Below are 72,089 nucleotides of genomic sequence, written 5' to 3'. Positions count from 1 at the left end.
CTTGAGATCTTGGGGTATAATCCAACTTCCCTTGACTTCTTTATACTTAGCCCTGGTCTACACTATGAGTTTACGTCGAATTTAGCAGCGTTAGATCGATTTAAACATGTACTATCCACACGACAAAGCCATTTTTGTCAACTTAGGGTATGTCTACACTACGGGATTATTCCAATTTTACATAAACCAGTTTTGTAAAACAGATTGTATAAAGCCGAGTGCACGCAGCCACACTAAGCACATTAATTTGGTGATGTGCATCCATGTGCCGAGGCTAGCATCAATTTCCAGAGCTTTGCACTGTGGCTAGCTATCCCGTAGCTATCCCATAGTTCCCGCAGTCTCCCCCGCCCATTGGAATTTTGTGTTGACATCCCAATGCAAAAGCAGTGTCACGAGTGATTCTGGGTAAATGTCGTCACTCAATCCTTCCTCTGTGAAAGCAACAGCAGACAATCATTTCGCGCCCTTTTTCCCCGGATTGCCCTGGCAGACGCCATAGCATGGCAACCATGGAGCCCGTTTTGCCTTTTGTCACTGTCACCGTATGTGTACTGGATGCTGCTGACAGACGCGATACTGCAGCGCTACACAGCAGCATTCATTTGCCTTTGTAAGGTAGCAGAGACAGTTACCATCCCTATTGCACTGTCTGCCATGCCATTGTAAATTGGCAATGAGATGACGGTTATCAGTCATTCTGTACTGCCTGCTGCTGTCATTGGTGCTCCTGGCTAGCCTCGCTGAGGTTGGCCGGAGGCGCATGGACAAAAATGGGAATGACTCCCCGGGTCATTCCCTTCTTTATGTTTTGTCTAAAAATAGAGTAATTCCTGCCTAGAATATGGGGCAAGTGTACTAGAGAACCAGAGAGCACAGCCGCTCTGGGTCAGAGCCCAGAGATCCCACAGAAATGATGAGCTGCATGCCATTCTAGGGGATGCCCTTGCAACAACCCTACCTGTTGCTTCCATCCTCCCCCAACCCTCCTGGGCTACTGTGTCAGTGTCCCCCCATTTGTGTGATGAAGTAATAAAGAATGCAGGAATAAGAAACACTGACTTTTTATGAGATAAAATGAGAGGGAGGAAGTCTCCAGCTGCTATGATAGTCCAGGCAGTACAGAATCTTTTCTTTAGACATGAAAAGAGGGGGCTGATGGAGCTCAGCCCCCAGTTGCTATGATGAAGACAGTTACCAGCCATTCTGTACCATCTCCCGGGAATGACTGGGAGACATTCCCATTTTTATCCAGGCTCCCCTGGCTGACCTCACCAAGGCCAGCCAGGAGCACTCAGGGGCTGATAATGGCAATGGATAGCAGTCATATTGTACCATCTGCCACCAGGAAGGGGATGCTGGTGTTCAGTGCTGCAGCACCCCGTCTACCAGCAGCATGCAGTAGACATAGGGTAACATTGAAAAATGGCGAGAAACTTTTTTTTCCCTTTTCTTTCTGGGTGGGGGGAAGGGTGTGAATTGACGACATATACCCTGAAACACCCGGGAAAATGTTTTTGACCCTTCAGGCATTGGGAGCTCAGCCAAGAATGCAAATGGTTTTCAGAGACTGCGGGGACTGTGGGATAGCTGGAGTCCTCAGTACCCCTTCCCTCCCTCCAGGATCGTCCATTTGATTCTTTGGCTTTCCATTACGCTTGTCACACAGCACTGTGCTGTGACCTCTGTCTATCATAGCCTGGAGATTTTTTCAAATGCTTTGTCATTCCGTCTTCTGTAACGGAGCTCTGATAGAACAGATTTGTCTCCCCATACAGCGATCAGATCCAGTTTCCCCGTATGGTCCATGCTGGAGCTCTTTTTGGATTTGGGACTGCATCGCCACCAGTGCTGATCAGAGCTCCATGCTGGGCAAACAGGAAATGAAATTTAAAAGTTCGCGGGGCTTTTCCTGTCTACCTGGCCAGTGCATCCGAGTTCAGATTGCTTTCCAGAGAGGTCACAATGGTGCACTGTGGGATACTGCCCAAAGGCCAATACCGTTGATTTGCAGCCACATTAACCCTAATCCGACATGGCAATACCGATTTTAGCGCTACTCTTCTCGTCAGGGAGGAGTACAGAAATCGGTGTAAAGAGCCCTTTATATGAATATAAAGGGCCTCGTTGTGTGGATGGGTGCAGGGTTAAATCACTTTAACGCTGCTAAATTCGGTTTAAACACGTAGTGTAGACCAGGCCTTAAAGGGATCTTAAAATCAATTTCTGAATTCCTCCCCGATGAGGGGATTAGCGCAGCGTGCTGAAATTGACCCTGCTGGGTCAAATTTAGGGGCAGTGTGGACGCAATTCGATAGTATTGGTCTCCGGGAGCTATCCCAGAGTGCTTCATTATGACTGCTCTGGACATCACTCTCAATTTAGATGCACTGGCCAGGTAGACAGGAACAGCCCCGCAAACTTTTGAATGAGCTCCAGCATCAACCGAATGGGAGGTTCTGCATCTGATCACTGTATGGGGGAGACGAATCTGTGCTATCCGAACTCCATTCCAAAAGACAAAATGCCGGAATATTTGAAAAAATCTCCAAGGGCATGAAGGACAGAGGTTATAACAGGGACCAGCAGCAGTGCTGCATGAAACTTAAGGAGCTCAGGCAAGCCTATCAAAGAACCAGAGAGGCAAACAGCCACCTGGGGTCAGAGCCCCAGACATGCCACTTCTATGATGAGCTGCATGTCATCCTACTCCACTCCTGTGCTTCCCTCCTCCCCCACCTCTCCCGGGCTACCTTGGCAGTTATCCCCCCATTTGTGTGGCGAATTTATAAAGAGTGTATGAATTTGAAACAATGACTTTATTGCCTCTGCAAGCGGAGATCAAAGGGTGGAGGGGAGGGCGGTTGGCTTACAAGGAAGTAGAGTGAGGGGGTGAGTTTTCATCAAGGAAAAACAAACAGAACTTTCACACTGTAGCCTGACCAGTCAGGAAACTGGTTTTCAAAGCTTCTCTGATGCACAGCGTGCCCTACTGTGCTCTAACCACCCTGGTGTCTGGCTGCACATAATCAGCAGCCAGGCGATTTGTCTCAACCTCCCACCCCATCATAAATGTCTCCCCCTTACTCTCACAGATATTGTGGAGCACACAGCAAGCAGCAATCACAATGGGAATATTGGTTTTGCTGAGGTCTAACCGAGTCAGTAACTTGCACAGCACGCTTTTAAACTTCCAAAGGCACATTCTACCACCATTCTGCACTTGCTCAGCCTATAGTTGAACTGCTCCTGTCCAGGCTCCTTGAGCCATTGGAACAAGGGGTAAGCTGGGGTAGGTGTGATCGCACGGTGCTGCAGACTGAGAGAACAGCCTGACGCAGAAGCCTCCAGCTGGCATGATACTCCAGGCGGAACTGAATCTCCATTAGATGAAACTTAAAGAAGAGAATGACCTGGAGGCATTCCCATTTTTGTCCAGGCGTCCCCGATCGACCTCACCGAGGCCAAGCAGGAACACCCATGTCTGCCCAGGCGCCCCCGACCAACCTAACTGAGGTCATCCAGGCATACCCACGGGACAACGACAATGGTTAGCAGTTGTATTGCTCCGTCTGCTGTCCGCAAGGCAAGGCAAGGTAGTACTGCAGTACCGCGTCTGCCAGTAGCACCCAGGAGACATACGGTGAGAGTGAGCTGAGCGGACTCCATGCTTGCCATGGTATGTCATCTGCCCAGGTAACCCAGGAAAAAAGGCGAGAAACAATTTTTTGCTGTTGCTTTCACGGAGGGAGGGGGGCCTGATGACATGTACCCAGAATCACCCAGAAAATGTTTTTGCTCCATCAGGCATTGGGAGTTCAATCCAGAATTCCAATGGGTGGCAGAGACTGCGGGAACTGCGGGACAACCATTACAGTGCAACACTCCGAAAATTGATGCTAGCTTCAGTACTGTGGATGCACACCGCCAACTTAATGCGCTTAGTGGGGACACACACAATCGACTGTATCAAATTGATTTCTAAAAAATGGATTTCTATTAAATGGACCTAATTTTGTAGCGTAGATATACCTTTAGAATATGGGCAGCACAGGCTGAGTCAAATCAGGTTTTCCAACACTACGCTACCCCTTGTCCAAGTGGGATGTATTAGCAGGAATGTTGTAAGCAAGACATGAGAAGTAATTCTTCTGCTCTACTCCACACTGGGTAGGCCTCAACAGAAGTATTGTATCCAGTTCTGGGCACCATATTTCAGGAAAGATGTGGACAAATTGGAGAAAGTTCTGAGAAGAGGAATCAAAATGATTAAAGGTCTAGAAAACATGACCTATGAGGGAAGACTGAAAAAATTGGGTTTGTTTAGTCTGGAAAAGAGAAGATTGAAAGGGGGCACAATAACAGTTTTCAGGTACATAAAAGATTGTTACAAGGAGGAGGTAGAAAAATTGTTCCTAACCTCTGAGGATAGGACAAGAAGTAATGGGCTTAAATTGCAAGAAGGGAGGTTTAGACTTGACATTAGGAAAAACTTCATAACTTTTGAGATGGTTAAACACAGAAATAAATTGCATAGGGAGGTTGTGGAATCTCCATCATATGAAAATTTTAAGAGCAGGTTAGACAAACAGCTGCCAGGGATGGTCTAGATAATACTTTAGCCCTGCCATGAGCGCAGGGGACTGGACTAGATGACCTCTCGAGGTCCCTTCCAGTCCTACAATTTATACATTAATGCTCCATTTGTCCCTTGGTCTGCACATTTCTTTGTACGACTTCTGGACAGATTTTATTTGCCAATTGCATTTAGTCCATTACGGTGGGCCTGGGAATGTTAGGCTTGGGACTTTGACTGAGCCTTGGGGGGCATTCCTGGATAATTAATACATATGAATAATACAGATATGTTGTAATACACCATATCCATATTACAGAATGTATATGTACATATGACACCACCTTATATTCAAGCATAACAATTTTTTTAATTTGTTGTTATAGTCTGGCCCTTTCACTTTGGTGCAACAGACAGCAACACATTCCTATTAGGGTAATTACAGTTACCACCTGTATTATTATTAGTAGCAGGTTGAGTGTTTTGAAATACTGGGATAGGCATTATTACAGTGTGTTTGACAGTGCTATGTATATGAGAAGTAAAACAAATATGGAGTAGAGACATTACAAATGAGGCCTTTATATAAATGTCTTGTCTTTAGTTACTACACAGTATTGGTCATAACAAAATTCATGGTGTGGGGGTGGGGCTGAGGGATTCAGAGTGTGGGAGGAGGTTCAAGGCTGGGGCACAGGGTTGGGGTGTGTGGGGGTGGTTAGGGCTGTGACTGAGGGTGCAGGCTCTAGAGTGGAACCAGGGACGAGGGGCTTGGGTTGCAGGAGGGTGCTCTGGGGGTACAGCAGGGAGAGAGGACTCCCCTCACCCCTCTCTACCCACAGTGGCACCTCTCCTCGCTATGGCAGCTCCAGGGCTGGGACCGCAGGACAGGTGCCTCACCCCTGGCTTCTGCAGGTCTGGCTGGGTTCGGGGAGAGGAGCACTGCAACAGGGCCAGGCCACCCCAGTTGCTTCTGGGTCCAGGCTGTGCTGCACTGCCCCAGCTGCAACCAGGTCCTGGCCAGGCCGCACTGCCCTGGCCAGGTCCAGATTGGGCCGTCCTGGCTAGATCTGGGCTGTGCCGGCCAGGGTAGAGGCGCCCTCGCTGCAGCGGGTCTGGGCTGCAGCAAAGTTGGGGGCGGAGGGTCGTCCTGGCTGTGGCAGAGGGGCCTGGCTAGATTGGGGGGCCAGGGGAGGGGTGCCCCTTCCCCAGCTGGTTCCCGGGTGGGTTCCCTGAGCAACTGCACAGTGTTAAATAGGCTCCTGCATGACTGTGGCTTACAGGAAATGTAGCTTGTTACTCCTGGGTTACAGTGACTCAAAACTGCCTTCTTAGACAAAAGTACTGTGATTAACCACAGGAACAAAGCATAACATAAGAGGGGGGAAAATTTGACATAAACGGTCTACCTGTAGGTTAGTTTTACCTAGATGACCATGTAGGCAGGTCTTTCCTTACTGTCTCTCCCAACAACTGCCCCCTCCCTCACGAGGGTCACTGGCATTCCCCCAAAAGTCCTTTGTCTCAGTTTCCTAGCTGTTTTGTTCCTCCTGTGTTTAACAGGTGGGAAGCCTGCCCTCTCCCCCCTGCCCACACACACTTGACAGTCTTATCCACTGAGCTCAGCAGCTGGTCAGAGGTAGACATCACAAGAGTCACTTGTTCCAAGTTCTCAAGTGTCAGCCAATAGATGGCTGTCTGAAGCCATTGTACCCTCTCCTGGCTACATGCAGTAAGTCGCTTCTAGAATTAACCCTGTATTTTCACACAGCCAGCCTCCTTCCACACATATAGAACTTTATTAATAAAATGACTACAGAGCAGCCCCATGTTCCTCACAGTGGTCTTTTTTCCAGGGCGAATAAAAGATAAGAGGCCAATATGGCTCCACCAGAGGCTCTTTAATGACATGAAGAATCCAAAAGGAATCCTACAGAAAGTGGAAACATGGATAAATTGTTGAAGAGGAGCACAGAAGAAGAGCAAAAGCAGGCCTGAACACAGTGAGAGGGGCCAAGGCACAAAATGAGTTACAAGTAGCAAGGGACATAAAAGGCAATACGAGGAAGTTCTTCATATATGTTAGGAGCAAGAGAAAGGCGAAGGAAACTGTAGGTCCTCTTCTTAGCTAGGAAGGAGAACTAACTGATGACATCAAGAAAGTGGAGGTGTTTAATGCCTATTTTGCTTCAGTCTTCACTATCAGGGTTAATGGTGACCATGTAATTAACACAATTAATGTTAACAACAAGGAGGAAGGAATACAAGCCAAAATAAGGAAAAAAAACAGGTTAAAGAATGTTTATATAAGTTTTATGTATTCAAGCTGGCTGGGCTTGATGAAATTCATCCTAGGGTACTTAAGGAACTAGCTAGAGCATTCTCTGAACCATTAGTAATTACCTTTGAGATGTCCTGGAGAATGAGTGAGGATCCAGAAGACTGGAGAAAGGAAAACAGAGGAAGGAGGATCAAAGAGGATCTGGGAAGTTATAGACCAATCACCCTTCCTTGGACATGTGGAAAGATACTGGAAGAAATTATTAAACAATCAATTCATAAGCAACCTGGAGGATAATAGGGTCATAAGGAACAGCCAGCATGGATTTGTCGAGGAAAAAAAATCATGCCAAATCAACCTAAGTTCCTTCTTTGACAGGATTAATGGCAGTGGGAAGAGGGGAAGCAGTAGGTGTGATATATCTTGATATTAGTAAGGCTTTTGATACATTCCCACATGACATTCTCATAAGCAAACTAGGGAAATGTGGTCTAGGTGGAATTACTGTAAGGTGAATGCACAATCAGTGGTGCCATGGTGGGGGAAATCCTGTCCCTGTTCCCCCCGCCCCACCTGCAGTTTTGTACAGTAGGTCTGCTCACGGCACAAATCCTAACCCCAGGTGGAGCTTATTTGCAACACAGGCTGAATGTGGAAAAGACGGTTACTCACCTTTGTAACTGTTGTTCTTCGAGATGTGTTGCTCATATCCATTCCAGTTAGGTGTGCGCGCCGCGCGTGCACGTTCGTCGGAAACTTTTTACCCTAGCAACTCCAGTGGGCCGGCAGGTCGCCCCCTAGAGTGGCGCCGCCATGGCGCCTGATATATACCCCTGCCGGCCCACCCGCTCCTCAGTTCCTTCTTGCTGGCTACTCCGACAGTGGGGAAGGAGGGCAGGTGTGGAATGGATATGAGCAACACATCTCGAAGAACAACAGTTACAAAGGTGAGTAACCGTCTTTTCTTCTTCGAGTGATTGCTCATATCCATTCCAGTTAGGTGAATCCCAAGCCATACCTAGGCAGTGGGGTCGGAGTGAGAAGTCGCGGCATGGAGCACTGCAGATCTGAAGGCCGCGTCCTCTCTGGACTGCTGGACCAGGGCGTAGTGGGAAGCAAAGGTGTGGACCGATGACCAGGTCGCTGCCCGACAGATCTCCTGGATGGGCACATGGGAGAGGAAAGCCAGCGACGACGCCTGCGCCCTGGTAGAGTGCGCAGTCACACGGCCCGTAGGAACGTGAGCCAAGTCATAGCAGGTCCTGATACAGGACGTTACCCATGAGGATAACCTCTGCGAGGAAATGGGAAGCCCCTTAATGCGGTCCGCTACTGCCACGAAAAGCTGGGGGGATTTGCGGAACGGTTTGGTCCTCTCCACATAAAACGCGAGAGCCCTATGGACATCAAGCGAGTGGAGTTGTTGCTCCCTGCGTGAGGAATGAGGCTTCGGGAAAAAAACTGGGAGGAAGATCTCCTGGTTGACATGGAAGGCTGAGACCACCTTGGGGAGAAAAGCAGGGTGCGGTCTCAGCTGTACCTTATCTTTATGGAAGACCGTATACGGGGGATCTACCGTGAGAGCCCGGAGTTCCGACACCCGTCTAGCTGAGGTAATGGCTACTAGAAAGGCAGTCTTCCAAGAAAGATAGAGCAGGGAGCAAGTCGCTAACGGCTCAAAGGGGGGCCCCATGAGCCGAGTCAGAACCAGGTTAAGATCCCAGGTAGGGGCAGGGGGTCGGACGTTAGGGTATAGACGTTCCAGCCCCTTAAGGAATCAAGTCACCGTCGGGTGAGAGAAAACGGAGCGGCCATCCCCACCCGGGTGAAAGGTGGAGATAGCCGCCAGGTGAACCTGAAGGGACGATATCGCCAGGCCCTGTTGCTTGAGGGACCAAATACAGTCCAAAATATTGGCAACCGAAACTTCCATAGGGAGAAACCCCTCTCCGTGCACCAACAGGAGAAACGCTTCCACTTGGCCAAGTACGTCGCTCTGGTGGAAGGCTTCCTGCTGCCCAAGAGTACCTCACGTACCGGGGTAGAGCAGCGTAACTCGGATCTGGTCAGCCACGCAGGAGCCACGCTGCCAGGTGCAGCGACTGGAGGTCCGGGTGACAGAGAGTACCGTGGTCCTGGGTGATCAGGTCCGAGTGAAGGGGCAGGGGAACTGGGTTGGCTATGGCCAGGTCCAGCAACATGGGGTACCAATGTTGCCTGGGCCACGCTGGGGCTACCATAATCACACGGGCCCTGTCCCTGCGCACCTTCAGAAGGACCTTGTGGACCAGTGGGAACGGGGGGAACGCGTAGAACAAGTGGGTGGTCCACGGAATAAGGAAGGCGTCCGCTATAGACCCGGGTTCCCAGCCCTGAAAGGAGAAGAACGCCTGGCATTTCCTGTTCCCCCTGGACGCGAAGAGGTCCACACGAGGACAACCCCACCTCTGGAAGATCGAGAGGGCGACGTCCGGGCGGAGGGACCACTCGTGCGAGAGGAAGGATCTGCTCAGGCGGTCCGCCAGCGTGTTCCGTACTCCGGGGAGGAAGGAAGCCGTGAGGTGAATGGAGTGGGCTATACAAAAGTCCCAGAGTCGCATCGCCTCGTGACACAGGGGAGAGGATCTGGTGCCGCCCTGCTTGTTGATATAGTACATGGTCGTCGTGTTGTCGGTGAATACCGCGACACAACGACCTCGAAGCTGGTGACAGAACATTTGACAAGCAAGGCGGACCGCTCTCAACTCCCGCATGTTGATGTGTAGATCCACCTCCTGCGGGGACCACAGGACTTGTGTCCTCAGGGTTCCCAGGTGGGCCCCCCAGCCGAGATCTGAGGCATCCATTGTTAGGGACACCGAGGGCTGGGGTGGGTGAAATGGGAGCCCCGCACACACGATGGAGTGGTCTAGCCACCAGACGAGGGAATCCAACACCCCCTGGGGGATTGTGACAAGCGTGTCTAGTGACTGTCTGGCCGGCCGGTATTGTGCGATAAGCCAAGATTGGAGGGGCCTCATGCGGAGCCGTGCATACCCTGTCACAAACGTGCAGGCTGCCATGTGGCCTAACAGGGTTAGGCATGTCCTTATAGAGGTCAGGGGGGCCGCCAGCAAGCGCTGAACGATGGTCGACAGCGACTGGAACCTGGGCAACGGTAGAAGGGCCCTGGCCAAGGTGGAGTCCAGGACGGCCCCAATGAACTCTACCCTCTGCGAGGGGAGCAGAGTGGACTTGTCCACGTTGATCATGAGGCCCAAGTAGTAAACAGGCCAGTGATCCTGTGGACGTGGCTGTGGACCTGCAGCTCTGATGTGCCCCGAATCAGCCAATCGTCGAGGTAAGGGAACACGTGAATGTGACTGCGTCGAAGATGTGCGACAACGACAGCCATGCATTTAGTGAATACCCTCGGGGCCGTAGAGAGGCCAAACGGGAGGACCGCGAATTGGTAATGATGGCGGTCGACCACGAACCGAAGGAAACGTCTGTGGTGTGGCCATATGGCAATATGAAAATAAGCGTCCTGCATGTCGAGAGCGGCGTACCAGTCTCCAGGATCCAGAGATGGGATAATGGTCCCCAGGGATACCATGCGGAACTTCAACTTCACCAGATATTTGTTGAGTTCCCGCAGGTCGAGGACGGGTCTGAGGCCTCCCTTGGCCTTGGGGATCAGAAAGTAGCGGGAATAAAACCCCTTGCCCTTCTCGTTCTCCGGAACTGCCTCTATGGCTCCTTTGTCGAGGAGCGTCTGCACCTCCTGGCGGAGGAATTGCTCGTGAGAGGGGTCCCTGAAGAGGGACGAGGGTGGGGGGTGGGAGGGAGGAAAAGACATAAACTGCAGACGGTATCCCGTCTGCACCATGCGTAAGACCCAGCGGTCGGATGTTATTTGGGTCCACGCCTGGAGGAAAAACGAAAGGCGGTTGGAAAATGGGGGGGAAGGATCCGTGGGGGAAACTGTTACTACGCCCTCGGGCGCACCTTCAAAACGAAGGTTTGGGTCCAGGTGGGGCTTTAGAGGAGCTTTGGTTCTGCCCCCCTTGATTCTCCGACTGCCTGCGCCTGCCATTTCTGCCGCGGCGCCTATTGAGGTCCTGCCGCTGGCGGAACTGGGGGTATGGCCGGCGCTGCTGCTGTTGTTGCGGCCGGAAGGGTCTGCGTTGCGTCCCAGGCGTGTGCATCCCAAGGGAGCGCATAATGACCCGATTGTCCTTCAGACTTTTTAGTCTGGGGTCTGTCTTCTCCGAGAACAGGCCCTGGCCTTCGAACGGGAGGTCCTGGATGGTGTATTGGAGCTCCGGTGGAAGGCCAGAAACCTGAAGCCAGGAGATGCGGCGCATTGTGACCCCCGAGGCGAGGGTACGAGCAGCCGAGTCCGCAGCGTCCAAGGAGGCCTGCAACGAGGTTCTTGCGACCTTCTTGCCCTCGTCAAGAATTGCCGCAAATTCTTGACGCGCCTCCTGTGGCAACAGCTCTTTAAACTTATCCGCTGCCACCCAAGAGTTAAAGGTGTAGCGGCTAAGGAGGGCTTGCTGGTTGGATACCCTGAGCTGAAGGGCCCCCGCCGAATAGACCTTGTGGCCGAGGAGGTCCATATGCCTGGCCTCCTTGGATTTGGGAGCTGGGGCTTCTTGTCCATGACGCTCCCTCTTGTTCACCGACTGCACCACGAGGGAGCACGGTGTTGGGTGAACATGGAGGTACTCATAGCCCTTGGAGGGGGCCATGTACTTCCTCTCGACGCCCCGTGCAGTAGGGGGAATGGAGGCCGGCGATTGCCAGATCGTATTGGCATTGGCCTGGATCGTCCGAATAAAGGGCAGGGTGACCCTGGTGGGAGCATCAGAGGAGAGGATGCTGATGACGGGATCCTCGATCTCGGAGACCTCCTCAGCTTGCAGGCTTAAGTTCTGCGCTACGCGCCTGAGGAGGTCCTGATGTGCCCTGAGATCTAGTGGAGGAGGGCTAGAGGAAGAGGTGCCTGCCACAGCCTCATCAGGAGAAGATGATGAGGAGACCCCTGGCAAGAGAGTGTCCAGCGGGAGGTCTGTCTGATCCCTCGCCTCTGACTCTGGAGGGAGCTCAGGGTCTTGCTGTTTTGACCCGTCCTCCCCGTCCGGGGAGGGGGGGGGCGAGACAGCGACGCGTCCGGCGCCCTGTGCTCCGTCGTCGCAGGCCTAGGCGGAAGCTGTTGGGGGCCCTGGGCTTGGTGATACGCCCAGGGTGTCCAGAACCCCCACTGCTGCGGTCCCTGGTCCTGTTGTGGAGGGTCTTGAAAAAGGGCTGCCTGCCTGTCTGTGCCCAGTGTGTAAACACTGTCCGCCTGCGACGACACAGACGGCTGTCTGGAAGGCCATGGAGGGGCTGACCGCGGCTGGTAAGAATCTCCTCATCCTGGCGCCGAAGATGTTCTCGGTGCCGGGGACCGGTACCGGGAGTCATACCGGTGCCGGGATCGGGACCGGGGTCTGTCTTGGACTCGGTGCTGGGATTGGGACCGGTACCGGCCGCTGACTCGGTGCCGGGATCGGGACCGGGACCTGCTACCGATGCGGTGCCGGGAGGTCGACCAGGACCGGGACCTGCCACCAGCTCGGTGCCGGGAGGTTGACCGGGGAGCCGATCGACGGCGGGAACGGCTCCTAGAGTCCCGGTGCCGGTATCGATGACTACAGTCAGACCGGGACTACCTGGAGGCCGACCGGTGCCGCGAGTGCGACCGGTACCGCCGAGGGGAGCGGTGCCGGGACTGCGAGCGGCGGCGGGATCTGGAGCGACCACGGTGCCGGGACGTCGACAGCGAGCGTGAGTCCTGAGACGGCGCTCTCATCGTCGGTTTGCCTCTGGACACAACCTGCACCGGAGGTACCGGGGGTGGAGGCTGAGTTGGCTCAGTCAGGGCAATTACGTCCCGTGCCGAGGCGAAGGTCTCCGGCGTCAATGGGACCAATAGCTCAACCCCAGATCTTACGGGGGAGCTCGGCGGGACCGGACTCGACGCAGGTGCAGGTGCCGGGCGCTCCACTCAAGTCTGCCTGGATGGAGTTGCAGACTTCGAGGGCCTTGCTTTGGGACCCAGTGCCAGGGAAGGTCGGTGCCGGGGAGTCTTTCCGGTGCCGGCGCGGTCCGGTGCCGGTGCAGAGGTGACGGTCTGCAAAGCTGCCGGGTCGAGTGCCGCTTCCATAAGGAGAGTCCTCAGCCTCTGGTCTCTCTCCTCCTTTGTTCTAGGCTTAAAAGCCTTACAAATGCGGCACTTGTCCGAGATGTGCGATTCCCCCAGGCACTTTAGGCACGCGTTGTGGGGATCGCTGGTCGGCATCGGCTTCTTACAGGCCGCGCATTGCTTGAAGCCCAGTGAGCCAGGCATGGGCCCGGTGCCGGGTGCCAGGAAGGGCTACGGCCCAAACCGGCTAACAATTATTTACAAGTATTATTTACAACTATTTACTATATTACTACTTAACTAACTACACTTAACTACTAACTACAACTGTAAACAGTACAACAAGGAGAGCTAGGGACGTGGAGGACAGCTATGCCGCGCTCCACTGTTCCAACGACCGACACGGCGGTAAGAAGGAACTGAGGAGCGGGTGGGCCGGCAGGGGTATATATCAGGCGCCATGGCGGCGCCACTCTAGGGGGCAACCTGCCGGCCCACTGGAGTTGCTAGGGTAAAAAGTTTCCGACAAACGTGCACGCGCGGCACGCACACCTAACTGGAATGGATATGAGCAATCACTCGAAGAAGAATTTAAGTTCTGCAGAGGAGAGCTGCTGCTGCTCCCAGCTTGTGCCCCTGGGGCAAGGAGCCAGTATTTTGTTTATAAACAGAGGCAGGGTGATTAAGATAAGAAAGGGTTGGTAATTAAATTAAGTATCAGAGGAGTAGCCTTGTTAGTCTGGATCGGTAAAAGCAGCAAGGAGTCCTGTGGCACCTTATAGACTAACAGACGTATTGGAGCATGAGCTTTTGTGGGTGAATACCACTTCGTCGGATGAGTGGGTATTCACCCACAAAAGCTCATGCTCCAATATGTCTGTTAGGGTATGTCTACATCTACAATTTTGCAGCGCTGGTTGTTACAGCTGTATTAGTACAGCTGTATAGGGCCAGCGCTGCAGAGTGGTCACACTTACAACAACCAGCGCTGCAAGTGGTGTTAGATGTGGCCACACTGCAGCGCTGTTGGGCGGCTTCAAGGGGGGTTAGGGGAACGCGAGAGCAAACCGCGGGGAAGCAGGTCTCCTTCCCCGCGGTTTGCTCCAGTGTTCCCCGAACACCCCCCCCCAAGCAGGTCTCCTTCCCCGCGGTTTGTTCTCGCGTTCCCCGAACCCCCGTGCAAGCAGGTCTCCTTCTCAGCGGTTTGCTCCGGTGTTCCCTGAACCCCCCTGCAAGCAGGTCTCCTTCCCAGCGGTTTGCTCCGGTGTTTTTTGAACCCCCGTGCAAGCAGATCTCCTTCCCCACGGTGTGCTGTCGCATTCCCTGAACCCCCGTGCAAGCAGGTCTCCTTCCCAGTGGTTTGCTCCCGTGTTCCCCAAACCCCCCTGCAAGCAGGTCTCCTTCCCAGCGGTGTGCTGTCGCGTTCCCCGAACCCCCGTGCAAGCAGGTCTCCTTCCCAGCGGTTTGCTCCGGTGTTCCCCGAACCCCCTGCAAGCAGGTCTCCTTCCCAGTGGTTTGCTCCGGTGTTTTTTGAACCCCCGTGCAAGCAGATCTCCTTCCCCGCGGTGTGCTGTCGCGTTCCCCGAACCCCCCTGCAAACCGCGGGGAAGGAGATCTGCTTGCACGGGGGTTAGGGGAACGCGAGAGCAAACCGCGAGGAAGGAGACCTGCTTCCCCACGGTTTGCTCTCGCGTTCCCCGAATCCCCCTGCAAACCGCGGGGAAGGAGACTTGCTTGATTACCAGAGAGGCTTCTTCTGGTATGCTGGGATACCTGTTTATTCCACGGAGGTCAAGAAAAACGCTGGTGAGTGTTTACACCTGATGACCAGCGCTGGATCACCAGCGCTGGATCCTCTACACCCGAGTTTCAACGGGTGTACGGCCAGCGCTGCAAACAGGGAGTTGCAGCGCTGGTGATGCCCTGCAGATGTGTACACCTCCTAAGTTGCAAAGCTATAACTCCCTCACCAGCGCTGCAACTTTGTGGTGTAGACAAGGCCTCAGTCTATAAGGTGCCACAGGACTCTTTGCTAATTAAATTAAGGATCTGGAAGTCTTTAAAAGCAGGAATCCCTCTGTGGGGTGAGGCATTGAAGAGAACACAGGAGACTCAGAAGAAATACAGCCAAGGTTACACTCAGAAAAGAGGGAGATGTGAGGGGGAAAGGTGAAAAGAAGGGGCCAAAACCATGGGAAGGGATAGCAGTGGTATAGAGAAGTTCCCAGTCTTACCTGTGGTAGTTATATGGCCCTGTTACAGGGCAAGTACACCCCGTCGCCCTTTGGGGCAGGGCAAGGGCATCACAACATCACTTTTAAGTCCACTTGCCTGCCCTTAGCCTCATGGAAGTATGGCTCAATAGCCAGAGTCAATACAGTCGCTCTTGATGTCAAGGCAGTGTGGCCCAGTGTCCAGAGTCAATGCAACTGCCTTCCTTAGCAGGGTTATGTTGCCTAATGGTCAGAGTCAGGTAAGTGGGCTGCCCCCTGGGGGGGGGTGGCACCCAGGTTAAGGAGACCCAGGCCCCCCCTCTCCACCAGATCCCAGCCCAGGGCCCTGGTATTGGTAAATGTATGTGCTACTTAGGCCTTGGCTACACTTGAGAGCTGCAGCACTAGTGGTGGCTTTACAGAACTGTAACTTACTCCCCGTCCACACTGGCAAGGCACATACAGCGCTGTATCTCCCTGGCTACAGCGCTGCCTGTACTCCACCTCACCGAGAGGAATAAAGAGTATAACGCTGCTGCTGCAGCGCTGGGGTGCCAGTGTAAACAGGGAATAATCTTACTACGCTGTAACTGACCTCCGGAAGCTTCCCATAGTCCTTTTAAGTAAAGATAACTCTTAGTTTTGTGTGAACTCTGGGCTCCGGGACCTGCTTATCAAAAAAACAAACCCAGCTCCTGTTTGCTTTGAACGAGCAGAGGCAGGGAGCTCCCTTTGGAAAGCCCACAGCTAGTGTTTGCTTGAAGACAGGGGGACGGAAGGGGCTTGAGGAGAGAAGCAGAGCAGCAGGTGGGAGGGTCTGTTTTGGAGCAGCTGCTTCTCTGGTCTGTGAGGAAAAAACCAAAGAGGGCTATTTGCTTTGGGGGTCAGAACTTGCAAGGCAGCTGCTGACAGTGTTGGCTCCAAAAATCCACTCTCTCTCTCCTCCACACTCCATGTCACACTCCACCACCACCCCTTTTGAAAAGCACGTTGCAGCCACTTGAACACTGAGATAGCTGCCCATAATGCACCGCTCCCAATGCCGCTGTAGGTGCTGCAAATGTGGCCACGACAGTGCACTGGTAGCTGTCAGCGTGGCCACATTGCAGCTCTTTCCCTACTCAGCTGTATGAAAACAGGTTTAACTCCCAGCACTGTACAGCTGCAAGTGTAGCCATACCCTGAGTCAGCAGGGATTCAGCCAAAACACACCAACTCAAAACCTGGTTCACTAACCAGTCCACTGCCTAGTTTCCCTAGACTTCTCTCTACCATATCCCCTGATGCTGTGGCATGGACATCTTCACGGTCTCCAAGTTCCTCTGGCTGCACTACCCACAGTAACTCCAGCCTCACAGGTATCCAGGTGTGTGCCTGATTCTCATCATCTCCAGCTCCCACAGTCTGGGGCTTCAGTTGTTCCCAAGCTGGAGCCAGCCGAATTCATCCTCCTTCCTCTCTAGCAGTCAGCCTAGAATGAGCTGGGCTGCTCCCTTTTATACTGAGCCAGCACTTGTCCAGTGTGTGGCCAGTACACCCTGTTACAGGTTCCATCACTATCATATTTGAGCACCTCACACTGTTTAACCTATTTTTCCTCACAGCCTCTCTGTGAGGTAGAGCAGTGCTGTTATCTGCATTGTACAGATGGGGCATTGAGGCAGAGAGAGACTAAAGGCCAGATTTTCAAAGGTATTTAGGTACCTAGTGAGATTTTCCAAAGCACTTAGAAGATTAGGTGCTTTGTAAACTCCACTAGATGCCTCGCTGCATCCTGGAGTGCCTGAAAAACTTTGAAACTCTGTTCCTAAGGCCATACAGGAAGTCCATGGGGAAAGTAGGGAAAAGAACCCAGGTCTCTCAGAGCTAGCTCCCTATCCACTGGACCAGCCTTTCTCTCTACTGCATGACTCAAAAAAAGAGGACTCTGACAGATGGGAGCAAAACCAAGAAGGCCAATTCTCTGAGACTCCAGCAAACAATCCCAGGCAATTGGGAAGGACGTCATATGTAAGCGGGGGAATGGTCCCACTATTGTGAGGAACTTTCCTGGTTTATACACTACTCCTTTGAAGGCTAGCGAAAGGATCTTGTTGTACCAATTATATTAGACCAGTAAAAACGAGCAGGATCTTATTGAAGGGGACAAGGCAAAGATGCCACATTTATTATGATAACAATTTATGACTAATAACTGATATCTTAATTCTTATACACACACATTATACCTATTACCTACACACACACACACACACACATTATACCTAATACCTATACACACACACACACATTCACACACACACATCCACATTCATCAGGTGTTCTGCAGCTGCTGCATAGTTACCGGTCCTGAAGATAGCTTAAGTTCATGGCTTGATTTTGCAGCTTGGGTTCGTAGCTTGTGGCAGCTAACTGGCCAGGAAAGCTGGGCACAAGGCTGAGCTGGATCTCTGTTGGGCAGGCACTGATGTCCTTCCATGTTGGCAGCAGAATGTTACCCAGAGTTTCTCATCTCACCCTTCTTTTTTATAGGCTTTTAGTTTGGATTCAAAGTCTATAGGTCTTGCTGTGTCACGCTGCCTCTAGGTTTAGATTGATCACCCATCAATTGCAGGCGTGACTTTCAGCCTTGAACCTGGCTTTGATCTTCCTTCTGTTGTTCTGTTGTCCTTCTCTTTTTAGGGTGGATGCTTCTTACTTTGTTTAGGGCTGTTGTCTAGGTCTTCAGCCGTTGGTATTTGAACTTTATCTCATCAGGACAGGCTGGGGCTGGAGGTTGATTCCATCGCTCATACATACCTCATTCACACATCTAAACTAAACTAATAAGATTACAGCAGGGTTTGCAAAAATGAAGATTGGAGGAAGCTTTTACAAAATGGAGTGAGTGTTTTAAAATGGGGTTTGAATTACAATATGGAACAGAAGTTACAGTATAGGCAAGTGTAGTGAATGGTGAACAGAAGTTACATTAATAAAGTGAACAATTGAAAACAATTTCATTTATCTGTCCTACAATCTGAGTCCTCGCTCCCATTTCCTTTACCCAGAGCCCTGCCTGACCTAGAGGACTCCACTTCCACTCTCCTGTGTTGCAGAATCCTCGTAACCCCAACAAGGCTGGGCCCAGGATTCCTGGGGGGCTCAAGCCCCAACCTTGTCGTGGTCACTTAAGGGCAGGGGCTAGGGTGTCTCCACTCTAGGGTGTGCTCTCTGCACTGGGCACCTCCCTGACTCACTGATCATAACATACAGTTCAAAGCAAATACAATTTATTAAAAAGCAATTAAAAATAAGTTAAAAATGGGAAAGGTTAAAGGAAAACACATTACCCCACTCGTGGCACGGGGACATTATAACCAGTGTCTCTGGAATGTAACGGAAGTTCACAGTCCCAGGCCTCCTTCTCAGGCCCCGGCAGTGCTGCAGGGAGGCTGGGGGTTGGACACTTGCTCGGGCAGTGGTCACATGCTCTCAGGCTCTAGGTGGCAGGACCCTTCTTCCCAGCATCACCCCTGCCCATTTGGGGTTGTGATCCCCCTCCGAGTCTGGCCTGCAGGGCCTCTTGGCTGGGGGCCATTTCCCTGCACTGGGCCTGCTGCCCAAGGTCCCCTTCGCTCTCTGCAGCTGCTCACCACCTCCAGGCCTGGCTCCAGCTCTACCACCCTGCCTCCAGCTCCCTGGGCTGCATCGCTGGCCCCTCTGGCTCTGGGCACTGCAGCTCTGCTCCCAGCATAGGTTCTGCTCTGGGGGCTGCTTCTGTGACTCTGCTCCGAGCACTGACCTGCTTCCTGGGCTGCTTTTCTGTCCCCTCTGGCTCTGGTACAGCCCTGCTCAGCTCGGGCCCCTGCTCTCTCTTTAGCTCAGCCCCTCTCTATCTGGCCCAGGCAATTCCAGCTCATATGGGGGGCGGGACCCCCCTGGCCTCCTGACTCCCTGATTAGCCTGCCCTCCCTGTCAATCAGGTTGACCTGGAGCATTGGCCTCTCCCCCATTACCCCTGGGGACTGTCAGTCACAGGGTCCTGATTTCCCATCGACTCTCTCCCTTCCTTTTCGTGCTGGGAGCTAGCCAACCAGAACACTCCCACTGAGTATTAGTAAGGGGACAACAGTCCTCTTACACATAGTTGACAGCATGAAATGCAATACAGAGGTCAGGAAGGATGAAGAAACAGAGAGAACAAGAGTCAGCTGAGAGGAGATCACTTAACCTCCAAGGGATGGCAGATTCTGCCCAATCTTGGTTGTAGAGCAATGGCTGCTGTGCAATTTTACATTTTAACTGAAAAACATTTTGTCATTTTTTTGGTCTGAGTTTGAGAAAAGGAAGAAATGAGAAAGTGTCTTACGAGTATCAGAGATGTTTATGCCTCAGATTCTTAGGGTTTCAGCTGTATCCAGGCCAGTTTCAGAAAAAAGAACAGAGACCGCATCCACAGAGTCCCTAAAGTCAATGATTATTGTCATGATTTGTATTATTCACTGGGCACCATTTGTGTGCTCAGCACTGTTCAGAATATGCCTGAAAATGTAACTCCTGAGCCAATGCATATAAAATGTGTAGCCCTGGATGAGATGGCTCATATTTAAGTACGAAATGTATAGTTATTAAGCTCATGTTAAGATCTATGAGTGGAGGCACTGACGGCAATAGACGTTTTACCTGATTAAGGACTGGAAGAACTAACCATCCAACTTCTTTTTCAAGAGGTAAAGCTGCCCAGAGCTCCTGTACCTGTTTATTTTCCTTTCCTGCCTGCAGTGGCCCTGATATACCTCAGAAGACTCAATTTTTTTCTCAACTTTAAAATGTGGAATTTTTTTGGTCTCATGATTTGGTCATGAGTCTCATGATAATTACTGTTTTCCTTAAAGTTCCAGCTACTGGAGTCAAGTGGTTATATTATGACTTCAGTCTTCATTCTAAAAGAAAAAGTAAGTTTCTAGCCCTCATGGTTGTGAAGAAAGTTTCAAAATGTGACCCCAGTGCACTCTAAAGGCTCAAAAAGCAGAAAGCAAATAAAAAGAACAGCAAATCTATTATTTTTACATAATCATGATTTTTAAGCCAATTTCATGATTTCTGGTGAGCCTGACTCATGATTTGGCGATAGTGTGAAAGTGACTTGAAAGCGTCATTTTCACTCCTGTTTAAAGTCAGTTTCTAGTCTATTACTTCTAGTGGGGTAACACCCCTAGAGCCCCAGGCAGGTGCAGTATAAACTCACAGGGCCTTGCCTGAGCAGGATATTTCCAAAAATTAAGTGATCTGTTCCAAGCTTGGTGAACTGCAAAAAGTAAGTAGCCTATGTGATAGAAAGTAATCTAGAGTTTTGACAATTCTTTCAACCATATTCAAGAGTTAGTATACATTAAACCTAACCAGTGTCCTTCAAGTGACTTGTCACAAGACCTCAGAACATGTTAGTATTAGAGCTGAGTGGATCTAATAATTTCTTTCTTTATATAGGAATTAGATACAGTGCTCCTGTCAGCTAATTTCTAAGTTATTATCTGCAAAAATACTAGAGTTTTTAGGTGCCTAAGTAGCACCTGGAATCATGGTTAAAGTTGCCCCCCCCCATCTGAAATGGCACCCCTGTGTGCAACTTATTGAAAGACTGTACTCAAAAAGTAGTTATCAGCAGTTTGCTGTCAAATTTTGAGTGTGTATCTAATGGGGTCCCGAAGGGGTCGGTCCAGGGTCTGGTATTATTCAATATTTCTTTCAATGATTTGGATAATGGAGAGTATGCTTATAAAATCTGCATATGAGACCACAGTGGGAGGGCTTGCAAGCACTCGGGAGAACAGAAGGAGAATTCAAAATGGCCTTGACAAATTGGAGAATTGGTCTGAATTCAACAAGATAAAATTCAATAAAGACAAGTGCAAAGTACTTCACTTAAGAAGGAAAAAATCAAACGCACAACTACAAAATGGGGAAGAATTGGCTAGGCGGTAGTACTGCTGAAAAGGATCTGGGGTTCTTGTGAATCACAAATTGAATATGAGTCAATAGTGTGATGCTGCTCAGAAAAAGGCTAATATTCTGGGATGTATTAACAAGAACGTCATGTAAGATATGGGAGGTAATTGTTCCACTCAGCTTAGCACCACTCTTTAGGAAAGACAAGGATAAATTAAAGAGTCTAGAGGTGAGCAACAAAAATAATGGAAGGTTTTGAAAAGCTGACGTGTCAGGAAAGGTTTAAAAAATGGGCATGTGTAGTCATGAGAAAAGACTGACAGTCTCCTTATATGTTAAGGGCTGCTATAAAGAGGATTCTGATCAATTGTTCTCCATGTCCACTAAAGTTAGGACAAGAAGTAATGGACTTAATCTGCAGCAAAGGAGGTTTAGGTTAGTTATTAGAAAAATCTTTCTAACTCTAAGGGTAGTTAAACTCTGGAGTAGGATTCCAGTGGAGGTTGTGGAATCCCCCATCACAGGAGGTTTTTAAAAGCGGTCTGGACAAACACCTATCAGGGATGGTCTAGGTTTACTTGGTCCTGCCACAGCACAAGGGGCTGCACTTGATGACTTCTCAAGATCCCTTCCAGACCTGCATTTCTATGATTCTATGACATGCCCATTAGAGACTAGATTATGACCACCAACTCATTTCAAATAGGTTATCAAACAGCCTTCATAACTTCTCATCACTAAGTGCTTGGGCTCAATTTGACCTGGTGGCTTCTCAGTGAGTCCTCATAGATCATTTAAACAGCAGAGGGACAAGAATGTCAGTCAGATCACATGGTTATTCAGTAAAGCACAGCCATATCATGGTGGTTTATTTTTTGCTATCTTCATCCCATTTCCCTTTTCATAGGCAAGCTGGCAAAGTGAAATTTTAGGAAAGATCTGAATGAGACAAAGAAGGGTCCCAGGCAAACAGGTTTGGTGAGGATGTTGCATGCATAATGGGTAGCATGGATGGACAAGTGTGAGGGAGATGAGATGTTAGGTCTAGCATGAGTTTCCACGGCTGGCAATTACAAACCTTCTATTTATTTGCAAACTGAGAAGATTAGATCTGGAGTCAGGGGGACACAAACATGAAAGCCCAGGATGCCATTTCTATAGCAACTTTTCACAGGAAAGCCATACTTTAAGTGTAATCTTTCTTTATATATAGGTAATTATATGGCCTCCATCACCATATTATCTAAATGACTTGTCCAATGGTAAGTCTGTGGCAAAGCTGAAGATTTCAGATCTCCTATATCCCAGTCTGCCAGGAGGATGGTCTTGTGGTGATGCTATTTTCCATGTCATTGTCCCCTTATAATTTTCATGAATCATAGTTTGCCATTTTACTGTGCTCCTCCCTGAAGTACAATAAAATACTTTAACACCTTATGGTCCAAATTGATCTTTGGTGTCATTCATTTTAAGTCATTGGAGCTGCACTAAGTGGTGAATTTTGACTTGTATTTCATTACAACAAAGGGTCTTATTTGGGAATCATCACAGACAGGGGCACGGGTGGTCAGATTGGAGCTGGAATCAATATCCAGAAGTCAAAGAGCAGGATCCGAGCTGAGGATGAGAGCCAGAATCAGGAGTCGGAAACTGAGCATGGCAGGGGCAGGACTAGAGCCAGGCTGGGAACATGGCACACACAGGAGCAATTGGAGCTATGGGCATAAGCACTGAACTGCTGGCTTTAAGAGCAACACTAGCAATGATGCTCAACCAGTCTCCAATAGAGTGTTCTGCACAGATCTTCAATTTCTATTTATGGTCCTTGGTTTTCTCAGTGTGGAGGGCCACAGCGCATTAATGGAGGGGATATTACCTTTATCATATCCCATTTCAGAGCCTGGAATTAAATCCCACTCAAAATCTCACTTGGATTTCTAGTCTGGAGAGATTAGGTTTTGCTGACTCTTCAACCTCCTTTCCCTATTCTCAAGTATTACAATACATTTCCAGAAGATAGTGTCAGGACCTGAATAAAGGGGAAGCAGATAGAATACAGACAAGTTAACATAATTGTACCACACACAATTGTCACCCTTAGCCACAGCTCTGCATTGAGAGAAGTGCAAAGCCCCAGTGAGAGAACTTAGAGGTATTGTGACCTCAGACACCTTGGCTTTTTGGCTAAGATCACACATAGCATCAATTTAACATCTGATACAATCCTTCTTTAAAGACATCTGGAATCTCCTGCACTTGTTCATTTCCACCAGAACCCACAAAGTGCTAGTGCTAGGTACTTTCCAAGCAGGAAAGAAGGAAAGGTCCCTGCCTTGAGGAGCTCAAAGATCTACCAGGTCTTTCTCATTTCAATGTCCTAGTAACTAGTATTGTACAGTGTTCCCCTATCTGCCCTCATTACAAAACTGGGGTAAAGTACGTTCCACTTGTGAGGTCTAAATGATGCTTTGGCATTTTACTGGATGCATTGACAGTACACTACCGTGTTCAACTTCAGATGTATAATTTGTGGGGTGGGGGGAAGATGGGAGTGAAGCTCTTGGAGGGGGTGCATCTCTTCTCCTGGGAATATTGAGAAATACCTACTATTTCATACAGTGTGGTCTATTTTAAGGCAAAAAATTCTGCTCTTCAGAATCCTTGCAGCCTTCCCGTCAATTAGGTGATAGAATTGTAACAAGCGGCTCCCAGAGCCTTCTTCAGTGCAGTCACTGATTTCAAGAGTGTAGTTATCATCAATCTTTTGTTCTATATTATGTGGGTGTCAAGAAAAAATACTCTGCAATTTCCTTTTTATTTTTATAGTGTGCTACTGCTAACACAGGACGGCCAACCTGGATCTCACTTAATTTTATATAGGGCTTTTCATATAAGCTGAATTCCAAAATGCTTTGAGTTTTGAGTTTATGGATGACTAGTGGTCCATGAAGAGCTGGCTAGTCATAGGGTGGTGACTCAAGCAGGACAGTGGTATGGGGCTCAACCACTTTTATTTATTTCCGGCTGGCAAGTCACATTAAAAGACAGCTATAGATAACAGTTAATTTCCTAATATTTGCCAAGATTTTCTGAAGAGATTGGCGATTTTGGGTGTCCAACCTGAGGCATCTAAAAGGGGCCTGCTTTTCAGAAAATGCTTTAAAAATGAGGCCCTTTTAAAAGATCTCTTAGCGACTAGTAATCTTGGGTGCCCAAGTGGAGCCCATCACTTTCCCATTTAAACAATTGCTGTAGTTGCTAGTGAGATATTATGCAAGTAAGCAGGTGGGGAGTTGATACTCATGATCATGAATCGGCAAGAGAGGTTGAGCCACAAAGAAATTGTTTGATTAAGAATTTGAACCCCCCCACTGCTTAGTTAAATTGTAGGACCCATACAAAATAATGGAAGGTGCAAAAAAGTTAGGAGCTTAATGATGAGAAAGAAGAAAGGTTTTCAGATGAGATCAGAAAATGGATGAAGAACTATAGATGTTCAGGGAGGCTAGTCCAGTTGGCTGGAGCTATGGAGAAGGATCTCACACCAGAAGGGTCAAGGCAGCATGAATGGAGAGAGAAAATCCGTGATAGACCTTGTGTCTTTTGTACACCAATAACACAGCCTATCAAATGGGTGCTAAGACTATGGAAGGTTTGAAAAACAAGGGGCCAGATGGTGTGAGTTGGAATAGCTCCACTGAAGTCAATGGATCTACACTAACTTTCATCAGCTAAGTGTCTGGCCCACGGAGGACAGTTTGAACAGGATCCCGAATAGAACAGGAAGCCAGGTGAACTGAGGATGGAGGTGAAGGGGTGGCTCTTCTTTTAGAAGGTGGGTAGCAGCTTTGTGCATGGGCTTGAGTGTGAAAGGCTGGGAATTTTGAGGACAGTAGGCAGAGGATTTGAAGTTGTCCAGGTGAGATGAGATGAATGGGGATTTCAGCAGAGGAGGAATCCAAGGGGTGGCTCGTGGAAACAACATTTCAGAAATGAAAACAAGCAGATTTGCAAATATGGAAGAAGGAGAGTTCAGGATCAGAGATAGTGGAAGCAAATGGGAGGCCTTGAAACAGCTGTGAACATGGTTATTACCAGGCAGCCATGTCTCTAGTTAAAATAATCAGTTGGTAGGTAGAATGTACAGACAGGGCAAGCTAATAGTGATTGCAGGTATTACTTTTATCATTAATAATTATTTGTATTGTGATAGGGTCTGGGTGCCCCAGCCATGAACCAGGATCCCCCTGTGCTGGGCACAGCACAAAAACACAGAACAAAGATGGTCCTGGCCCAGCGAGTTTACAATCTAAGTACACAACAGGAGACAACAGGGAGCAGAAGGAAACAATGAGATAGTACAAGTTAGCATGACAGGCAGTGGCCTTAGCATACCAACTACCTAGGCACTGCATACACCCTAACACAGAGCCTGTGGATTTGTATGGGGGTTGTTGTATGAGTTGAGCACCATTCACCACAGTCATAGAAGCAAACACACACTTGCACATTCCATATACAATGCAGCCATCATGCTCCTGTGAGAAGGGCCATGGAATCTTGAATATTCTCTAGTGATTATGGCCCTTGGTTTACTTACGTGATGTACTTTACCTGGAGGATGGCCCCTCTTGCTGCATAGCGACACTTTGCACCAGGGCGCCATACTGATTCAGAGAGAAGAGCACCACCTAATGAATCTCCACTACTATTTTTTGCAGCATGCCCTTCTCACAGGTTCAACAGCAGAACGACTGAAATGGCCCCAAACATACTCCAGTAACACGGATTTGGAGCAATCGTGCTAAAATCACTTAAATAAAAGTGGTTGAGCCCTATAGCACTGTCCTGGGGCATTGGGCCAGGAAAGGATGCTGTTTTGCTGTATTTCCCCTCCCCAAAGCAGGGCATGATGAAAGAGAATCGCGCTGGCATGCATGATCTTAGCAATAGCAGCATGCAGGACTGCAAGCACATTGCAAGGCAAGCACACTGCGGGACTTTGCCATAAAACAGCAATGGCTCGGTCAGCATGTTGGCATTGCAGAGTGGTGCACCAGTCCATAGGTGCTGACTTTTATTTTTTCCCAGGGGTATTCCATCCTGCTTGGCCTTAGGCCAAGTGCCCCTTCCCCAAGGCCCCACCCTCACCCTGCCTCTTCCTGTCCCTGCTCCTCCCCCTTTGGTGAGGCTCCACCCCTGCTCTGCCTCTTCCCACCCCTGCTCTGCCCCCTCCCCTGAGTCTCCAAATGCTCTCTGCTCTTCTCCCCTCCCCCCAACACCTCCCCCAGACGCCCAATAACTTTGGTTGGTGGATGCTGAGCACCCACTATTTTTTTTCTTTGGGTGCTTGAGCCCTGGAGCACCCATGGACTCAGTGCTTGTGCACCAGTCCCCGCTCCAAAGCCATGTTCTCTGGAGCTTCTAAGAACCACCCTAAACCCACTGCAGTGCAAGCACACTGGGCTGTGCTATGAATTTGCTAGGCCTCATGTTGCCTTGAATAGGCCTGTGAGGGCTCATTCTCACAGGTAGCTCCTCAACACATGAAATACATGGACATGGGCAACAGTCCGTGTATCCCAGATCATACTGTACACTCCTCCCGCCAGTGGCTCAGTGAGACCCTGACAATTCATAACGAGGGTTTAAGCATCAGAAGCTAGGGTGCCCAAACAAAGACAAACAGCGCCAGGCTGCTGATCCAAGACAGACACTCACAGTCCCAGCAAAAGCCTAGCACTAACGGCAGCTAATTTTCAGCAGCGGTCTCACCCACAGGGCAAGTATGTTCTGAGCCAGCCTGACACCTCTGTCACAGTTGCATATGTGAACAAATGAGGTTACTCAAAATAGGGCCTAAGTGGAATTTAACTGGTGACTAGGCAGGTGCTAGCGCTCTGCACAGGAGTGAATTTCATCCAGCAAGAGGATAGGCCCAGAAAGCTGCTCCTTTCACGGCATAGGCAGAAATTATTCTGCTCGCCCTCAGAGCCCATTATTGCACTGGCATTGGGGGGCCCCTGGGATGACTGAGTGAAGAGAATTTAGCTTGGTGAGTGATCCCAGAATCATTGCATATTCAACACACTGAAACACACACGGGTCATACTGTGCACAATTTGGTTTGTTTCCAAGGACGACCACAAAGCCAAAACCTAAGCAAACAGGTATCTGGATCCCAAAGCAATGCCAAGCCCCTCCCCCTCCTTTTATAGCCCCCTTCCCAAAGTCTTTCTTTCAGATCTAAGTTCAGACTCCGACCCCCACCTTTATTCTGGACGCTGTCCCATATTTTAATAAGATGAAGTTAAAAATATTTGGAGCCCAGGATGCATATGTATCAATAAGCATCCCTCATGATCTCTGACCATTGCAAACCTGAGGTTTCCATCCCCTGCTTGGCCCTCACTGTTTGTCACTCCTGACAGAGTTATGGTCAGAGGCATGCCTTCTATGTATTCAAGGCATGCAGTGCATATCCCAGGACTGGCTGTGCCCACGGGACAATTCTGTCCGGCCCCTGAAAGTGCACAGCAGACGCCATTTTCTGATGTGACCTTGCATGCACCATACCTCTGAGGGCCACATCAAGGACACCATTTTGCCTGCAAGTATAGAATTGCATGCCTGACTAAAAGTGTCATGGCATGTCACTGGTTATGGCTATTGTTAACCGTGAGCTCCTTGTCCGTGTGTGAAGCCTAATCCACAGCTTAGCGCGTCACACCGAACAGTCCAGTAGAAGAGCCGGTCAAAACTTTCCCCTCAAAACTCTTTTTCAATGGAAAGCTGGGTTTTTGACTAAATGACTTTTCTCACCCAAAAGCATCTGCTCTCTTTTTATCGAAAAACCACAGACTTTGGGGGTTTAAGTCAAAAAACTAAAAGTTCCCTTTTCTAAAAATGAAAAGTTGAAATTTTCAGTGGCACATTCCCCCATTTTCCAACCCATTCTGTCTGCCTGGGTTAGATTGTGCCTTTAGTCACAGCAAGGGGTGCTGCATAAGCCCCATAATGCCAGAAAGGCATTGTGTTCATAGTTACCCCAGGGAAGCACAGTTCCTTCCCAGCTGCCCTCTGCTTGTGAGGAGTCATTTGCTTCTGGCCTATATCAAAGTCATGACACACACACGTACTCCTCACTGCCGGCTCCATGGCACAACTCATTCCTTTCCCCTTCCTGGGCACTCCCCAGACCTGCTCTGGGGCAGGAGTAAACAAGCATGTTGTTCACGGTCACTCTCCCACAAACAGGTATCCAACACCTGAAGAATCCATGCAGGGGTACAAGGGGGTTCTTATTCCCTGTTTCTCCTTTGTGCAGGTGTGTCGTCCAAGTCACAATCCAGCTCGTTAACCATGGCTGGTACTAGACATAGTTCTGAATTAGAGCAACAACTAAGCCTAATTACAATAAAATTAGACCCAAATCACAACTTAATGAAGAGGAGATAGCATGGACCAGTAGATGAGTCATTGCTCTGAGAGTCAAGAAACTTGGGTTCTGTTCCCATCTTAATCACCAATTTGAGCAGGTTACTTCACATCCTTGGCCCTCTGTTTCTCATACCTATTGTCTATCTAGCTTGTAAGTGTAACCCACACATCTCCTGGATGTGGTGCTCTGTCCCATCTAGTGGCACCAGGACTGCTTAGAGATTAATGAGTCTACTACAGCCTTAGCTAACGGCCACGGGGCTTTTAGCTCATGCAGTAGAGGCTCATAGACTAGGCTCCAGACGTCCCAGGTTTGGTCCTGCCTACCAACATCATCAGCGTTAAATAAGCTCTTCAAAGCAGGGACTGTCTCTATATGCTCACACAGTGCCTACCACAAGGGGTCCCCAGTCTTTATTAGGGCCTGTAGGTGATCATACAAATAAGTCATAATAGCACAGTGATAGATGCAGCATATGCGCCTAGATAGAATATAGTAGTTCGTGAAGTATTAGAATCAGAAGCACTACTTTAAAGCTATACCTATGAGCGAGGGATGTACACATACTGGTGATAACGCAAGGAAATTTAGTGTGAGTACAAACAGCAGCATAGCCCAGGTAGTACGGACAACAGTAGTGGAGCCACAGCTGAGCTGTGCAAAGTACAAACCTGAAAACGGTGGATACGTGCTTAACCATTGCCTGTGTGACCACAGCTACACTACTATTTACATTCATGCTAGGTCTCCTTGAGCTACCGCTGGTACTTGTAAACGAGTGGGTGAACCACGCCCCTAGCTCATAGCGTAACCATAGCCGAAGTGTCGAAGACAAACCACAATGGGCCAGATTTGTCCCTGGCTTCACTCCACCGACTTCAGAGATGAGTTTGTCCAAATTGTGCAGTGCCTACGCAGTTGGTCCTGACTCAAACAAAGCTCCCATTGAATTCAGTGGGAACATTTTTGCCTAAATCAGGTCCAGAGTGGATTGAACAGTAAATAAAAAAAGTGAACTTGCAAATATTTGCATCAAAAAAGAGACTCAGGGTATGTCTACATCTACAATTTTGCAGCGCTGGTTGTTACAGCTGTATTAGTACAGCTGTATAGGGCCAGCGCTGCAGAGTGGCCACACTTACAGCAACCAGCGCTGCAAGTGGTGTTAGATGTGGCCACACTGCAGCGCTGTTGGGCGGCTTCAAGGGGGGTTCGGGGAATGCGAGAGCAAACCGGGGAAGGAGACCAGCTTCGCCGCGGTTTGCTCTCGCGTTCCCCGAACCCCCCTGCAAACCACAGGGAAGGAAACCTGCTTGCACGGGGGTTCGGGGAACGCGAGAGCAAACCGGGGAAGGAGACCAGCTTCGCCGCGGTTTGCTCTCGCGTTCCCCGAACCCCCCTGCAAACCGCAGGGAAGGAGACCTGCTTGCTCGGGGATTCGGGGAACGCGAGAGCAAACCGCAGGGAAGAAGACCTGCTTGCTCAGGGGTTCGGGGAACGCAAGAGCAAACCGCAGGGAAGGAGACCTGCTTGCTCGGGGGTTCGGGGAACGCGAGAGCAAACCGGGGAAGAAGACCTGCTTGATTACCAGAGGCTTTCTCAGGTATGCTGGGATACCTGCTTATTCCACGGAGGTCAAGAAAAGCGCTGGTAAGTGTCTACACTTGATTATCTGCGCTGGATCACCAGCGCTGGATCCTCTACACCCGAGACAAAACGGGAGTACGGCCAGCGCTGCAAACAGGGAGTTGCAGCGCTGGTGATGCCCTGCAGATGTGTACACCTCCTAAGTTGCAGCGCTGTAACCCCCTCACCATCGCTGCAACTTTGTGATGTAGGCAAGCCCTCAGACTCAGTGCTGATGATTCATTAGGTCATGCTACTCATTAACTGAGAATGTTCAAGGGGTTACAGGGTATTTGTCAACATGTTTCTGCACCCCAAAAGCAGTTATGAATTTCAGCACAAATAACTATTCATCTGAAAATTCATACAGCATGTTTATTATAAAATATTTATTATGTGTACTACAGTGTCTCTAGAGGCCCCAGTTGAGATCAGGTCCCCCCATTGTGCTAGGCAGTATATCCCTGCATGGTGATAGTCCCTCCTCCTACCCTCAAAGAGCTTAAAGCAAAATAGACAAGGCAGCCAATGCATGGAGAAACTGAGGCACAGAGCGATTAAGTGAATTGCCCAAGGTCTCACATCAGGTCAGTGGCAGAGCCAGGAATAAAGCCCAGCTCTCAGACATCCAGGCCAGTGTCTAATCCAATAGACCACACACCTTCTCAAGGCATTAGTCCTTTATTTTCCTGCTTCAAAAGTTCAAGTCATACAGACCGAAGGCAGAAGGCAATGCTATGTGACTGTAGGTGAATGTAACAAACAATGGCTTTTGAAAGCCAACAGATTGCAAACACCCAACAGAACGAATGGTCCTTGTTGAAGCGATGTGCCGAGAGCATACAGGCAATGACTAAGCTTGCAGGAAGCAGGAGTGTTTCACAAACAACATGTTAACCAATAAATTGTCATTGCCAATTCCACATGTTCAAAACTCTTGAGTCCAGCTCCCTAATGTCACAAGACTTAAATAACCCCATAGTTGTTATTTTTTACATTTGCCTGCTGGTTTTTTAGGCTTTAGGGAACACTGGGGTAACATTTTCAAGCTTTTCTCTGCAACCAGAAGAGTAAGAAACTTTAAAAATAGAAAGAAAGTTGGCATTCTCGCACATTCACATGGCTCCTAGGGCTGGAGCTTTAAGAAAATCCCCAAATATCACGTGACTCACAGTAGCACTGAGGGTAAGAATGAAAAGCTCAGTTTGTAACTAGCTTCTCATCCTTGATGAACAGCTCACCCAGCTTTACACTGGGATTTTCAACTGAGCCCAAGGAAGTTGTGTGTCTGTCTCCTTTAGGTTCCTTTGAAAATCCCACTCTAAGTCAGAAGATTGTACAGGACGTCATTTCTCCAAGCTTGGAGGATAAGCTGGTAACATCTGGTGTTATGCTTTGTTAATCAGTGTACATCAAAAGATGCACATCTTTGCTGTTGCCAGGCTTCCTCTAGACCACTGGTGGGCAACCTGTGGCCAACGGGCCGCATGCGGTCCATCAAGGTAATCTGATTGCAGGCGAGACATTTTGCTGACGTGGACTGTCCGCAGGCATGGCCCCCCGCAGCTCCCAGTGGCCACGGTTTGCTGTTCCCAGTCAGTGGGAGATGCAGGAAGCAGCGGGCCACAGGGATGTGCTGGCTGCCACTTCCCGCAGCTCCCATTGGCCGGGAAGGGCAAACCACAGGGCTGGAAGCTGCAGGGGGGCCGTGCCTGCAGATGGTCAACGTCAGCAAAATGTCTCGTGGCCCACAGTCAATCCTCCGAGGCCTGTAGGGATAATCCAAACGGCATCGGATTTCATCCTCCCTGTTCCTAAGGAAAACTGCAACCATCCTCTGTTCTTTGTGCTGTCCTTGCCTCCATGAGGGAAGGAGGTCATTTATCTGCTGCCCTTTTTCCCGGAGCTCACTCTGGTTTCTGGAAGGGAAGGGAGCCATGCCCTGTTCAGACTTCAAGGCTCCGGTCCAGAGCCCTAAATGGAATCATAGCCTGGAGTTTTCAGACCACCAGCTGTTACCCTGGGATCACCTCCCTACTCTCAATGCAACCTCTGTCAGTCGTTGTTTGGAGCAGCCTGGACCCCCGAGATTCTACCTTTGTTTACATACCAATATTTAAAAGAAAAGATCCCAGCAGTGTCCAAGAGAGCAGCTGGCCCCGGATCTCCAGTTCGCTAAGGAGGAGAAAAAGAGCCTGCTCCAGTTAGTATTTGACCGGGAGACGGAAGTGGGGGCTCTGCATACAGGGATGGACAAGCTGTGGCATGCAGAGACTCTGAAGTCCAGGACGCAAACGTGAACTGAAAGGGCTCTTAAATGCTCTCCAGGTAAGAGAGACCTGGGAGAGTAGACTCTGACTAAAGAGGGCAACACATCAGAGAAAAGCACTCTCTCGAAACAGAGAGATCAGGGAAAGAAGACCCTGCTAAACCAGGACAAGAGATCGTAGTAGAACTACCACCCCAATCCTATTGGGGAGGGGAAGGGTGTGAAGGGGTGGACTAGGCCCAAAGGCCCCCTTCTGGAGGCCTCAGGGTTCTGCCACACCCATCCCAGGAAAGGAGCAGTGGAGTGGTTGTGAGGAAGAAACCAATCAGAGGGCCAGGAGAGCACTATAAAAAGGAGCTGCAGAACAGATCAGCAGTTAGTAGCTGCTCGGAGCTGGAGAAGCTGTGTGCTTGGCTGGAAGAGCAGCAGAATCATGCTCCAAATCATGGACAGCTACATGGGGGTAGGGACCAGGGGAATGAGAGGCTCCTGGCTGGTTGCTAGGACTGAGCCAAAGACAGTTTGCTAGCAGGGACCGGAGGAGCAATGAAGGAGCTCCTGGCTGGCTGCAGGGGCTGAGTAGGGACTAAGCCTGGGGAGGGCGACAGGAAGATAGTGTCTCCAGGGAGGAAGTCCTGAGGATACAGCCCCACACCAGGTGGTGTAGATATATACGTCACACTAAGGAAATCCTCAGACTTCAATTGCTGATTCTCTTCTAATGGAAAAGCAAACTGCAGCCCCTGCCCACCCCAGCCTGGGATCTGCTACTTCTTGGCAGAAAGGTGTCGATGCTATATGTTTTTGCACATAGAATCATAGAATCATAGAATATTAGGGTTGGAAGGGACCTCAGAAGGTCATCTAGTCCAACTCCCTACTCAAAGCAGGACCAATTCCCAACTAAATCATCCCAGCTAGGGCTTTGTCAAGCCTAACCTTAAAAACCTCTAAGGAAGGAGATTCCACCACCTCCCTAGGTAACCCATTCCAGTGCTTCACCACCCTCCTAGTGAAAACGTTTTTCCCAATATCCAACCTAAACCTCCCCCACTGCAACTTGAGACCATTGCTCCTTGTTCTGTCATTTGCTACCACTGAGAACAGCCTAGATCCAGCCTCTTTGGACCCCCTTTCAGGTAGTTGAAAGCAGCTATCAAATCCCACCTCATTCTTCTCTTCTGCAGACTAAACAATTCCAGTTCCCTCAGCCTCTCCTTATAAGTCATGTACTCCAGCCCCCAAACATTTTTGTTGTCCTCTACTGGACTCTTTCCAAGTTTTCCACATCCTTCTTGTAGTGTGGGGCCCAAAACTGGACACAGTACAGCAGATGTGGCCTCACCAGTGTCAAATAGAGGGGAATGATCACATCCCTCGATCTGCTGGCAATGCCCCTACTTATACAGCCCAAAATGCCGTTAGCCTTCTTGGTAACAAGGGCACACTGTTGACTCATATCCAGGTTCTCATCCATTGTAACCCCTAGGGTCTTTTCTGCAGAACTGCTTCCTAGCCATTTGGTCCCTAGTTTGTAACAGTGAATGAGATTCTTCTGTTCTAAGTGCAGGACTCTGCACTTGTCCTTGTTGAACCTCATCGGGTTTCTTTTGGCCCAGTCCTCTAATTTGTCTAGGTCCCTCTGTATCCTATCCCTACCCTCCAGCGTATCTACCACTCCCCCAAGTTTAGTGTTATCTGCAAACTTGCTGAGAGTGCAGTTCACACCATCCTCCAGATCATGAATGAAGATATTGAACAAAACTGGCCCCAGGACCGACCTTTGGGGCACTCCACTTGAAACAGGCTGCCAACTAGACAGGGAGCCGTTGATCACTACCCGTTGAGCCTGACAATCTAGCCAGCTTTCTATACACCTTATAGTCCAATCATCCAGCCCATACTTCTTTAACTTGCTGGCCAGAATACTGTGGGAGACCGTATCAAAAGCTTTGCTAAAGTCAAGGAATAACACATTCACTACTTTCCCATCATCCACAGACCCAGTTATTCCTCACAGAAGGCATGAATATACAGTTGCTCACCATTAAAATGCAGCTATTTCTGGGGTAAAACATAGCAACAATTTAACAGAACATGTTTGTTTAGGACAAAGAATACCACATCCAATTAACATGACACGCGGGATTTAGGTTAGCAGAGTATAAATGACCTATGCTGGAATTTGGCCAGGTAACCTGTTTTAATATTCCTTCTCTAGAGAAAATTGCTATGAGATTTTTTTGATGAACAAGAGCAGTCAGGATCTTTCTTGGTTTCATGCCTCATCCTAAAGATGCCACCTAGGGTGACCAGACATCCTGATAAAATTGGGACCGTCCCGATATTTGAGTAGTTGTCCCTCATCCTGACCGATCTTAGGTCAGGACGCAATTTGTTCTGATTTCACTGGGTTGTTTTTTTTCCCCCGCTGGCAGCACTCAGCTTTTTTTTTTTTTACTCTGCCAGCAGACTCTCCTCCTCCACGTGTCCCAATATTTTCTTCATCTCCTCTGGTCACCCTAATGCCACCTATAGCAGCACAGTACCCTCTGTCCTGATATTGTGGCATCATCAGTACTGAATGAGAAGGAAGAGTGCCACTTAACCATGCAGTCCAAATGGACTTTGGCTTTTTTAGGGTGCATGTGGGAGAGGAAAAAAGCCAATCAGGAATCCAGAAAATATGACAGTAATTCAACAGCTGTCAGTGCTGCCTGCAGGTTCCCTCATGACATCAAAATTATTTATAAACAGAAGGTTGTTAGCCACAGTGTGAAAAGAAATAAGTTCTATGGTAGAGTAATATCTCAACGGGGTGGATTTTCAAAACCACTCAGTTAGGGGCAATGAGATGCAAAACGACATGTGCAAAGAAATGGAAACAGACGTTGGAGATGAAAGAGACCTTTGATATCAAATGTCTTTCTGCCAGCACAGGACTGTTCCTTACAGGACATAAATAGACTCTAAATGTAAATAGAATATATATATTTTTAATTCAGACATAGTTTTATGCACCTAAATGTGATACATGTAGCTTGAAAATAACATAAGAATGGCCATGCTTGGTCAAACCAATGGCCCATCTAGCCAATATCCTGTCTTCTGACAGTGGCCAATGCCAGGTGCTTCAGAGGGAATGAACAGAACAGGCAATCATGGAGTGATCCATTCCCTGTCACCCATGCCCAGCTTCTGGCAAACAGAGGCTAGGGATACCCAGAGCATTGGATTGTATCTCTGACCATTTTGACTGATAGCCATTGATGGACCTGTCCTCCATGAAAACATGTTTTGATTTCTGTGGCAAGCAACCTTTATGTATCAAAGAGTACTAGCTGCAGAGGTAGCCAACATTTTGTTGCCCAGTTGTTACAGAGGAGAGACGCACACACAGTGGTCTCTCCAAGAGAGGTTACTTTTGTTCTTTCTTGCTGTTTCCCTCAATCTATAATAAAAAGTCATTTCAGCTGTAGGTCAGTGGCTTGCTCATTGGGGATGAAAATTTCACCCTAAGGGATGGCCTGGCATGTTGCAAAGGGCAGCATGTAACCCTACTGCCTCAGGAATGGACTTTTTTTCCTAAATGAAATTTTGTCAAAATGGCCGCGTTCCCAGGGAACGTTTTGATTTCGATGAATCAGCATTTTCCATAGGCAAAATGTTCCACTGGACATTTTTCAACCGGTTCTATTCTTGGTTGTGGTTAAATTCACTTTTCTGCAGAGCGCTTAAGCAATGCACAAGTTCATGCGCTGGCCTCTGACAGGGGAGACTTTCACCCTGGATGTTTCGCTGCTTGAAATTTACAAATCCCATGTGGGGAAAGAAGGAAAGAAAGAGTCACCTTCTTGGAGTTAGCATGAACCAAGAGGCTCCTCCTATACCGAAGCACAAGGTGGCATTATTTGATAAAATAAATGGGCAGCTAGGGAGTAAAGGCCATAAAGATGCAGTGCCTGTTCTTATAAGATAATTCCTGCAGGAATGATTAGAATGGCAGAGGGCTTGGAATGTAATCAGTTGGGTGTGCTGATCATCTAGGGCTGTAATTTTCTGTTCATTCCCCCTCCCCCTCAATCAGTTGTGACATTTTCATTCTTTTTCTGCTAATAGCCATGTTTCGCCTTTTGGAAATCACTTGTTTCCTTCTACTCTGCAAATTAGCCCCTTGTTAATAGATAAACATATTTATACAAAAATATCAACGAGACACATGTATCATTAGTACATTATGTATCAAGAGTACTAATGTATCATTAGTACGTTGAAATGCCTTCCCGTTTGTTTTGCACTGTGTACTGTCATTTAGATGCATCTAGATATAGCTATGATATTGGTTTAATTTTCCTCCTCTTCTTTGTAAAGGTATAAGGGAGATCTTTCCTCTGGGGTCAAAGGCCTGGCACTGTCTATCTGATTAGCCCCATCCACTGCACCTGAGAAAGACCTGGACCTTAATTAGCTGACCTTATACAAGAGGGCAGTAGGAAATGGAGACCAGAAACTGCATCACCCTCCAGAGAGCTGAGGGGATAAGGGCAAGGGCAGGGGCACGGGTAGGGGTAGGATCAGGGCTCAGCTTGGCTTGGCTTGGCTTGGCTGAGCTCCCAATGACCTAGTAGTAGAGCTACTACAGAGAGGAACTGCTAGTCAAGAAAACCAAAGCGGACAGGAGGGGAGACCATTGGGAGCCCTTTATTGCTGAGGATGTGAGGTAAGAGCCAGGAAGATCTTGTTACTGGTGCAAGAGACAGACTTGGGGAGGGGCCTGTTTTGCTTGCACACACTTTGAGGGAAGAGTCTGCAAGGATTTTGATCATGTTTTGTTAAGAGAGGGGTAAAGCAACTACCCCCTGCTGAAAACCGCTTCCCTGGATTCCTTGAGAAAGCCCAGATGGAATTAACCCCAGGGAGCGAGCTGACCCAGCAAGAACAAAGCTTGCTCCGATAGGAGTGCTCTCCAAGCCTTTTATACTCTTCTTTACAGCCCTTATTGCAAGACACTGGGTTACATTATTGGGGCAAAATGCCCAGGAACTGAAATGGCAAACGTGATTTGGAAATTTAAATGTAGTTTGACGTTTCACCATTAGGGGTCAGCTGTTGCCTAGTGGATTGAGGACAGGGAAGGATGTGGAAAAATTGGAAAGAGTCCAGCGGAGGGCAACAAAAATGCTTAGGGGACTGGAGCACATGACTTATGAGGAGAGGCTGAGGGAACTGGGATTGTTTAGTCTGCAGAAGAGAAGAATGAGGGGGGATTTGATAGCTGCTTTCAACTACCTGAATGGGGGTTCCAAAGAGGATGGATCTAGACTGTTCTCAGTGGTAGCAGATGACAGAACAAGGAGCAATGGTCTTAAGTTGCAGTGGGGGAGGTTTAGGTTGGATATTAGGAAAAACTTTTTCACTCAGAGAGTGGTGAAGCACTGGAATGGGTTACCTAGGGAGGTGGTGGAATCTCCTTCCTTAGAGGTTTTTAAGGTTAGGCTTGACGAAGCCCTGGCTGGGATGATTAGATTGGGAATTGGTCTTGCTTAGAACAGGGCGTTGGACTAGATGATCTTATGAGGTCCCTTCCAACCCTGATATTCTATGATTCTATGACAGGCTGGGAGGCAAGAGATTTGGGATCCATTCCTTACACTGTGAGGAACTGACTCTATCTGCCTCTGTTGTGGTAAAGGGGCTGGACTGTATCTCAGGAGATCTGGGTTCAGTTCCTGACTCTGCCACAGATTCCTTGAGTGGCTGCTCTCTGTGCCTCACTTCCCCATCTGTAAAATGGGGTAATACTCCATTTGTCTTGCCTATTCTTTGGGGCCCGTCTCTTACAATGTATACATACAACACCTAACACAGCAAAGGCCCCAATCTCAAGTGAGGTGTCGAGATACTGTTTATATTTTTGTGCCTCCATTACCTGATCTGTAAAACAAGAGTGCTGAGAGCCATTGAACTAAACTGTAAACTCCGTATATTATGGAAACCACTTCAAGCCAGGGGTGCAGGAGCACCCCGAGTTCCAACCCCTGTGCTGTAAAATAGAGATAACCATGCTTCCACACCCTTGCAAAGCATGTTGTGAGCTAGAGATGAAAATCCTCTGCCTTTGTGGAGTAGTTCATTTTAACAAGACCCATTATGTTTCATATACAGCACAAGTGCTTCTGTCCATCTCTATGGAGCATTGTCATGTACATCATCCTAGGTTAAGCCTTCTTGATAGCAAACATGATTTTTTAGATATTACATTAGATTGCTCTGGACTGAATGTTTTGAACTTCACCCATCATTATTTAGAATCTGCAATATTGGTTTGTGCTGTTTGTGCTGTTGCTGCAGCTTGATACCTACAGTATGTTAATCTGTCTCTGTGACGCTCCTGGCCCAAGTGATGGTCAGATGACCTTTAATTTGTGACAACAGCAAAATTATGGGGCCAGAGCCTCCACTGATGTAAGTGAGCATAATTCCTTAGTCTAGCGAGACATAGTGGACTGGAGACTCTGGTCCATCTCCCACCCTTAACTAGCACCATCGCAGCTCTAGCAGTGATCGCACCAATGAAAGTCAGGCCAGCCAGGGCTTGACAATTAAAATACCAGCAGCCACTGAGCCTGCTGGTCTACACTAGCACTCATTTGCATTGATCCAAGTGCAACGATAGGAGTGCACAGAAAAATACTAGTGTGGACAATCCTCTTTCAACCTGCTGCCATGAAGTGGCACCTGAAGCATAAGCTGCAGCAATCAGGATTCTGATCCTGCAGGGTGCTGAGTGCCACTGGTGGTGCTGAGCACCTCATTTTTGCTCACATCGGGCATGGTCCTGCAGCAAGGAAGCCAGAGGGTTCTGGTCTTCAAATGCCTTGGATCAGCCCCCCCAATGCCAGTAAGGTGACCAGATGTCCTGATTTTACAGGGACAGTCCCGATATTTGGGGCTTCTTCTTATATAGGCTCCTATTACCCCCCACCCCCATCCTGATTTTTCACACCATCGGCCTCCATGGCAGCAGAATTGGGTCTTTAAATGCAAGGGAAGGTTCAGCACTTTGCTGGATAAGGCCCCAGCTCCTTTCTGTACCATTGCGCAAATAGAACAGATCATATTCTACCATTACAAATGCTAACCACATTAGCATTAAAGTAAGTCTATATATCACGGGCTCATTACGTGCAAGTTACAGTGAATTAATGTTAATGAGGCAATTTTGGTCATTTCCAGCTTGTATGCAAAATAATTATTTTTAAATGCTCACAGAGTATCCCCTAATTAAGCTGATAAATTTCAGCAAGCTCTTGCAAGACAAACTCTTCCTCCTCCACGTAGCAGGAGCCCCCCCTTTGAAATTCATTGCAGTTGTGCCTTGCTGGCACAGAAGATATTTCAAATGCTTCCCCTTTGGTGTATTTTAATGGGCTGAACAAATGGAACCTTTTGCTGAAATCAAAGACAGAAAAATAATCAATAGCTTTCGTGGGGGTGGGGGAGGAATCAAACTCTTTTGTTTAACAACTGAAGGACAATGAAACACCAAATGTGCATGAGCATCAACTGCAGCTAGTTAGTTCACAGGAATCATTAGCTCATTGTAAACCTGTTTCCCTAAAATGTAGGTAGAAAATTTTATTTGACTTTAAAAATTAAGAGGGGGCTACATTTTCCAGTGTTACATGATGAATTCTGTGTACACAAATTGGGTTAATAATGGGCTGTCTGTATGCAACTCACCCAAGATGGTATAATACACCAGATCATGTCCTGCTACAGCAGGGGTGGCCAACCTGTGGCTCCGGAGCCACATGGGACGCTTCAGAAGTTAATATGCGATTCCTTGTATAGGCACTGACTCTGGGGCTGGAGCTACAGGCGCCAACTTTCCAATGTGCTGGGGATGCTCACTGCTTAACCCCTGGCTCTGCCACAGGCCCTGCCCCCACTCCACCCCTTCCTGCCCCCTCCCCTGAGCCTGCCGTGCCCTCACTTCTCCCCCCCAGAGCCTCCTGCGCACCACAAAACAGCTGATAGGGAGGTGCTGGGAAAGAGGGGGAGGTGCTGATCAGTGGGGCTGTTGGTGAGTGGGAGGCGCTGAGAGCCAGGAGGAGGGAGCAGATGGAGGGCTGCTGACGTATTACTGTGGCCCTTTGGCAATGTACTTTGGTAAATTCTGGCTCCTTCTCAGGCTCAGATTGACCATTCCTGTGCTACAACCCCCTCCCACTCGCTCTCATGGTCCAAATAGAAGTTATGAGTCTACTACCAGCTAATGGAGTTACATTTCTAGCTCAAGTGGCAGAACCCCATGCTTTAGGTTTGGCGGTTGTGATTGAAGGCACCTCTGTATTCACACCCCACACACCATTTTAGTAACCATTGCACAAAATAGGCCTTGTGAGGTGTCATTTGAAAGCAAATAATTTGCTGGTCAATAATTTCATGATACAATGTATATAGCAACATTATATGTAAAGTTATGAACATAAGCTGAACTCATGACTGAAGTGTGTTTACCAAAGAAGTCTGGGGAGGAGATTAACCTATTTCTCAAAGACAACAGACAAGTTGGCTCCTCTAGCCAGGTGTCATCACTAGGGCAATCACCTGTGGAAGGGGGGCAGGAACAAACAGATCTGTATCTTAGCAAACAGCCTGGAACCTCTTTCACCACCAGACTCCTTGACTCTGACCTCACAGTGGGAATGAACTTAACCTAGGGGTAATCTGGAGGAAAATGCATTTCCAAGGATGACTGAACTATAAAAGTGAGGGGCAAAGCTACACCAAGTTATTTCTCCCTATCCATCTCTCTCCCTTTCACTTAAGATGACAATAGAAACAGCTGTTGGACTTGAGGAGCAGATCCTGGCCTGAGAATTTGATTAGCAATGTTACTGGAAACATGCGGTAAGGGACTTACCTTGAACCCAGTCTAGTTTAAGTTTTAGTACTAGAAAGTGTTTGATCTTTTTCTCTCATAATAGTTTCTGACTTTAATGACTTTATACTTGTTCTCACTTAAAACCACCCTCCTTGTAGTTATACTTTTTTATTCTTTAATCAAAACTCATCTAATACTGTGTTTAAATGCAATTGTGTGGTTAGCTCCTGATACAACAATTTGCTATTTTAAATTGATCCCCTTAGAGGGTCAACAGACTACTATATCTGGACTGTCCAGGAGAGGGCTGGGCTGTGCAGAACACACATTGTGCAGGAAATTCAGGACTTGACAGTGTGTTGGCATCATCCTGCAAGTGCTAACCCAGGCTGGTGGCAACCAGAGTGTGACGGCAGGCTGCATCTACACATGGACACTCGGATACGGTTTGTGAGGAACCCAGTTTAGGAGCTAGAGCAGTGTACATTGTGAGGCACCTCAGCTTGCGAGGCAGGTGGTACAGCCCCTCACTGGTCCAGATTGCACCCCAGAATGTCATAGTGGCAGTGGGATCTAAGAGCAGTTGACTGCATACCATGCTATCTGCCACCACTAGCTAGCATTTTAACTGAATGGGGGTGAGAACTGAACAAGTAAAATATCCAGACGGTGGCTAAGTGATGAGATCAGCGGGTCAAGGCATCTCCTGCCTGCACTTTCATTATATGGACAAGGTAATAATACCATGCTTTTTTCACCCCGAGACCTCAAAGCACTTTACAGGAGATTATCATCCCTGTTTTATGGACAGCAAAACCAACATACAGCAGTGAAGTGACTTGCCCAAGGTCATTTAGTAGGCCTGAAGCAAAGCTGAGGCTAGAACCCAGGTCTCCTGGCTCACAGTTCAGTTCTTTAGGCCACATTGCCTTCTACTGTCCTCAAACAACATATTACCTGGTGCTCCCGCTGGGGTGGTATGGTTCCTGAGTCCTATCGGTGTTTTATCAAGTGAGCTGCTTTGAAGTCACTATGCCTGATCCAGACAAGTCTGCTCCCGTGCCCAAGAAGGGCTCTAAGAAAGCGGTGACCAAGACCCAGAAGAAAGGGGATAAGAAGTGCCGCAAGACCCGGAAGGAGAGTTACTCCATTTACATCTACAAGGTGCTGAAGCAGGTTATCCCGACACTGGCATCTCTTCCAAGGCCATGGGTGTCATGAACTCCTTCATCAATGACATCTTCGAGTGCATCGCCGGGGAGGCGTCTCGCCTGGCGCATTACAACAAGCGTTCCACCATCACCTCCCGGGAGATCCAGACCGCCGTGCGCCTGCTGCTGCCTGGGGAGCTGGCCAAACACGCTGTGTCAGAGGGCACCAAGGCTGTGACCAAGTACACCAGCTCCAAGTAACTGGTCTCTCTCTAAAAAAAACCAAAACCATGGCAGGACTGTGACTAAAACCTACAAGAAGCCTGATGCTGGCAGACCAGGTACCAGCTCATGCCAAGGCCCAGGGGCCCTCTGAACACTGACAGACGTGCAGCTGGAAACCAGTCTGGCTCCCCTGTGGTTTAGTATAGTTAAAAATAGATCTTAGTGTTACAAGAATGTGTTTAGACTTTATGGAATGCTTGTAGGATGCTGCATGTATTAATCCTGCTTATAATATCTGTGTCCCGTGGTATAGTTACACTGCAGTGTTTGCATTGTAAACCTCTAATTGTGTCACTCAAACAGGAAAGGAAGCATCCATTAAGGTAGAGTGCTCGTCCTGCACACAAGATGACCTATGGAAGGCAAATGAGGCATTGTGTAGCACTGAAGGACAGAGACCTTGTTGCCTGCATTCCTGACTGTCTCCAGGAAGGGGAAGCTTGTGCGTACACTCCATCTCAACAGCTTAGATCCTGGGATGACGAGGATAAAAAGCCCTGCCAAGGAGAAATTGGGATCTTTGTGCTGTCTGTACTCTGAGGGACAAAGCTGCCTAAATGTAAGCAAGAGGTGCCCATGTTGCTGGGTATGGGTCAGCCCTAAATGTCAGAGCTGCTTCTTATAGAAGCTTCTATTGTCTTTTTAAATCTAAGACCCTGTAACTTGTGTGTGTATGTGCCCTGTTTTAACCTTTAACATTTCTTTTCGTAGCTAATAAATCTTTAGTTAGTTTATTATAGGGTTGGCCACAAGCGTTCTCTTTGGTGCAAGATCTGAGTACAAATGACCTGGCGTAAGTCAGTGATCCTTGGCACTGGGAGTAACCTGGATATTGTTGTAATTTTTGGTGTACAGTGACCAGCAATCACATAGTCCAGCATGCCTGTGTGGCAGACTGGAATGCCCAAGGTGACTGTCTGACTCGCTGGTTAGACTGCTGTGGTGCTTTAAGAATTCACACTTGTTACTGGTAAAATCTAATTCCAGTACGTACAACCAGTTTGAGGGGTTTGCCCTGCTTCCTGACAGTCTGTCCCGCACTCGTCAGTGGTGTGTGTAGAAATGTAACTTTGACTTCTTTCGGGGGAGGGGATGTTTTGTGTCCCCCCACTCCAGCCAGGAGCTCACTTTCCCTCCCTCACCCCAGCTCTGGCAGGGGTTCACTTTCCTACCCACAGGCCCAGGGCCAGGAGGAGTTCTCTCTCCCTGCCACCATGACCCCAGGGCTGGAGGAGTTCTGTGCCCCTGACAATTATGGGAGGGGGCAAGCCCCTGCTTGTCCCCCCCTTGTGCATGCCCCTGGCTCCAGGACAGCATGACAAGGTCTGTATTGAGATGTGCTAGGCTTTAGCCAGTGTAAATTCCAAGAAAGGAGAAGAAATGATTAGGGTGGCTAAAGGGGGTCATAATGAGATGTAGCAAGATAGAAGACCGTCCTTGAGTTTAAGGTCTGAGACTGAGACGTCCATGATCTGGGTTTAGTTCCTGGCAGGGCCGGCCCACGACATTTTGGCACCTGAGGCGGGGAGCTCAAATGATGCTCTCATGCTCCCTCTCTTGAGCCAAAACTTTGAAAGGTCTCAGTTCTACCTTCTTCCTCTTCTACCCCCTCATGGTTCTGCTCTGCTACCTACCCCAATAAAGGAGAACTAAAAACTTAAAATGCCTTGTTCAAAATTGTAAATAACACTTAACTTTCAAATGCCTGAACAGCAAATGTAACTTTTCTTGTCTGTATAGTAAACACTAGCATTTTTATCTGTTTGAATAATCAAAGTGGTGCTTTCCGTGCCTTCTTGGTTGCAAAGATTTGAACCGCTTCCTGCTGAAGGTCCACAGTCTGGGCCAGCTCATGCTCTACTGAGATGGTTGCAAGGCCGATCAGCCTCTCCTGTGTCATTGTGGAGCATAGATGTGTTTTTATTAACATCAGCTTGGAGAAGCTGCGTTCTCCACTGGCAACTGTTCCAGGAAGTGTTAGAAGTATGCGCAGAGCAACAAAAGCATTTGGAAAGAGGGTGATCATCTTATCTGTGTACATATATTCCAGAACAGCCTTTGGAGTTGATCCTGCTGAAATGTAACTTGAAAGGGCTTTCAGTCGCATCAATATTGCGCATGTCATCATGTGTCAACACTGTCTCAAGTGCCCTACATTGCTGTTGTAGGTCTTCTTCAGGTATAGTGACGAGTTTTGGAATATCATATAACATCCCAAATATACTGCAGTGTTCCTTGAGCTTCATGAAATGTTCTTCAACTGACTGTATTGCACAATCTAGCACCTGCTTAAAGAATTCAACTTTGAATTGTTGTTTGGGGTCTCTTATGGGATTATCCTATGCCTTGTAATCAAAATGTCATCTTCTTTGGTGACTCTTGTATTCTTGAATGGGTGGGAAAATAGCTTCAGTGTGAAGTTCCTCTGCCAACTTCTGTGCACTCTTCTGAATGTTTTGAAATCCCTCATTTGATCGGTAAGACTGTAGGTATGACTTTGCTTTGTCCAGTTGTTCCATTGCTCCAGATATATCAAGGTCAACACCTTGGAGTCTCTTGCTTACAACATTTATTTCAAACTGTATGTCATGCCACAGCAGTAAGCCACACGAGAAATTTGAAGTGATGTATGTTTCTGGTGATTCTATTTCCCTCTGCCACTGTTCTCCTACGAACAGTTCCTGTCATAGCATTATCCTCCATAATGGGAACTATGGCATCATCTATCTTTCCAGTTTGGTGTTTGATAGGCTTTATCGCCTCCACTCAACTTTCCCGTCACGTGGCACTCAGTGGTTTCAGTGTCAGAGAGGATGTTCCCAGATGTTGCTTCAAAATTTGCCATCGATGAGTTGATGCAGAGAAAAATACAGAGATGCTTTGAATTACATTAAAAAATTCAGCATCCTCACTAGAAGCTGACGCTGCATCACTGACCACCAAGTTCAATGAATGAGAACTGCATGGGACAAAAAAAATAAGCTCGAGAGTTTAACTCTCAGGTCTGTGTCTGCACACCTCTGTTCTTTCTTCTTATGTTGGCACCATTATCGTAGCCCTGACCTCTCATGTCAGCTATCGCAATTCCTGTATCTTCCTGCTTTTTAAGAAGCACATTTGTCATACCAGCTCCTGTAGTATCATCAATGTCAATAAATTCTAGAAAATGCTCTCTGGCAATCACCACTGCAGGGACATTTTCACTAGGTTCTGTTGTTGTTACAAAAGACACCATTAAAGTCATTTGTTCCATATGGCTGATGTCAGGTGTGCAGTCCAGACTAACAGAGTAATATCTTGCTGACTTCAGATCTGCCACAATCTTCTGTTTGACTTGTGTTGCCAGTAACTGTGTGATCTCATTTTGAATTGTTTTTCCCAGGTAGTGGTGTGGTATATTTCTTGGGTGGTCTCTTCTTAGATGCTCCTGGAGTACAGCAGCAAACTCAGCCATCAGCTCCACAATTTTAAGGAAGTTTCCATTGTTTTGCCCGTACAGATGATCTAAAGTGTCACGCAGTGCTAGGTTTTGGGTAGCAAGCATTCTCACAATGGCAATGAGCCTTTTCAGAAAATTTTGCCAGTAAACAGACTCTGATGCAATCTTCTCTTGATGCTGATCATCTATGGTGGCCTTTAACCTTAGTCTCATCTCAAGATCTTTCCACCTATGGAATACTCTCTGGTGATTTGCTGCCTTCTCATGGCATGCCAGATTTCTAGCCAGATTTTTCAAGTCCTTTGCTCCTGTAGAACCCAATGTGGCTGGAACATTAGACTGGAAGAGTTTGCAACAAAAACAATATGCAGCATTCTGGGGTTTTGAGTACATAAGCCATGGCCTCTCCACTTTGTCACCATTAGGGATTTCGTGCCAGTAATGTGCTGGATGGAAACTTCTATTTTCATTGTCTTTGGGGAACGTGAAGTTTTTCACTTTCTGTGGCCCATGCAGTACAAGGAAGTCCCTCAGGCTACTGCTCAAGTGAGTCCACAGTCCTGGATCATCTACACTTAAGGAACTAAACTCAGAAGCAGCTGTTTCTTGCACCTCCACCACATTCTTCTCTGATCTACACTTTTCTTCAGGAATGTGCATGGTTACATCCATTTGAGATGGAGATATGGATGCTGCAGTAGCTGCCAGGTCACCTGCACTCTGACTAACCGGAAGATCAGGCATCTCCTCACCACTCACATCCTCACTTGGGCTGGAAGACTCACTGTGGACATTTGTGTCTATGTATCTCAGGAGAGCTCCTTCCTACTTAGATAGAAAAGCTTCCTTTGCATTATTTTTCTGAATGCTGCCCAGAGGGGCGTTTTCTTGTTTCACTCATGACTGCTGTTCTGTGCCAGCTATAGTGGCTCTCAACACTCAGTTGAAGGGGACAAATAAACAGGCTGGTAACAGGGCCTGAGTGAGGGAAGATATCAGCGTCTTAAGGGCCTAACTGGCTCCTACTACTTCAGCTACTGCCTGTTCTCCTCAAATGGGTTCAGGGAAGCAGCAGGAAACAGGAAGCTCTCTGAGAAGCTGGTGTTAATTGGTCCAGGCGCCTGGGGATGCTAGATAGATACATAAGAGGCTCCTCCTCCTCTCTCTCCCTGCTACTTTCTGTTATTCCCTCTCACCTTTTCTCTTGTCTGCCTGTTATGTCTCTTGTGCCCTCCTTCCTCCAGCACAGCACTTCACCATCTCTGTGCATCTAGAGCAGAGAGAATACAGATGCACCGGCAGCAGACACAATTTTCTACACTCTAGGTCCTAGTGACGCCCCCCCAGTCTGGCACCCAAGGCGTCCGCCTCAGTTTGCCTCATGGTAAGGCCAGCCCTGGTTCCTGGCTTTGCTACATACCTCCAGTGTGCCCTTGGGCAAGTCTCAGACTCTGCCCCTCACTTTCTTATCTGTTCATGAGGATAATATCCTTTCTCCTACCCTTTGTCAGTCTCATCTCTCCAGGCTGTAAGCTCTCCAAGGCAAGGACTGTCTCCCCTTAAAGAAAGGTGTAAATCCAGAGTCCATCTGATGCCTTCAGTGGAATTACAGCTGACTCACACTGGTCTACATGGGGACACTCAGGAAAGTTAAGAAGAATTGACTGAAGCTATAAGGTTCAAGAGCATAAATTAAGTGCATTAAACTCCTGTGTGGATGCTCTCATGCAGAAGAGAAGCAGTCTGAATTTGCTGTAGCTTAATCCTCTCAGGATTCATCTTTTCTGAGTGTCCCCATGTACACAGGACCAGAGATCAGAATCCGGCTTTGGAATTCAATCTTCCTTTCCTGACCCTGGCTCTGTTATCACGCACTATTCTTGAGTAGCTGAAAAAGAGTCACCAATCACTGATTTAAACTCCTGCGAGGAGAAGGAAATTTTTGCCCAACCTGTTGACTGTGGCTGTTGACCAGCTTGTCCCCCACCTGCTTCTACACCAGAATAGTCAGACATTGGTATTACCAAGCAGACCCAGGAGATGCACACTGAGCAAGATCTACTGTGCTCGTGGGCTAAACGGACCAGCCTGGCTTTGCCGCTTCCCTTCTTGCTCGTTTATGCCAACCACTACGCCATGGGATACTTTGCTCATGTTTTCTCCTACACCTATGCTCCAACCACAAAGTTACTTTATTAGGAGGAGAAACCAAAACACTAAGCAGCAGCCAAGTAGCGACGTGCTGATTAAACTTACATTTGGGACCCTGCTAATGATAATTGTGTCAAGCTGTGCCCTGCAGTCTGCTGATGGTTCAAATGGAACTATTGGTTGCGTATGTACCAAAAATACATGCGAACACAAAGCCAAGAGGTCAGAACAAATGCCCCTTTCTGGCCTTAGACGCTATAAAAACACACAGGGCAAAAATCAATACCATTGATGATGATATAACTTTCTGCTAGCCACACAATGGTGCAGAGACAGACTGAGGCATTAGATGCTGTGCCAGGGCTCGGAAGACAGTAAGGCAACCTCTGTAGAAGTCTAGTACAGTATGAACCAACTTATCGCTCAGGCTTTCAACTGGATTACTGGCCTTTGTGTGATCATCCACAAGGGCCATTTATATTGAGCATTTTCTGCCCCATGCATGGACTTTCCTTCCAGTCTGATCTCTCAAGCCACTGCCTTCACATCTAAGTTTCCTGTCGCCAGGTTACCCTCTGCTCCCTTCATTTGTTATGAAACAACAACACAAGACAAAATACAGTAAGGAACAACTGAATCCTCAAGAGGCCCGATGGCAAAATTGTGCTGTGTGCAGCGAGCACATCAGTTTGGAGACACAACACCAATTTCTTTTTATCACCTCGCCTATTAACTACACAGGATTCAGTGTGGGGAAAATGGGCAGCGGGGAACTGGAAGATAGATAAGGGGAAGGTGTTTGCTTGGGTTATTTCTCACTGAAATGCTTTGAACTCTAGATCTCAGGTACAGAACCGGTTCTGTCTACCTTTTCAGTAATTAAAGGAATAACTGACAGTTTACAAGACATGTCCTCTCCAGTGATGATATGAGTTCTGGATGAGTCAGCACTGAACATGAGTATCTTTTTTGTATCCCAACTCAAGTACATTTTCCCCCATAACAAAAAACGTGGGCCCTGAAAGTCCAGCAATATCAAATGGCTTTGATTCTTCACTGGTTTTATGCTAGGGAGCTCAGCAGGCCAGATCTTTGACGAATGCTAATTAGCTTAGCTCCACTGACTTCATGGGAACAACACTTATTTACACAGGCAAGGACCTGGCCCGTTGATTCCAATGCAGTCACACTGGTGTAATGCAGTGGAGAATCAGACCCGTTTTACTCAGTGCATGGATTGTAGGGCCAGATCTAAAAGGTTATTAAGTGCCCAAAGATGTACATGGGAGTTAGGCACCAAGGCACTTTTGAAAATCCCATTAGGTGCCTATTTGCAGACCTTTGAAAATCTTACTTAAGACCTGCTTCTCTTCTTCCTGATGCTGGTCGTGTTAATCAGGAGCAACTCATGGAAGTCACTGGAATTGCACCAGTGTAAACATTGACTGAGCAGGGAATCAGGCTCATCAGTGTCACCAAATTGGATAAGAGCACAGGCTAGCCCATCAAGTCAGGGTCTGGATTCCAGTAGTGGTCAGTAACTGAGCTTCCAGAGGAGCTGATTGTTCCCTAAATTACATCAGGCTCAAGGATGGTGGTGGAAACTCCACTGAATTCAGAGAGAAGAATCAGGCTCACATACTGCACTTTGCCAATTGTGCAATGCTGTATGTAGGTAATGGGACACTTCTTCCTCACCCAACCAGTGGGCAGCCACCATCACAGAATCGTACGACTGGAAGGGACCTCAAGAGGTCACGTAGTCCAGTCCCCTGCACTCCTGGAAGAACTAAGTATTATCTAGACCAGGCCTGCACAACTCGTAAAGCGGCGAGGGCCATATTACTCCAAAGAAAACAGCTGAGGGCCGAAACTTCCCGGCCCCGTGGAAACACTTCACCCCACAGCCCAGCGGAAACACCCCACCCCAGCACTGCCCAGCCCTGCAGAAACAAACCCTCCTTCCCCAGCGCCACCCCACCAAAACAGCTATGGGACAAAATGGAAGGTTGGGGGTGGGGAGGTGATACTTGATTTTAAATCAAGCAGGGGCTCCCAGCTGAAGAGGTGGCTGGGAGCCCTCAGGGTCAAATTACAGGGCCTGGGGCTCCGGCGGCTGGGGGAACCCGGAGCTTTGTGGGGCTGGAGCAAGGATTTAAAGGGCCCAGAGCTCCTGCTGCTGAGGGGAGCCCAAGCCCTTTGAATCCCAGCCCCAGCCGATCCACTGGAGCTGCCACCGGGATTCAAAGGGCTCTGGGCTGCCTGTGGTGGCGGGGAGCCCTGAGCCCTTTAAATCTCAGCTGCGGCCGAGAATCTCTGCGGGCAGCTCAGAGCCCTTTGAATCCTGGCTGCAGCTGGGATTAAAAGGGCTCAGGGCTCCCCACGGCTGTGGGCTGCCCAGAGCTTTTGAATCCCGTCCACGGATGGCAGGGCCGGCTTTAGGAAGTGAGGGGCCCAATTCGAACATTTTCAGCGGGGCCTAGGCAGAGATGACTGAAAAAAAAATGTAAAAAAAAAGCCTTTCATTTCTTAGCAACCGGTTCCCTATAAAAAGTTCTGCCACAGTATGTATTTTTGTACCCATAGGATTACCATACGTCCGTATTTTCCTCCTGGATGGCGATTTAAGATCCAAAAAGCCTAACATGTCTGGGAAAATACAGATGTATGTTAACCCTACTTAAAGTTCTTTTTTAAAAAGATGGGTTTGAACTAGAAATGAGCTCCGCCACTCCCTGAGGGTGTGCTAGGGTGCACATGTGTGGATCCCAGCTGCTCCCTGCCCACCTCATTGAAACAGGTGTGTAGGGTTACTTCCGTGGGAACTGCGAGGCACCAGTGGACATGGGGCTGGCTGGAGGTAGCGGGGAGGTGGCTGGAGGTAGGGTCTGGCTGCAGGCTGGGTAAGGGGTGTGGGGCAGGCTGGAGACGCGGTGTGGGTGGGCTGGCTGGCTTCAGGCAGGGCCACACGGGGGGTGTGGCATGGGTTGGCAGGGCTGGAGACAAAGGAGTGCAGGACTGGCTGGCTTCAGGCAGGGGGATGCGGCAGGGGTTGGCTGGAGACAGGGAAGGGGGTGCAGGGCTGGCTGGAGACAGGGGTTGGTGCAGGGCTGAAGGCAAGACAGGGGTTGCAGGGCTGGCTGGAGATGGGCTGGCTGCGGGCAGCGGGTGCAGGGCTGGCTGGAGACAGGGGTTGGTGCAGGGCTGAAAGCAAGGCAGGGGTTGCAGGGCTGGCTGGAGATGGGCTGGCTGCGGGCAGCGGGTGCAGGGCTGGCTGGAGACAGGGGTTGGTGCAGGGCTGAAGGCAAGGCAGGGGGTGCGGGGCTGGCTGGAGACGGGCTGGCTGCGGGCAGCAGGTGCAGGGCTGGCTGCAGACAGGAACTGGTGCAGGCAGGGCAGGAGGTGCAGGGCTGGTGCGGGCAGGGGGTGCAGCAGGGGTTGGCTGTGGGCAACTGGTGCAGGTACAGGGGGTACAGCCCATCCTGTATGATGAATGCCCTCTCCTCCTGTCTCCCTCACCAGGGTAGCAGCAGCAGCCCAGGGCTCAGGGGCTATTTAAAGGGCCTGGGGCTCCCCTGCTTCCACTGCCCCAGCCCTGTAAATAGCTGCGGGAGCCCTGGGGAAGTGGTGGGGTTCTGGGGGCTATTTAAAGGACCAGAGCAGCAAAGGCATCTGGAGACCCCCCCGTTACCCCAGGGCTCTTGGGGCTATTTAAAGAGCCCGGGGCTCCCCTGCTTCTACCGTCCCAGCCCTGTAAATAGCCGAGGGAGCCCTGGGGAAGCGGTGTGGCATCAGCGGCTATTTAAAGGATCAGGGAGGCAGAGGCAGCTGGAGCCCCGGCCCTTTAAATAGCCCCCAGAGCACCCCGCTACCCCAGGGCTCTGGGGGTATTTAAAGGGCACGAGGCTCCCCTTCTTCTACCACCCCAGCCCTTTAAATAGCCACAGGAACCCTGGGGAAGTGGTGGGGCTCCTGTGGCCATTTAAAGGACTGGAGCGGTAGAAGCGACGGGAACCCCAGACTTTTTAAATAGCCCCCAGAGCCCCACAGCTCTACCCCAGGGCTCCAGCAGTGGTGCTCTGGTGGCAATTTAAAAGGTCTGGGAGCCACAGGCCTTTTAAATTGCCCCCTGGGGAAGCTAGGCCACCCCAGTACAGCGCACTGGCTTTTGCCGGTACACCGTACTGGGGCTTGGGCGTGTGGCCCTCTTAGGGGCGGGCTGATTCAGGGGAATTGGTTGAATTGGCTAAAAGCCGGCCCTGGCGGCTGAGATTTAAAGGGCTCTGGGCTCTCCGCGGCTGCAAGCAGCCCATAGCCTTTTGAATCCCGGCTGCGGCTGAGATTTAAAGAACTCTGGGCTCCCCGTCACTGCGGGCAGCTCAGACTCTTTTGAATCCCGGCCGCGGCTGAGATTTAAAGAGCTCTGAGCACCCGCTGCTGCGGGCAGTCCAGAGCCCTATGAATCCCGGCCGCGGCTGAGTTTTAAAGGGCTCTGGGCTGCCCACTGCTGTGGGCAGCCCAGAGTCTTTTGAATCCTGGCTGCAGCTGGGATTTAAAGAGCTCTGAGCTCCCTGCCGCTGTGGGCAGCTCAGAGCCTTTTGAATCCCTGCTGCGGCTGAGATTTGAAGAGCTCTGAGCTCCCCGCAGCTGCCGGGCAGCGCAGAGCCTTTTGAATCCTGGCCGCGGCTAGGATTTAAAGAGGTCTGAGCTCCCCGCTGCTGCCGGGAGCCCAGAGCTCTATGAATCCTGGCCACGGCTGAGATTTAAAGGGATTTGGGCTCCCCACTGCTGCAAGCAGCCCAGAGCCTTTTGAATCCCAGCCACGGCTAAGATTTAAAGAGCTCTGAGCTCCCCGACGCTGCAGGTAGCTCAGAGCCTTTTGAATCCCACTGCGGGCCGGCCCGCGGGCCACATGTTGTGCAGGCCTGATCTAGACCATCCCTGACAGGGGTTTGTCTAACCTGCTCTTAAAAATCTCAATGACAGAGATTCCGCCACCTCCCTGGCAATTTATTCTAATCTTAATCACCCTGTCAGGCAGTTTTTCCTAATGTCTAATCTAACCAGTCTTTGTTGCAATTCAAGCCATTGTTTCTTGTCCTATCCTCAGAGGTTAAGATGAACAATTTTTCTCCCTCCTCCTTGTAATAAACTTTTTTGTACTTGAAAACTGTTATGCCCTCCCTCAGTCTTCTCTTTTCCAGATTAAACAAACCCAATTTTTTCAATCTTCCCTCATTGGTCATGTTTTCTAGACCTTTAATCATTTTTGTTGCTCTTTTCTGGACTCTCTCTAATTTGTTCTCTATGACCCCCAGATCCCTGTCCGTAGTATTCCTTCCTAGGCAGTCATTTCCCATTTTGTACATGTGCAACTGATCGTTCCTTCCTAAGTGAAGTAATGTCACTAGTCCATATTTCTGTTTTACTTCTCATATACATAGCACTGTGAAACACACTGTAATAATGCCTATCCCAGTATTTCAAAACACTCAGCCTGCTACTAATAATAATACAGGTGGTAACTGTAATTACCATAATTGGAACAGGGGCGGCTCTAGACATTTTGCCGCCCCTAGCATGGAGGGTCCTCTGATTCAGCGGCTTCGGCGGACCTCCCGCAGGCGTGCCTGTGAGGGGTCCACTGAAGCCGCCAGACCAGTGGACCTTCCACAGGCAAGCCGCTGAAGGCAACCTGCCTGCCGCCCTCACAGCGACTAGCAGAGCGTCCCCGGGGCTTGCCGCCCCAGGCACGCGTTTGGAGCGCTGTTGCCTGGAGCCGGCCCTGAATAGGAATGTGTTGCTATCTGTGGCATCAAATTAAAAGGGCAAGACTACAACAACAAATTTAAAAAATTGTTATGCTTGAATATAAGGTGGTGTCATATGTACACATACATTCTATAATATGGATATGGTGTATTACCTCGAGAGGTCATCTAGTCCAGTCTCCTGCACTCATGGCAGGATTAAGTATTATCTAGACCAGGGGTCAGCAACCTTTCAGAAGTGGTGTGCCAGTAATACATTTTAATGTTTGTAGAAGGTCTCTCTCTGTGTCTATATTATATAAATAAACTATTGTTGTATTTAAAGTAAATAAGGTTTTTAAAATATTTAAAAAGCTTCATTTAAAATGAAATTAAAATGCAGCTCTTAGCAATTTAGTGTGATCCTTGCCTGGGATCCTTGTCTGGGGTTCCAGCCACCAACCCCGCTCACCCACTGCTGGTCTGAGGTCCGGGCCACCGGCCCCGCTCAGCCCGCTGCCAGCTGAGTGAATGGAACCTCAGACCGGCAGCGGGCTGAGCAGGGCTGGTGGCTGGAACCCCAGACAAGGATCCCAGGCCCTGCTCAGCCTGCTGCTGGTCTGGGGTTCCATCCGCCAGCTTTTGCCTGCCGGGATCCCGTCTACCGGCCCCCCTCAGCCCGCTCCCAGCCTGGGGTTCTGCTCACCCAGGCCAGCAGAAGGCTGAGTGGGGCTGGCAGCCAGAACCCCAGACTGGAAGCAGGCTGAGTGCTGCCGGCACCCCACACTGGCAGCGGACTGAGCCACTCAGCCTGCTGCCGGCCCCGCTCAACCCGCCGTCAGCTGAGTGAATGGAACCCCAGGCCGGCATCGGGCTGAGCGGCTCAGGCCGCCACCGCTCTGGGATTCTGGCTGCTGGCTCCTGCCAGCTGGGGTCTCAGCCGCCGGCCTGCTCAGCCCGCTGCCAGCCTGGGGTTCCCTAGGGGTCCCCAGGCCAGGAGTGGGCACTGAGTGGGACCGGTGGTCGGGACCCCGACTTGCAACGGGACAGCAGCCAGAGCCCAAGAGCGGCGGTGGGCTGAGCTGTTCAGCCCGCCGCTGCATGCCATCAAAAAATGGCTCGGGTGGCAGGTGTGCTGTAGATTGCTGACCCCTGATCTAGACCATCCCTGACAGCTGTTTGTCTAACCTGCTCTTAAAAATCTCCAGTGATGGAGATTCGACAACCTCCCCAGGCAATTTATTCCTGTGTTTAACCATCTGAAAGTTACAAAGTTTTTCCTAATGTCCAAACTAAGCCTCCTTGCTGCAATTTAAGCCCATTACTTCTTGTCCTATCCTCAGAGGTTAAGAAGAACAATTTTTCTCCCTCCTCCTTGTAACAACCTTTTATATATTTGAAAACTGTTATGTCCCCCCTCAGACTTCTCAAACCCAATTTTTTCAATCTTCCCTCATAGGTCATGTTTTCTAGACCTTTAATCATTTTTGTTGCTCTTTTCTAGACTTTCTCCAGTTTGTCCACATCTTTCCGGAAATGTGGAGCCAAGAACTGGACACAATACTCCAGCTGAGGCCTAATCAGCACGGAGTAGAGCAGAAGAATTATTTCTCGTGTCTTGCTTACAACACTCCTGCTAATACAGCCCAGAATGAAGTTTACTTTTTTTTGCAATAGTGTTACGCTGTTCACTCACATTTAGCTTGTGGTCCAGTGTGACTCCCAGATCCCTTTCCATAGTATTCCTTCCTAGGCAGTCATTTCACATTTTGTACATGTGCAACTGATTGTTCTTTCCTAAATGAAGTTATTTTGCAGATGTCCTTATGGAATTTCATCCTGTTTACTTCAGACCATTTCTCTAGTTTGTCGAGATCATTTTGAATTTTAATCCTATCCTCCAAAGCACTTACAACCCCTCCCAGCTTGGTATCTTCCACAGACTTCATAAATGTACTCTCCATGCTATTATCTAGATCATTGATGAAGATACTGAACAGAACTGGACCCATCCTGAAGCCTGAAATTCAATTTCCCTTATCTTCGCATGCAACACTATTGGTCATAAAGCTCTCCAGGCCTGTATGAAAATCAGTCTTGGCATATGACTCAGTACAATCCAATGAGACTTTGTGGATGTGAAACTATACAAGAGCATTGGGGTGGGGGGTGGGGGGAGAAGAGGAGACAAAGACCCCTTGGTACAAAGCTCTAAGAGGGAACAATAGACATGCAGCTGGTCAGCTGCAAGGATGGACTCTAAATTGCTGTTAGTAGTTGGGTCCTAGCTAGAGATGTGTTGCACAATTGCATGGAGCAAGCTGGGTTGGGGGAGGGTGGGTGTTCATATCAGCTGCTTTAGAAGGCTCTGATCCCTAGCCAGAAATCAAAGATCAAAGTAAGGAAACATCAGCTGCCTCTATCAGCACAGATTAATCTCTGCCAGGGACCCACCTCTCAAATGGGAGATATCAGAGTGTAGATTAGCAGCCTGGTGAGGAACATGTGGGATCCTATCCCTGCTGTGTGACTGAGGTATAACACCAGGGAAGGACTGATACAACAGTTCCAGGGAGAGATTCAATGCAGTTAAGTGGCACATCTCACCTGCAATCCCTGGAGACTGGCTGTCTGGAGGAGCCACTGGCCGCCTGAACTGTGGACAGAGATAGCAGCCTAGGCTAGCACCCCCAGGATCAGGTCTGCCATATGTTACTCCCCTGGCCTCTGTGATGTTGCACAGTGGGAGGTAGCCTCAGGAATGGGTAACGATGGGACCTCTATGGAATGTAGATGATTTTACAATGAAGTAGGTTACACCTGTAGTACAGTTATGATGCTTTTGATTAACCTAAAATAACTCACTAGTTTGTAACCCTGCTTGTGTCTGTGCTGCTGGCAGCTGTCTCTCAACCATTTGGAGTAAAAAATAAATATTGGAAATGTGTAGAAACTATATGCTAAAGTAGACGTGTGTATTGTGTGTGTGTAGTTACATAATTGCATACATAATATACTGTTTTAGGGGTGGGTACTATTAATGTGCATAACCGGGCTTCTGCAATTCTCGACTCTCACTGTCAGGATAAAACATCTCCCAAGGGCCAGTTCCCTGCAATACAAACTAAGGTAGTCTTAAAAAACACTGCCCTTGTGATTTACTTACGATCTATATTCCCAGCTTGCATATGGGGAAACCTGAGGCAAAAAGAGGTTAGGTGACTTTCCCAAGGTTGTACAGTGAATTGGTGTCAGAGTTGGGATGAGAATCCAGGTTGCTTAACTTGCTCTCCATACTCTATCCTGATCCCCTGTCACTCCCTCCAATCAGCCTATGAGCACAGCTGCCAAAGGTGAAACTACAGGCAGTTCAGCAGAGCCACCACCCTAAGCGACTAGCCCAGGCAGGATCAGAGCCCACGCAACATCTGTGAGCACCGGATTGCGGCAGAGCCCGGGGTCACTTATGCGGGAGGTTGGATTAGATTCTCTCAGTGGTCAAACGCTATGCAAATAGGGTGAGGGAGGGGAGAAGGGGGAAACCAAAAGGAAGGGATTGAAGGGGGATGCTGAGAGCTGAGTGAATGCATGAGTGAGGGGCCAATAGGCAGGGAAGGGAGAAGATGACAGTGCCTGGCAGTGCAAAGGGGACAGAGGAAAACAATGAGAAGAAAATAAAGGAAAAAGACAGGGTGGAGGTATAGGAACAGTGTCTGTCTCTTTAAAGAGTCTGACCCCTCTAGTGGCATTCACAAGCTCTTAGAGGGATTCTACTGTATTCCTATGTGCTACACAAAGGCAAAGGAAATATCAGAGGAAGTGGAAACTCTTTTCTCTCCCCCATCTGTCAGAAACCTCCAGTTACATCCCCTGACCCCTCCAACACTCACACATGAACCCCTACAGGAAAAGTGCCCTGTCTTGTCACCACAAGATTAGGTTATCCTAGATAGGGTGGATGTGACAGATGGTCTCTTGTTTACAGTTATGAATTGTCCTTGCTCTTGAGGTCCTGAGGGGATGTAATATTGTGCTCTCTAAGTCAGGCTGCATGACAATTAGCCTGGGCCCAGGGGAGTATTTCCACGCACATGGTTAGGTGTTAAAGATAATCAATCGGGCTAATGGGATTTTATGCTCACCAGCTGGCACTAGTGTTGCCAACCCCCAAGTGTTTAAAAGACATGAAGTGGTTTAAAAATAAAGAAATTGGGGGGGTCAAGTGATTTGCCGTCTGGTTTTTGAGCCTTTAGGATTTACTTTTCCAAGCTTTTCTCTGCAATTGCAAGGGCTAGAAAGTTACTTTTTCTCCCTTAAAAAGTAAGCGGAGAGTCTTATGCAATCACAGGACTCCAGGCACTGGGACTTAAAGAAAAATAAATCACAAGACTTGGATAAAGTCACTAGAGTTGGCAACTACTCGTCTTCCTATCAATGAACTGCTTTAATGGCAGTGAGAATGAGACACCAACTAATCACACTGGGAATTTGGCTCAGGAGCCCCTGTTCTTATCAGTAGCACCACGAGAGCGTAACCGAACTTAAAGCTGCTGTTTTACAACTCATCCAAGCTTTCAACCCTTTTAGCAGCACAGCACAGCACAGCACCCTTTACGTGTTCTCTGGGGCATTGGTCCAGCACTGACTCAGAGGGAACAGTACCACCTACTGCATCACCCACACACACATGGATAGGTCCATTAATGGCTATTAGCCAGGATGGGCAGGGATGGTGTCCCTGGCCTCTGTTTGCTAGAAGCTGGGAATGGGCGACAGGGGATGGAGATGGGTCACTTGATCACTCTCCTGCAGTACCACAAGTATTCAATAGAGTATCTCATCCAAGTACCGACCTAGTCATCCCATTTCTGCTGGCGAGTCCCAAGAAGATTATAGTTATGGCTGATTAAATTAATAATCAACATCACTCTTGTTAAATGTTGAAGAATGCATAGATTTCAAGGCTGGAACAAGAGACCACCATGAGCATCTAGTCTGACCTCAAACACAGGCCAAAAAGGTCCCCCAGGGATTACTTCATCTAGCCCAGTAACTAGTGGATGAACACGTGAACTCGGACTAGGTGAAGGGGGAACAGCTGCAAATTCAGCATCTGCTTCTTCCCCTTGCGTACCAATAAGATCGGAGATGTGCTTGCAGACAGGAAGGGAACTGCTTTGGGCTCAATCCTGCAAGGTACTGACCACCCGTGAGATTACGCCTTGAAATCGCTAGCCCAAAAGAAAGAAAATGAATGAGGGTTTGGTCATTCCTGTCACTTGTTAGATGAGTCACTGGGAGAGTAGCACTCACTCACCAGTGTGCTCATCAGCATGAGTGGATTTGTTTTATTTCTGATCAGAGGGAATTAACCAGGGGTGGCAAAAGGGAAGGGAGGTGAGACAGTTAGATCCTGGGAGATTTGTGTCAACCCAGGACGACTCTAGAACAACTATTTAAAAGGAGACCTCAAGATATTAATAAGGGAGTTACATCCTATCCATAATTAGACCTCTTCAAGTAGATTTTCAATTCAGTCCTGCTGCTGTAGAAGTCAAATTTTTTTAGATTCCCTGTTACGAGAGTGAAAAAGTGAAATCCATTAAAACTTGAAATTCATCAAAACAGCCCCCGCAGAGATACTATGCAGATTTTTAAAGGGTAACACCTATTGACTGGAATACCAGCAACCAGCCCTAGCACTTACTGTGGATGTTGATGTTTCTTAAAGGCATATGTGTCTTTAAAAAGATGTTTAAAACCTCTTATTAAAGACTGTTGATTAGGTGCATTGGAGATGGTTCCCTTATCTCCCATAGGCTCCGATCCTGCAGTGATCTTGATCTGTGCATCCACATGGAGTTCATTCTGTATTGGGGCTTAGTTTAGCCCAAATTCTGCTCTCAGTTAAAAAAATTTGGATCTGCATCTGATCTTCATCCACAGTAATTAAATTGCATCTGACCTGCGATCTGCGCTCCAACTTTTATTTAAAGCTGCATCCACTCCAGCACCCCCTAGAGCAGCGATTCTCACCCTGGTGTTTGTGGCCCTCTGGTTTCAAGGGGTCCGTGACACTGCAGAGCAAAAGCCCCGATCCCCGGTACTCCCCACTGCGGGGCAGAAGTCCCAAGCCCCAGTGCTCCCCTATTCCCCCCACAGAGGGCACCAGGGCTTGGGACTTTAGCCAAACCGGAGGGCGGGGGATGGCTCTGGGATGCAGGGCTTTAGCTCTGTGGGCAGACCCCCCGAAACCTCAGCCCCGCATGGACTACCCACTCTAGAGCCCTGCATGGATAAAAAAAATTGGATCCGCATACAATCCGTGATCCACAAAGATGGTAAACAAAGAACCAGGTCATAGAATATCAGGGTTGAAAGGGACCTCAGGAGGCCACCTAGTCCAACCCCCTGCTCAAAGTAGGACTAATTCCCAACTAAATCATCCCAGCCAGGGCTTTGTCAAGCCTGATCTTAAAAACCTCTAAGGAAGGAGATTCCACCACCTCCCTAGGTAACCCATCCCAGTGCTTCACCATCCTCCTAGTGAAAAAGTTTTTCCTAGTATCCAACCTAAACCTCCCCCACTGCAACTTGAGACCATTACTCCTTGTTCTGTCATCTGCCACCACTGAGAATAGTCTAGATCCATCCTCTTTGGAACTCCCTTTCAGGTAGTTAGCTATCAAATCCCCCCCATCCTTCTCTTCTACATCCACGGATGCAGATATCTGTGGATATAAAGGGAATATCCACTGATTTGAAGGGCTCTAATTTTGAGATCTTAAACGGTGCCTAAGTCCCATGCTGGCTGTCTGCACAGGGGAGAATTTCAGGTTAGTTACATGAATGCTACTTGACTGGACCCAAGAACCCAGAGCCAGGAAGCAGAACTCGGCCCTGTATTTTAAACATTGTTTGGAGTGGATTTTGCATGTTGGAGACACAAGCTCTGTCAGCATCAGTCATCCATGCACATGCCAAGCCAGTTCATGTATTGGAACTAGGCAATCTGCACCAGCGTGAGTGAAATGTTACATTGCTTTCCTGGCCTTTCTTACACTCAGGGGCAAGATTTTCAAGGGCTCAGGAGCCAGCAGCTGCCTCTGACACACTTCTGGCCAGATTCACAGGGGCCAGGATCCAACTCTTTGGCCCTGTTGCCAGGACAGAAGCTGGAGTTGGGTTGGGGTAAGAGCCACAGGGGCAGCTGTGGGGAGCCGCGGGACACTCCACCTGCCCTGGGTGGGGGGGTCGGGACATAGGCCGGGGCCTGCTCTTGTCGCTCCCCTCCCCAGCAATGGTTTAACTTTGGCTTTTTGTCAGGGCCTCTGTGGGAAGAGGAGGGGCAGGGGCTTAGCCCAAAGGGGGCAGGGCCTCGTGCCCCCCCATACTTTGAGGCAGGGGTGACAGATTCTGCCTAAACACCAAATGTGGTCCCAACAGGCTGAGCCCTTTTGAGAATCTGTCCCCAGTTGTGGGTACAGGGTTCTTTGAAGAATCTGCCCTTGTGTAATTATCACTGTCCAAAGAAATGAACAGAAGTCCTCAAATTCAAAAGGGAGCCGGCCTGCTTTAATTAGGCCTCCAGTCTTTGTTCAGACTTGGATAGTCATTACACTGTATGCTGAACCACTTCTACTGTAGTCAATCTTCTGCGCAGGACTGGGTGAATTTTGCTTGAATCTGCTGGGTGCCCTTTTTCTAGATACATTCATGGGTGGTGCGTGAGCCGCCCGTTTGGGGAGGGTGTCCCCAGCCCAGCCCCTTCTGCTGAGATTCCGCTCCTTCCGCTCCCCCACTGCGGCCGCCAGCTCCCCGCACTCCAGCCCTGGAGCAGCGTGGGGCTCCAGTACCAGGCGGCCCCAGCCACCCTGAATCCCAGGCCACAGGCCGGCCCATGCTAGCCCCAGCCCCCTTGGGGAAAAGGAGCAGACTACCTGGGCTGGGGCTAGGGTGACCAGATGTCCCGATTTTATAGGGATAGTCCCAATTTTTGAGTCTTTTTCTTATATAGGCTCCTATTACCCCCCACCCCGTCCCAATTTTTCACATTTGCTGTCTGGTCACCCTAGCTGGGGCCAAGGAGAAGCGGTAGGAAGCAGGAGGGGGCTCAGGGCAGAGTGTGAGCAGGGCCAACCCTGGCTGTTTGGGGAGGCTTAGCCTCTCCTGGCCTTCTGTACCTGCCACCCTCCCCCCATTTGTCTGCCCCCACCCCCAGATCTGTTGCAGAAATGTTCCCAGAACAGTGCATTTTAAACAACTATTAGAGGGTGAAAATTCAGTCTGTGCAGAAGGTGAGCCCTGGGCCAATGGACTGGGCCCAGGGTGAGAGAAGAAGGCAAGTGAGGAATAAAGGCTGCCATTGTCAGTGGAGTAAAGGAGATGGGGGAACACAATCACAGATTAGCACAGAGAGGCCTGCACAATCTGCTCTGGTGTTCACGTGAGGGCAAGGAGCCAATTTCTGCTCTCAGTTACCCTGGTGTAAACCTGAAATAACTCCAGCAACATCAGCAGAGTTGCTTCAGACTTAGGCTCAGATTCAGTAAGATACTTAAGGGCATGCCAAACCTCTACCCTACTGAAGTCAACGGGACTAGTCATAGGCTGTGGGCTAAGCATGTGCTGAAGGACTGCGTTGAGTCAGAGCATTACGCAGAAGAAACTGAGAGCAGAATTTATTCCCAAAAGTCCAAACTTGATACTCTAGAAAAGGGTAGTGGAGGCGTCTGGATGGGGGACGCTCAGGAATGAAGGGAGACAGGTGCAAAAAGTCATTTGAAAAGGTAGATTTTGGATGAACTGGAGATCTGGGTGCTGGGATGGCCCAAGAGGAAAAGGTTGCAGCAATCAAGGATTGGGAAGGGACAGGCGTAGGGCTGGGACACTTCGTATTTCCATAGCATCCTTCATCCTAAGAGCTCGAAGCACTTTCCAATCATTCATTTACAGCCTCACATCACCACTCTGGAGTAGGTTTTTTTTTTTTATTAAAACCCAATCTGCAGCTGCTGAAATGGAGGCACAGAGAGGTGAGGTAACATTCCCAAGGTCTCACAGCAAGTTCTTATCAAAACTGAGAGTGGAACCTAGGAGTCTTGGTTCCTCGACTCTTGCTCTAACCACTACCCCACACGCTCACCTTTAATTTAACCACATCTTTTCAACTCCCCATTAAAAGGCTGAGGTCACATGTTGGACTAATGTTTTGGTCTGTCCTTCTTGTATTGTAACTAATTCACCCAAATATCTACAATATTTGAGGCAAAATTCCTAATGTCAGACACCAAATAATCTCTTTGCAGGAATATAAAACAGAGAAAACAATGGAAGGAGATCAGTGGAGCTTCTGTTCCGCTCTTCCACCCAGACAACTCCTGCTCCGGACACCCCATCTGCACTGCAGTGTTGTAATTCCTTAGATCTAGGGACCATCAACCCCCGCATTTTCCCTCACAGCCTGGGGACTGCCTAGTTTTAACTTTTTCTTTCCTGTTCCAAGTGAACTTCATTCAGGCTTATTCAGGCCCTGCAGGGGAGAGGCTCCTACTGGGATATTACAAGGCAAGAAATTAATTTGTTTTGATGGAGATTATAATACAGTCAAAGTGAGTGTCAAAGACTTACCTGAGTGAAACAATGCTCTGGTGTTGGCCTGCTGCTGGAAGCCAGGGCTGCAACAGAATTTGTTTTGAAGACTCTCTTCCAGGGAGGTAGCCTGGGGGAAAGCAGATGTTTATCATCCCTGCTAGGCACTGGCCGGAGAGTAGATTTCTTTAGCATACTCCAGCAGGCATTCAGCCTCACCAGCGGCCCTGTGCTTATACCTTCCTAGTAACTGACTGCAGACACCGCTTGCAAATGCAGGATTCTGAGGACTTTCTGACCGGTACCTCTTTTCCACCTGATCAGCGTTCAACCAACACTTAGTCCCTTATCTGGAACTATGGGCCAGACCCTCTGCAGGTGTAAATCTGCATAGCACCACTGAAATCAACTGAGCAATCCCAATTTACACCAGTGTTGGCTCCAATACAGCATTTTAAGCTTGTGATTTTTCTTCCTTGATCCATCTCCCTCATCCCTCTCTCATGGGGATATTTTGACAGTGGAACTTGTGGAACTCCTTACCTGAGGACGTTGTGAAGTTCAATCCTTGAGGGGGCCACTTAGGGATCTGGGGCAAAGACTGGTCCTGCTAGTGAAGACGGGGGGTGGACTCAATGACCTTTCAAGGTCCCTTCCAGTTCTAGGAGATTGGTATATCTCCAATTATATTATTAATTATTATTATTATTATTATTATATTATATTATGAAGGCTAGGACTATAACAGCATTTAAAAGAGAACTGGATAAATTCATGGACGTTAAGTCCATTAATGGCTATTAGCCAGGATGGGTAAGGAATGGTGTCCCTAGACTCTGTTTGTCAGGGTGGAGATGGATGGCAGGAGAGAGATCACTTGATCATTACCTGTTAGGTTCACTCCCTCTGGGGCACCTGGCATTGGCCACTGTTGATAGACAGGATACTAGGCTAGATGGACCTTTGGTCTGACCCAGTATGGATGTTCTTATGACAGAATTCACCCTGGATGAATTCACACTTGTGTGTGTTCTGAAAGATAAAGGTCAGAGAGTGCTCTATGATGGGTTATCTCAGTGATTTGCACACTTGAGGCTGCTCTAACTTACATCAGGGGCTGGTAGGGCCCTGGGACAGGGGCTCTCACAACAAAATTTTTGGTGGCCTCAAAGTGAAGCCATCGACTCTGGCTGGTGGCCACGCTGACAATTTTTCGTAAAATACTTGATTAACTTTAGGAAAAACAAACAAATATGCACATACACATGTCCCAATTAGTGTAATTTATTGAATCTTTTTGCAGACTTGATAATAAAAATAATATACTGTTGTCTCTATTCTTTACTGGACCGAAACAGAATAGAAACACAAATACAGTGCTGTTACATGTGTGTGTCTTTTTTGTTGATTCTTTTGCTTTTTTTGGTTGCTTTTTTTAAAAAAAGACTTGCTAGCTAATAAATCTACATCTGTGAAAAGTGATATTAACAAACGCACAAATATCACTTTTCACAGCAGCAGACTTACTCAGTCCTGGCAAGCCTGGGGACAAATTAAGCTTTGGATGGGAAGGTCAGGGAAATGGGAGATGGGGGGAATGCATGACTGGCTGGTGGAGACAGCGGGGTCCAGGGATGTTGGTGGAGGGGATGATCCTTGCAGCCAGGGGTTGGAGCCCTATGGCCAAAGTCTGCTGCCTGTCACCCCAGGGCTGGAGCCTGACTCTACCATCCTCAGGAAGGTGGGGAGCTCACTAGCTGCCTGCGCCTAGCATTTGTGTCTCCAGAGCGGGGCAGAGTCCAACCCCTGCTGGTGGCCCTGGTGGGGGGGACCACTACTTTGCTCCCCCTCATTACTGCCCAGGAGGCTGTGGCCGCAAGGTAGCCACATTTGACAAATGCTGCCCTAGAATACAGGAAGGTCAAAGATGGCTTAAATCAGTGGTTCTCAACCTTTTTGGGCTCAAGACCCAGTTATAAATGTTTATGGCCTGCTGCAACCCAATAAATAGCCTGGGGGTGGAGGAGCTGGGGTCGTTTTGGTCAGATTCTGCCCCTGCCCGGGGTGGGGGCTGGGGGTTGAGCCTTGGCTGGCACTCACTCCGCAGTGGTGGCTTTTGCAGCTCCTGTGCTGTGGGCCTGGCTGGATTTGGATCTCTGCTCCCGGTTTGCAACCTCTGAGATTGCAGTGCTGCTCAGGTTTGGCATTGCCCCCCTGACTACCAAATTTGTGTGAGTGGAAGTGTGACTTGGCTCATGGGGTTGCCGTGCCACTCACTCAGATTTGGCCTGCCCAGACTCCAGTCGTCATGGCGGTAGCTGGGCCAAACCTGAGTGCTGCTGGCAGGGCCGGCCTTAGGATTTATGGTGACCTAGGCGAGATTATTAAACTGGTGCCCCTGTGCCTGATCTGCTCTTAGCAACACAAACATAAGCTTACAGTATTGGAAAACTTGCCACATTCACGTTATTAAAACCAGTTTAACTTAATGAAGCACACTGTAATGCTGATGAACTAGCACTAAAGAAGCAGCACTATAGAAAAAATTCTGATATGACAGAATGATGCAAATAATATATATTTTAATTTATCAAAATTTTATTGAAAATACCTGAAGAGGTATTGAAACAAAGATTTGTTTTTAATTACAAGCAATCTTTCTGGCTTTTTTGGCTGCAAAATCAGTAATAATGTCATCGTATGACAAAGACAAAGTCGTGTCTTGTTCGATTGCAAGAATAGCAAGACCAGTTAAGCGTTCCTGACTCATTGTAGAGCGGAGATAGTTTTTAATGAGCTTTAGTTTTGAGAAACTCCGTTCTCCTGATGCTACTGTTACAGGAATTGTCAGTAGAATACGGGTGGCAATGTACACATTAGGATATATGTCAACAAGTTTGCGGGTAGGAATAAACTGTACAATGTCCATCACCAATTTTGCATGTGGCAACATTGATGACAGTGTACTCAATTCTTCGTACAGTTCAAGTTCATTTAAATCAAAACTATCACCGTACTTCAGGAGGCTCTCTAGATTCTTGCACTTTGTCATTAGTTGCTCTTGTTTTCCTATTTCGTTGAATTTAGTTATGTCATACAAAAATCCAAACTGTTCATGGTGTACTTGCAAGGTATTAAACCTTTCATCAACAGCGGATACTGCTTTATCCATCACAACATTAAAAAATTCAACCTCGAATTTCTTTTCTGGATCGTCTATGGGCATGATCTGCTGTACAGATTCTTCACAAAGAAGTGTCCCTGGCCTTTTTAACTCATATTAACTATGTATTTACTTTATGAAAGTTGGAGAAAACATTGTGAAAACGTAAAACATTGGCTGCCCAACTTCTAGGCTGGCAAAAGTTATACTGACTCACAGGGAAAAAAAAAGCAGGAGAATCTTAGTACAACATATGGTCACTCTATACTAGGGGTCGGCAACCTTTCAGAAGCGGTGTGCCAAGTTCACTGTAATTTAAGGTTTCTCGTGCCAGTAATACATTTTAATGTTTGTAGAAGGTTTCTCTCTATGTCTATATTATATAAATAAACTATTGTTATTATCTGAGGTCTTGGCCACCGGTCCTGCTCAGGCCACTGCCAGCTGAGTAAATGAAACCCCAAACCGGCAGCGGGCTGGTGGCTAGACAAGGATCCCAGGCCCTGCTCAGCCCGCTGCTGGTGTGGGGTTCTGACCACCAACTCCTGCCAGCCAGGATCCAGGCCACCAACCCCCCCTCAGCCTGCTACCAGCCTGGGATTCTGCTCACCCAGGCTGGCAGGAGGCAGAGTGGGGCTGGCGGCTGAGTTCCTGACTGGCAAGGGGCAGGCAGCCGGAACCCCGGAATAGCAGTAGGCTGAGTGCTTCTGGCACCCCAGACTGGCAGCAGACTGAGCCACTCAACCCCCCACCGGCCCTGCTCAGCCCACCACCAGCCCACTCAGCCCGCTGCCGGCTGAGTGACTGGAACCCCAGGCTGACAGCAGGTTGAGTGGTTCAGCTGGCCTGCTCAGCCCACTGCCAGCCTGGGGTTCCTTGGGGGTCCCCAGGCCAGCAGCAGGTGCTGAGTGGGGCCGATGGCTGGTATTCCAGCTGGCAATAGGGAAGCAGCCGGAACCCCAGAGCAGTGATGGGCTGAGCCGCTCAGCCTGCTGCTGCATACCATCAAAAATCAGCTCACCTGCCACCTTTGACACGTGTGCCGTAGGTTGCCGACCCCTGCTTTATACACTAGTAAGGAGATGAGCATATTACAGTTGTTGGAGGGCTCTTATCAGGAGTAACAGGCTATAGGAAAGTCAGTCAACATTTTTTGTTTCTCTGATGAAAACTGGCCCACTCCCTGCCTCAAACCAAACCTGTCACTAATAATTGTCAACAACTTAATTTTCTGTTTTTCGCTAAGATATTGATTTAAAAAAAATATATTGAAATTGGATTCAGGATTGTTAGCAAGAATTTTTGGCAAGCAAAGTTGTTAAATGACAATCTAAATGGCAACACAGTACTGCTTTCATGCTTGGCTCACCCCCAACCTGCTGGTCCAACAGCTGCAGTAGAGGAGGAGATAGGTGGAAAACTGCAGGACCCCAAAATCCACCTCTTGGGGTGCAGAGTGGCAACAGCAGCAGCAAACCCTCAGGTCCAATCACACGCCAGTGGGCACCACCACCAGCCTTACGGACCATGGTGAAGTTAGCATAGCATCTGATCTCAGGGACGGGGCACCCATGGAGCCACAGCAGCTCATCCTGCCCTGTGCAGCTCCCCCCGGATGAGATAGATCGCTGGTAGCTGCCAGCCCGGGGGAGAGGCGCTCCCCAGCTAGGGTGGCCAGATCCAGATGTCCTGATTTTATAGGGCCAGTCCCGATATTTGGGGCTTTGTCTTATATAGGCACCAATTACCCCCACCTAGAGTGACCAGACAGAAAGTGTGTAAAATCAGGACAGGGATGGGGGGGAGGGGTAAAAGGAGCCTATATAAGAAAAAGACCCCAAAATTGGGACTGTCCCTATAAAACAGGGATATCTGATCACTGTACCCAATCCCCTATCCTGATTTTTCACACATCTGGCTAACCCCAGCCAAGCCCTGTGTGACATTCCAATCCTGGCTGCCTGCCGAGGAAGTGAGTTACTTTCACTTTCATTCCTCAGCAGGCAGCCAGCCAGCTCTCCCCTACTGGTTCCAGAGCCACAGAGCCTGCCTCACCTCACCTCAGCCGGGGGGAAAGAGTCACACTCACAGGTGAGCTCCTTCCCCAACCCCTACCCCCTCCTCTTCCCAGAGACCCCAGCAGCCAATCCCATTCCTCAGACTGTGCTGCATTCGGCTCTCTCTAGGATCCAGCAGCCCTGCTTCTACACTGTCTGGGCTGCCTGCAGAGTGGTGCCCCCAGGCAGAATGAGGTCCTATGCGGCTGCCTATTCTGCCTATGCCTAAGGACGGCCCTGGCTGCTGAGACCCCAGAGATTGCAAGGCTCAGAGCAAGGAGCTGCATCCAGCCAGCCCCAAGGAACAGGAGCCACAGGTCCTGACTCACGGGTTGAGAAACCTCGGCTTAAATGACACCCTCTAACCCCTCATCTCTGCCCCATATGCTGGCAGAGACTAATGGAAAATCAGGCCCCAGGACGGTGCCCTCGCCAGAAACATGGGTGGATGATTTCTCTCCAGCTGGCATGGGGAACCCTTCCCCTTATTTACCAGACACAGGGGGAGAAGAGAAGTGAGGGACGGGGCACTAAAGCAAAGCAGCCTGCTCTGTGATTAGCTAGATAGTCATGTCAGTCTTCCAAAGTACCCGCTCCAGCATTAACTAGCACTAGACAAATCTCCATCATGCCTGCCCTGTGGCCCCAGCTGCTGGAGATCAGATGAATGCAATCTCCAAGGTCAGCCTAATTACCTGTTCCTTCTCATTAAAAGAAGACACAGAGTATCTATTAGAAATCATTAGGTTCTCCCCTCCTCCCTCTTGCTAATGATTTATTAAGTTATTTATTTCCTGTTCCTTTCTCTGCTGAACAGCCCGTCTAATTAAAGGTGGCACATTCAGGTCCCTGGCTCCACATCTAAGTTGCATTCTCCATGGTGAAATCCCATTTATTAGGAAAAGGAGCATGGGAAAAGCTGTCAGAGGAAACTCAGTCCGCTATTGATTTTACAGTACAAACTAAGTGCTCGTGACAGAAGCTAAAGCAACAACCCTGATGGTTGGCATCATTAATGTACAGCACACAGGCTTGCGGGGGAAGGATAGCTTTGTGGTCAAGGCACTGCTCTACGATTCAGAAAATCTTAATTCCCAGGCCTGCTACTGACTTGCTGTGTGACCTTAAGTAGGTCATTTAATCTCTTTATGCCTCAATTCCCCTATCTGCAACATGGGGACAGTTCTGTCCTGTCCATTTAGATTGCCAGCTCTTTGGGGCAGGGTGGTGTCTCCCACTACATACAGTGCCTGGTATAACGGGGTCCTGGTCATGGCTGGGATCATACAAACACCTGTAATTTTTCAGCCAGGTCTGATGTTAACTCATAGGCCCATATAAGACATCTGAGGCCACCCAATAGCAGCCAGTGGGGGACACACTATGAATTGTAACCAAACACAATGGGTTGTGTCCCTGGTTTGAAACCTGACTATTAATCAACGATAGAGCCAATCATTGGGGGTCTTCACCTTTTTACAGGTTTGTCTGGAGCCTGCTCTCTCCTTCACCTGGGTGGGGTGTCCTTGGGATTTTCTCTTGTGTTGTAATTGTACAGTGCAGTGGTCCTGTGCCCAGCTCTGCACATTAATTTGTACAGGAATTCCCCTGCCAAGCTGTTAAGTATACAAATGGGTGATGAAACAAAGAGCGATAAGACACATCGATTTAGGGTAATGGGACCATGTGCTGTTAGCACTACAGATTTACGAATGACCGACCTTGCCAGACAAACTTTTTTTTTAAAGAGCTAGAATTGTGAGATCAATGGATGAAAAGCTGAAAGTATAATGGGCCCAATTCTGGCCTCACATCAGTTTTATACTCCTGTAACAGTGGAGTTCTCCCAAAACGCTCACTGACCTGAATGGTGCAGGAACAGAAAGGGAAGCCCATGTAGGTGTCAGCAGAACTTCTCGAAAGCTTACTCTTAACATAGCCAGTTTGGCTTGGCTATGAACGACATGGATTGAAAACTGCCAGAAGGATCATAAAACGAGGACGATTAAAGCTAGACTGGATGCCACACTGGGGGAAAGTGCTGTAGGTAACAAGCATGCACGTGTAACCCTTCTGCCAGGCCGAATTAATAGCAGCAAGGGCCGGGTTCAATACATAGGGGTCCTTTCCCTACAACATAATACAAACCAGCTCGAGCCCTCACCCAGCGACCTGGGAAAATCTTACACACACTCCTGGGCACCTCAAAGAGGCAATATTTCCCCTCTCACAAGCACAGAGTCTTGGTGTAGCAGAAAATGTTTAATAACATGAGATAAACAGCAGAGCATTAAATTGGGAAAAAGCCTCAAGTAGGCTGTGTCCTTTTCCCTGGGCTTTTGAGTCCAGCAACCCCAAAATCACCCCAAGACTCCAAAGTCAAATAACTCAAATGTTCCAAGAGTCCAGCAACCCAAAAATCACCCACAGTCCCAAAAGTCCCGCAACCCAAAAGTCTCTGTCCTGGGTCAGTGCAGCCCCAGAGTTCAAGAGTCTATCTGCAGGGGTTTTCCCTCTGCCAGCCTGGATAGAAAGAGATACCTTACATGGTCTGGGGCCGACTGTCCTGCCTTTCCGTGGGATTCTGCTTCCGACTTCCCCACGAACTGCTCAGCTCCGCTCTGCTCTGCTCCACCAGCCATCCCTTGATCCGCTCCAGCTGCCCCTGCAAACTGCTCAGCTCTGCAGGCCACTCCAACCATCCCACAAACTGCTCTGCTCTGCAATATAGCTTCAGGCTCCCCCACTAGTTAGCACAGCTCTTTAGTGATTTCAGCTCTTAGTGAGTTCAGCTCAGTAACCTGTATCTTAGATTCTTAAGGGAATCAAAAATCAGCTCTGATATTCAATAGCAGAGAGAAGAGAAGATGCAATTGGTGCTTTTGGCTCACACAAGGAGCCCACTCCCTTGTCTAGCGAGTGTCACTCAGTTGATGGTGAGACTCCCTGTCACAAAGCAGTTTCACAGTTCCTCATCCACACAATCAGGGTGACAACACTCCACTCCTCCCGCCCCAACAACAAAGCAGCTGGGGATCCCACAGCTGCCAAAGCAACCATCCCAGGCTGCAGTGGGCTATGCCAGGCGAGGTGGGTGTGCCAATGC

At 48.8% G+C, this 72,089-nt stretch overlaps 1 pseudogene; it reads left to right on the top strand.

Annotated features, from left to right (window-relative positions):
- The first annotated feature begins 23,787 nt into the window (after window positions 1-23,787).
- LOC115645759 lies at window positions 23,788-42,808 on the top strand (annotated as a pseudogene).
- Window positions 42,809-72,089: the final 29,281 nt, after the last annotated feature.

The sequence above is a fragment of the Gopherus evgoodei genome, chromosome 1 (genome assembly GCF_007399415.2).
Source record: "Gopherus evgoodei ecotype Sinaloan lineage chromosome 1, rGopEvg1_v1.p, whole genome shotgun sequence".
Taxonomy (NCBI): domain Eukaryota; kingdom Metazoa; phylum Chordata; order Testudines; family Testudinidae; genus Gopherus; species Gopherus evgoodei.
This window is presented reverse-complemented; position numbering and strand designations above follow the sequence as displayed.